The 72,089-nt window shown below is 36.6% G+C and overlaps 5 protein-coding genes and 1 pseudogene across 5 annotated transcripts; 1 reads left to right on the top strand and 5 right to left on the bottom strand.

Annotated features, from left to right (window-relative positions):
* Positions 1–3,056: 3,056 nt before the first annotated feature.
* On the bottom strand, positions 3,057–4,109 carry LOC124246151 (olfactory receptor 50-like; annotated as a pseudogene).
* A 12,354-nt stretch (positions 4,110–16,463) lies between these two features.
* On the bottom strand, positions 16,464–17,477 carry LOC124246164 (olfactory receptor 1J4-like). Its single transcript, XM_046674139.1, has one exon. It carries the CDS (start codon positions 17,475–17,477, stop codon positions 16,464–16,466), a length of 1,014 nt encoding a protein of 337 aa, XP_046530095.1.
* A 9,285-nt stretch (positions 17,478–26,762) lies between these two features.
* Positions 26,763–27,790, bottom strand: LOC124246159 (olfactory receptor 1J4-like). Its single transcript, XM_046674126.1, has one exon. It carries the CDS (start codon positions 27,717–27,719, stop codon positions 26,763–26,765), a length of 957 nt encoding a protein of 318 aa, XP_046530082.1. The 5' UTR covers positions 27,720–27,790.
* Positions 27,791–42,993: 15,203 nt separating this feature from the next.
* On the top strand, positions 42,994–43,953 carry LOC124246181 (olfactory receptor 1J1-like). The gene has a single exon (XM_046674160.1). It carries the CDS (start codon positions 42,994–42,996, stop codon positions 43,951–43,953), a length of 960 nt encoding a protein of 319 aa, XP_046530116.1.
* Positions 43,954–51,938: 7,985 nt separating this feature from the next.
* On the bottom strand, positions 51,939–52,946 carry LOC124246173 (olfactory receptor 50-like). The gene has a single exon (XM_046674150.1). The coding sequence runs from the start codon at positions 52,944–52,946 to the stop codon at positions 51,939–51,941; it is 1,008 nt and encodes a 335-aa protein (XP_046530106.1).
* Positions 52,947–65,130: 12,184 nt separating this feature from the next.
* LOC124247877 (olfactory receptor 50-like) lies at positions 65,131–66,129 on the bottom strand. Its single transcript, XM_046677666.1, has one exon. It carries the CDS (start codon positions 66,127–66,129, stop codon positions 65,131–65,133), a length of 999 nt encoding a protein of 332 aa, XP_046533622.1.
* Positions 66,130–72,089: the final 5,960 nt, after the last annotated feature.

Raw genomic sequence — 72,089 nt, 5'->3', positions numbered from 1 at the left:
ACACATATTCTTCTTTAAAATTCTGGCCAGGAAATGAGACACATGCTCTTCCACTGGGCAGAACATGCCATGTACCTGCACCTAGATTAGTAGAAAATGTGGCAGCTGCCTCCCAGTGACATCTTCACATGTGGGAAGGAGGTCATGAAATTTTGGGAGTCAGCCAGCCATCTCTGCCACAAATGTCCATTAAGCATAGGCTAAGATGCTCTACTTCGTCAGTAATAAGGGAAATAGAAAGTAAAACCACCATGAGATACAATTTTCTATTCGCCATAATTGTAAAAATTAAGAAATCTCTTAATACCAAGTGTCGTTGAAGAAGCAAAGTAACTCTCATACTCGTAGGCACTCTCATACTGAGGTGATGGAGATTTGAATTAGTAAAACTTTAGAAAATTAATAGACTTTAGTGGCTGGCCCAGTGATATAGTGGCTAAGTTTGTAAGCTCCATTTCATGGTCAGGGGTTTGTGAGTTCAGATCCCCAGTGTGGACCTACATACCATTCAACAAGCCATGCTGTGACGATGTCCCACATAAAAAATAGAAGAAGATTGGTACAGACGTCAGCTCAGCAACAAGATTCCTCAAGCAAAAAGAGGAAGATTGGCAACAGATGCTGGCTCAGGGCCAAACTTCCTCACCAAAAATAAAATAATAATAGTAATAATAGACTTTATTTCTCAGAGTAGTTTTGGGTTTACAGAAAAATTGAGCAGAAAGTGTCCATATTCTTCTCCTCCATCCCTACCCTGTTCCCCTATTATTAACATCTTGCATCAGTGTGGTACACTTGTTAGGATTAAACTAACATTGATATATTATTAACTAACGCCCATAGTTGGCATTAGAATTCACTCTTTTATGTTGTACATGTTTTTTTGTTTGTGTAAAATACATAATGACAGGTATCCACTGTTACAGCATCATACAGAATAGTTTCATTGCCCTTTGTTAAAAATCCCCTTTGTTCTACCTATTTATTCTTCTCCCCCTCAAACCTGAACTTCTGGTAGCCACTGATCTTTTTACTGTCTCTACAGTTTGCCTTCTCCAGCATGTCATATTGTTGACATCATACAGTGTGTAGTCTTTTCACTGTGGCTTCTTGATACAACTATTTTAGAGAATAGCTTAGCAGTGATAGTTAAGTTGAACATACACATGTCTAAAATCCAGTAATTCTTCTTCTGGGTACAGAATTTAAAGAAACTCTTGCATATATGCACTAGATGACGTACAAGAATGTTTGCAGCAGCGTTGTTTGTGATAGTAAAATGCTGAAAACAAACAAAATAGCCATGGAAGCTACAACAGACAAGTTTGTAGCAGACTCACAGTGGAACATTATACAATGTGGATGAATTTCACAAGGACAGTATTGGACAGCAAAAGCAAAGCCTAGAAGAATAAATGTAGCATTATTCCATTTATATGCAGCTCTAGAGCATGAAAAATTGAAGGATCAACACAGAAGTGTTAAAATTTTAAAGAAAAGTAAAGGAATATTGAAAATGTTACAGATACTGGGTATTTCAAGAGGAGAGGAAGATACAGTTGAGGAGGAGACACAAGGGGCTGAACAATATTGTTAGTTTTCTACTGGTTGAGCCTGGAGATTGTTAAGTGAGTATTCCTTTTAATATTATTCTTTAAAGTGTGATTAGATGTTACATATATACAAACCCATAAACATATATTTATACCCACACATGCAGCAAACTATATGTGTGTTTAAACTGTATATATGGTATATATCTTCCTTTTTTGCTATTTCAATATTTTTAAACTTTAAATAAAATTTGTAGCAAAATGGGTAAAAATATTACTCAATTTTGAAAAATATTCAAATGATGCCAAGGACTCAGTATTAAACCACACACGTAGAGTAGTTTGAGTCCTACCTCCAGTAAATATTGCTAGTTTAGTGGCACTGGGCAACTTACTAAGTTTCTCTTAATATGAATTCCTTCCTTTATAGCAATTGCTAGGATTAAATTAAATAATGATTTGTCACAGGTATCAGTTTACAGCAATGAAGTTAGCTACATTTGCCTTGAGCAGAGGCAATTTCTCAGGACTGAAGACAAACTTTACCATTTCAGATGGAAACATAGGACACTATATTTATGTCCTTAGGGAAGGGAGGTATTGTTTTTAAAAATTGAGATACGTTTGGATTAAACTATACTAAATCCTTCCTGAGTTCAATTCAGGTTGTCTAGATTTCCAGATATTCTGCCTATACATTATTAGTGCCATGCTCTGAAAGGCTCAACCTCCCTCATCAGATTAGACTGATCACCCATACTCACATCACCACTTGGAGAGCCACTTTAAAATCTCTGCTCTCTCTACCATGCTTCACACCCAGTTGGCCATCCAAGGACACAGAGGGCTGCAGTCAAGGTTGAGTTCACCACCAGTCCTGTCTCCACAGTTTTCCTGGCCTAGTACAGAAAACCATCTCATTTCAATTCATGGCCAGGTCCACTCAATATAGAGGGGAAAAGAAGTGACATACCATGTTACCATAACTCTATAAAGAAACCTGAAACATAATTTGGACAATCGATAAGAAGTTAGAAACAAAAATAAAACTCAATATCTAATTAATGTCATTCATAAAAATAAATATCAAGTGTATTACAAAATTAAACACAAAAATAAAATCGTAAAACTGCCAGAGGAATATTTTTGTTATCTTGACAAAGGATAAGCTTGGCTGTACAAAATTTGTAAACTATAACAAAAAATAAAATAAAAAGACTGAAAGCTGTAACTGCATAAAAATTTTAAATGCTTGTAGGACAAGGGATACTATGTGAAAAAGAAAAATTATTTAGGAAAGGATAGTTTCGTAGGTATGTTTTTAATAAACTCTTCTGATGACTCCTTAAAATGAACAAAAACTAAACAGAAAAGAAAATGAAGTACAAAATAAAACAGGGAATGAAGAAAGAATGCTGCACCAAGATTCACCAAATTGCAGCTTTTCAGAGAGGAAAGGATGCTCACGTTGCATGTGCAGGATGGAGCAGGTCTTATATCCAATTAATAGGAAAAATAATGCTCATCATGGTGAAATTTTCCTCTACTGAGTATATTTCCCAGAGCTCCTTTCATATCTCGATTCCTCAGACTGTAGATAAAGGGATTTAGCATGGGAGTCACCAGAGTGTACAATAAAGACACAATGACATCTTTGTCATTGGAGTTATTGGATGAGGGGAAAAAGTACAGTCCAATAATGGCTCCATAGTATAAAGACACCACAGAGAGGTGAGAGCCACATGTGGACAAGGCTTTGCAGATCCCCTTAGTAGAGGGGACTCTAAGAATGGTGCCACCAATGTGGCCATAAGAGACCAGGATACATATGAATGGCAGGGTAAGGACCACAGTTCCTACGATGAGGATAACCAATTTATTGACTGTTGTATCTGAACTGGACAGCTTAAGTAAGGTGGAGAGGTCACAAAAGAAGTGGGGGAGAGTGTTGTCTCCGCAGAAAGAGAGACGGACCAGGAGGAGGGTGTGCAAAAGTGTACCGGTGAAGGATAGGACACAAGACACAGTCACTAGCAGAAAACAAATGTTTTGACTCATGATGGTTGTATAGTGGAGAGGGTGACAGATGGCCACATACCTGTCATAGGCCATTGATGTGAGAAGGAAGCTGTCAAGACCCCCAAAAAACAAGAAGAATCACACCTGGGAAATGCACCCAGCATATGAGATGGACTGACTCTGTGTCTGCATATTTATGAGCATCTTTGGAGTTGTGACCGATGAGAAAGAGATATCAGTGAAGGCCAAGTGGCTGAGGAAGAAGTACATGGGAATGTGGAGGCAAGAGTCCAGCCTGATGAGCAGAATGATAAGCAGGTTCCCCAGCACCGTGATCAGATACATGACCAAAAAAAGAGTATAGTATATGCCTTGGTTCTCTGTCCAGATGGGGAGCCCCAGGAGGATGAATTCAGACACACTGCTCTGATTATCCCTCCTCATGTTCTTCTCTTTTGCCAGAGATAAGAAAAAAAAATGAGAGATGGAAATGTGAAAGACTGGGAAATCATTGTGACTATCACAAAATGGAAACATGGTTCTGAATTAGTCGGTACAGAAATTTTAACCTGAATAGCTCAGTCTTTTTGTCCCACTAATGGGCTAAAATCCCATTAAAAACCTGATCTGACATCAGATTATTACACATCCACCTAGGAACCAAAAGAATCTCTTTTGAAGAAACCATGAAACATCAGAACGATCATGAGATCAGATCAGATTCAAACTTGAGGAGTCCAGAAATTCATGACAGAAATGTGAGATTAGGAAATTGTGGTTCAAGGCTAAGTCAGTAACCAGTTATTAGAAATTCTAGCAGAGACTCTCCAATTGGTCTGTTGGCCTTTCTTAACCTTCCTCACGCCCCTCACAAATTTTTAGCTAATGTTTTATTTCCATAGGTTGGATCAAGGAAGATAACCCAGTGAGCTGCTCTGGATCTTCCAGAAGTCAGAAATTGGAGACTTGGAGGAAACATATGTAACTGATCAAAGCAAAAGGATTAAGGACAAGAATCTATGTCAACAACATAAAAGATCTAGTGACATACCTTGTAATGTAGCCTTCAGTCCTTCATTTAAGAAAATTCTTTCCCACTCCTTAATGTTTTCAGTCTACCATCACTGTTTCTAAAAGAATTTTCATGGAACGTGGAGAAAAAAGTCTGCTTGTCTTCCAAATTCTCATCTTATTCCTTGAGTTCTGTGTGCCCATATATATATGGGCACACATTTGTTTACAACTCCTGAGCAATGAGCATGGGTTCTAACTTTACAAATCATGGAGAGGATTTTGGGGGGGACAACACCACACCTCCACCTCCAAATTAGAGACAAACTGGAAATAATTGCCTCATTACCTTTGGTTTCCTTGAGGAAAGAGCTGTTGGTTGATAGCAAGCAACAGGAGAGTTCATGCTTGAAGGAATGATAATAATAACCACAAAGCAGCTACTAGGAACTTGGTGATTGACAAAGCTTTTTGTTTTCTCTGTTGACCTTGGGGAAAATTTGAGTCAGAGTCACAAGAAACCAAACTGGAGCCTGAATGTGTTAACAGAAGCCTCTTGTTTCTGAACCCCATGCTATTTCAAGAACACCAGGAACACTCTAATACTTTCACTTTCTGAATAAAAGATTGAGGGACTCTATATCTCATCACCACAAATGGACCTGGGAAATGGACTACAGTTTCTATAGATCTTGGTCTTTTGCCCGAAGACTATGGAATTGCCATTGTCTTGGTGCAAGTTTTTCACAATACCATAGATTAACTTTTCAAGAAATGCTTTCCATTAAACCCCTTACAAAAACTGATTCCAAATTTTTTGCATACATCTCCAGCTCCATTTCTTTGAAGCCAAATAGAAGATGAATATCATGTGTGTTATTGGAGATGAAGATGTGTGAATATTCATGTGCTATTAATTTGTTCTGTTTAGTGTCAAATCAATTAATACTTGGAACTGCTGTTTGAATGACCAGTATTGTGAGATATTTAGATTTCAGAAATGGATTCCAGATCCTATGGATCATGGTTGATAATCTGTTGCCCTAATTATAATGCTACAATTGACCTGCCTGTGTTCCTAAAAGTTGAGTCAACAAGATTTCCTTCTCAAACCAGAAGAACATCATTGGCACCTCCCTCTTTTCCTACAAGTGTGGAGATAAAAATAAAATCCATGACTCTTCAAGATTTCTTATTTGATTAAACAATATGAGAAAAAGTGCTCTTTGAATTTAAGAAACTACATTACTACTTCCCCGGGTACCAGATACCATTTCCCAGAAGAACTTCATGTTTATCTTCTGCTATTCTAGCCCCAATCATCTTTCCAAAGACTATTCAAAACCTGCCCCCTGCAATAGCTTACAATTTAGTAACAAAAATACACTTACATATGCATACACACCAAAACTGAAAAGTAGGCAAAATGAGATTAATAGTTATGTCAGAGAAAAGAAACTCAAATGGGCTAATAATCATATAAAAAGATGGTCAAACTCAATAGTAATTAAGGAAAGACACGTAAAACTCCAGTGAGGTTCCATTTTATATTAATAGGTTAGAAAACTTATGTTAGAGGTTGCTCTTTTTTTACAATAATGTGTGTTAGTCCGAAGTCTTATTCGTTTATAATAGAGAAACGATATGGCATTATATTTTGCACTTGAAAATGTTCGTTGACTTGGACTGTGTAATGCCAGTCTCAGGTATATATCCTAAAGAAGTTTTGCACATGTAAAACTGGAGACACAAATAGGAAAATCCATAGCAACATTGTTCATAATAGCAGAAAAAAAATTTAAAAGTCCAACAACTAAGTTATGGTATCTTTACATAAGGAATATTGTAGAGCAATTATATGCCATAGCAGTGGATTATAGAAATGAAATATTCAGAGAAAAAATGCAAGACTCCAACAACATGACAAAATGCTTAAAGACTTTATATCTATGTGTATCATTATGGACTGATGATTGCAACTCTCCAGAAGTCATATACTGAAACTCTAACTCCCAGTGTAGCTGTATTTGGAGATGGGAACTCTAAGAACACAATTAAGGTTAAATGAGATCATACTGATGGGCCCTGATTCAATAGAATTAGTGTGCTTATAAGAAGAAACACCAGAGAGCTAGCTCTCTCTTTCTGTGCACACACACCGAGAAAAGGCAGTGTGAGGACATAGTGAGAAGATGGCCATCTGCAAGCCAGGAAGAGAGCTCTCACCAAAAACCAAATCTGCCAGAACCTTGATCTTGGACTTCTAGCCTCCATAACTGTGAGAAAATAAATTTCTGCGGTCTAAGCCACCCAGTTTATGGTGTTTTGTTATGGCAGCAGAAGCCAACTTAAGACACCAGCAGAGCTGGTGGTACTGAATCTGACTCTAGGTCTGGAGCTAGCTCTGGTGCTAATGCTGGAACTGGCACTGTAACTGGCTCTAGCTCTGTAGCTGGTAATAGATCGAGACCTGGAGCTGGCCCTAGAAATGGAAGAGGAGAAATGCTCACCAACATGAATGGCTTTCCATTGCATTTCCAACGATATTTTGAGACCATGTAACCATAACTTCTTTACTTTTAAGATTTCACCCACTATATTTAACATCCATTGGTGATTCTTATATGAAAAAATTATTGCAAACGTCATAGCCAAATGATGACTTTCTAATTCTGTCATATTTTCTACATTTATCTGTTGTATTGTCCTGTAAGAAGGAACTCTCCCTCAGCCCCTACTTGTTTGTTTTTTCATTGATTTATTTATATCATTAAGGACTCTTAGATTCTTATTTATTTGAGTCATGATCCTTTCCTGGTGTTATTCATTTTGAAGATCAAGTTATTCCAGGCTTGGCCAGTGGGAGCCCTTTCAAGCTGGCTGCATGTCCCCATGATTCATGGAACACTTTTCACTTTCAGGCTCAGCAAAATTTTCTTGGATGATCTTCTCATATCCTGGCCTCAGCCTGGAATAAGTCATTTTTCTAAGTAACATTGGTCCCTTTATGAGGAGAATGGTAATGAACAAATTGGGTGTTATGTGTGTTCATTGCTTTCAAAGGTTCTAAATGATCTCAGAGAATGCAGCTAGGAAATTATATAAAAGAAAAATGGAAAGTAGAAACTAGAAACTAATAAACTAAAGAAATTGTTACCCATAAGAAGTTGGTCAGGAGTGGAACAGAAAGAATGGGGGATGGGAACAGTATAGATATATAATATATAAATTTCAATATATTTATAGATGTATTAAAAACCATGGATTAATTTAATAGCTCCAATTCTAATTTGACACCATAGATTTTTTTTGCAGTCTCTGCTTTTCCATGTACATAGTGCCTTTCCCCTGATAATAAATTTTTAATATATTAAAGTACATGGGGAATCCATTCTGGTTTGACCTTGATTTAACCTGAATTTTAATTGAACCAAAGAAGCCTGACTTACAGCCTGTCAAACATACACTGTACATCTGCTTTATTCATTACCCTTAATTAAAAAATGTACTCTAAGGATAAGAATTAATGCCTCTCTTCTTACAAATCCAGTGCTCTTTAAAGACAAGAATTAGTGTCTTCTTTACTATGACACCAGGATCATGTTGACCCACTGTGTACATGATAATATGTAAGGAATGTACCCCTGTTATGCTTGACGTATTTATGTCTGTCTTGAAATGGTATATAATTGTGCTGAAAATTGTTCTTCTCCAGAGTGCTTTCCTCTATTGCAAAAGCTGCAACTCCCAGGCTATACCCCTCGATTTGGCTCTCATAAAACTCACTTCTTTTCTTTACTATATAATGATTATTATTTGCAATGATATTTCTTGGCAAGCCAGACAGGAGTTCAGAGAAACCCACCTGGAGCCTACTTTGAACTGGTACTTTGTAGAAGCAAAGGCCCATTGTACTCCTCCGGTTTTACTGCACTCTTCAGCTGTTTTGGTGAGTTCTTCCAAAATCTGGACCTCCTTATTTAAGTTGACAGTCCTGACTTTTATTTGAGGTATTTTCCATCTTAGTACTAAATATCTTAAGTGTACTTTTCACAGGTAAGGGGAACCTAGGGGAAATATGGAGTGAACTGGGTTGACTGAACTTTTAATTTGGCTTAAAGAATTTGAAAAGATTTATGCCTATAAAGTCTGAACAAATTGACAGCAAAATGAGAGACTTAACTTGTTCAACTCCGATCGTTCCTGCCACAAGGAATTCTCAGGTGACTGAGAATCTGATGGAAGTGTCTGAGGTCAATCCTCATGATATGCAGTGGTCCCATAGACAACTTCATCATGATCATTCACATTAAATAACTGACAGCTCATCCATGGGCATACACATAAGGATTAGTCATCCAGTGCTCCGATCCCCCACAGTAGTTTTAGACTGATGGCAGGAGAAACTGAGACATCTAAGAGAGTGTTCACAGTCTTTCAGGAAGTGAAACAAGCAATACACTTTTGACCCACTAAACTGCCCGTATGAGTTGTCAGGCTTTATATTAAAGTGAAACTAAAAGACAATGGAAAACCATGCTTCTAAAGCCAAAAAGCTCTTGGATGGGACTCTGGGTGGCTTTCAGTAAAGTGCATATGGAGTCATTACTTGCAAAATGCTTAACAAAATGGGAAAAACTAATAAAATATAACTAAAGTCTTAGATGGCCAAAATGGGGAACCCCTACTCTGAATCCTCTTTAGTAAACACGCTTCCTTCAGGTACTCCAGATGGATATATGTATAAGAAATATGGAGAGGATAGTTGTATATGGCTGGATCTTTGGATCAAGATAACCTAGGATAATTTAAAATCACAGTGGCCACTTCAAGACTCCTTTCAGGTTCAAAAATTCATCTTTTTGAACACTAGTTTTGAGAACTTTGGACCAAACAGATTAAAGGTAATCTTTAATCTCTAAAGAGTCAAGAGTACAACTTTCTGGCACACCTACTCAAAAGCTAATTATCCCAGAAGCTGCAAATATTTTAAAAGAACACAAAATTCTTTCAAAGCTTGTTCCTTGTCCTGAGAACTTGCTTGATAACTGTCAGGTTGAGGGCCCCAAAACATGGTTGGACAAAAATGTGGATGGTACCCCACTTGTGGTCTGATACAGTTAGACAGAAATGTTAGTTGAACTCCATTTGTGGCTAGGCTTCTACCAAACTACCACCAACCTCAAGGGAATTACATTAGAAGGAATGTTCCAGTTATATAACATCATTTAAGAACTGCACTTAAAAGTAAAGTCTTCAAAAATCCAAAATAGCCTTATTGAAAGTTTTGTAGCAAAAACTAATAAAAAATTAAGATATCAGAGGTACCTAAAAGAAAAGACTACACAAAACTCTGTTAAGTTAATGGCTTTATATACATCCTTATATCTACTTGTGAAGGAGGGCCCCACATGAGTTCCTCCCACAGTTAACAAGACTCTGAGAGAATTTCTGGGAAATTGCTACATTATTCCCTTAAACAATCAAGGGGAAACTAAATTAACATTAATAGACTTGTTTAATACTGCCAGAAATATTTACTGTTTGTCTTGCTTGAAACTTGACAAGATATTTGAAAGGCCTTTGCCACTTATGATCAGGTATTTGGCCAAATTGGTGGTTGATATTCAGAGCCTGATAGGAAAATTTTTATGTCTTCTTCCCTAAGTTATAACAAACTATCTACCCAGGAAGAATGAAGAAAATTAAGAATGATGTAGTTGGACAACTAGATCAACCTATGATGTCATTTAAGTTACAATCCAATTTCTGAGGCATTGAGATCAACTGTCGTTATCTTACAAATATTTGAAAAACTGGAAATGCAGTGTTAGAAGTGGTTCAGACGCCACTCATTCCCTTTCAGCAATCCCAAAAACCTCCCCTATTTATCTCAACAAGCTTTTAACTTCTCCAGGAACTGTTATCATCAATTCCTCAGCAGATAACCTCAGTTTATTCCATCTGCCAGAATCACAGTTTGGATCCAACTATTCTTTTTATAGATTAGTGAGTTTTGTATTGAATCTGATTCATAGCAAAATTTTAACAAAAACTATTTAAGATCTCTGCTTATGTCTATGTATCTATATATGTCTATATATGTGTGTTGTATATATGTGAATTTTTCTACCTCCAGATGGTATAATTTCTCAAAGAATTTGATTATGGTATATGTACTTAAAAATGACTTTAAAAACTTTTGATTACTTGAAACCTTACAGTTTTGCTAAATTAAATGATGGAAATTTATTAAATGTCTAGGGCATTTCCATATAATATAAAATATTAGACATTAATTACTAAACATAGATTTATCTACCTTTGGGTTCTTTTACAAAGAAACTAGAAAAATACTTGGTTTATTAATAAATATGTTTTGTGACATGCTTAAAAATTTTCTATGAAAAAGCATGTTTCTAGACAATATGTATAAGTCTGCCAATCACCAGGATCTTAGTGTAAAAAGTAACAGAAACATCTCTGTCTGCAAAGAAAGTAAGATGTATGTTTTTGGTAAAGAAGGTATAAGGAATGGAGATATTCTCAATAAAACAATAGGATGAAGGAAAGGCATGGAAGAAATTCTGAATTTACATTCTTTACAGAAGAACCTCATAGAAGTTTTGTGGAAGAGAAACCTTTATGAAAGTGTTTACTGCATGGTCAAGTTGGCTACAATGAAAATGAATTTCAATAAAGAAATCAGTTGCAATATCAAAAATAAGCTGGTACAAAAATTAGACTTTGGTTTCTTTAACTTAAAAGGATAATTTTATTGGTGGTTACCATAGGGGAAGGGGGGAGAGGGAAAGACAAAAGGGGTGATTAGGCTCACATGTGTGGTGATAGACTATAATTAGTTTTCGGATGGTGAACATAACATAATTTACACAGTATTCGAAATATATTACAATGTACATCTGAAAGCTATAAATGTCATAATCCAGTATTACAGCAATAAAAAAATAAAATAAGTTGTAAAACAAAACACAATAAAAAATAAAAACTCTTAAAAAATAAATAAGAGGATAATTTTCTTGGACTTTTAGTCTGCACTTGATAAATAGATCATGAAAGATTTTCTTCTTTACCTTTGAGTATTCTATCCAAAATTATTTTATGCTTTATCAAAATAAATTTCCTGCATTGTTTTTATCAAGTCTTTACTCATAAGAACTAAGGTATTTCTTCTTACTATTTAAATTTCTGTATTTGCCAAAAATCTTTACTTTTCACCATGGACAAATGGATAAATGAGTATTATTTTACTGTGACCTATGGTCCCGTTTGACCAAGTGTTCTAAAATCTTTTGATATTTTTGACAAACTCCCCAAAATTCAAATTCAAAATAAAGTCTTTCTTGTGACCTAAAAGTGATTTTGAGAATTTCCAGGGGCCCATGAGACTTCTCACAGAATGTATTCTTTCTTCCTATAAAGAGGGAGATACTAAACTAATTAGGCTTCTTTAGCATGTTAAAAAGTGTGAGAAACATTGTCAAACAGATGATGTTAAACCTTCTCAGGTTATATTGTGTGAGCAAATGTGATTAATGTAAGTACTTTAATAGTTATATAACATTCCTAAAATTCTGATCTGTCCTCTTTATCAGTCATAATTCTGGTTATTATCTTAAAATTTTATGTCACAGAGATAACCAAATTTCCTTCTCAATTCCATTATATTGTTATGTCTCTTGCCATCTACAGACAGTTATTGTTTTAATCTGATAGCTTTGCAAACGTTTCATCTTCAGAAAGACTCATGTCAAGGCCTCTGACACTCTAGAAATCATGTTTCTGGTAGATTTTTGGATCATAAAACTGAACTAGGTAAGACATTACAGAACTCTAATGGAGAAACTGATGGTTATATAAAACTGCTAATGAAAGATCAAGATCAAATACTAATTACAGAGGCCTACATAAACCAAGCAGAATGCTCTAATGTTTTATTTTTCTAGATTTAAAGAAATTTTTCTCTTAAACTATCAACAATTTGGTAAGATATACCTTTGTGAACAAATAAGAAACATTTACTTTTTCTCCCTACCAGGTCCATCAAGAATTCAGAAATTCTCACTGAATATTCTTATTTTCAAGTATATAAATTATCAGGCCAAGTTTGTAATATAAACAAATTATTTTTATTGTGACTATCTTTGGTAAAAATGAGAGAAATTGAGAGAAAGTTATGTTGAATCTTTGTAGATTTTGGATTCTAGTCCTGTTAATTGTCTTTGGCGTTTTGTTATATACCTTTAGACTAGACTCCCTGGAACTAAGGAAATGCCTTTGGTCTTCCTGACTGCTTGCAGTGCCCTTCTTGGAAAACATGAATTGATCCCACTTGGGATGGTCACAGGGAGATCAGTGTCTGTTGGTGCATATCATTCTGCTGATCCTTTGTTGTCTTATGCTAGTATAACCAACTACTGTGAGTCTCTATTGTCTTATACTCAAGTATATTACCAACAAGATAAAGAAGCTTTCCTAGATCCCAATTTAAGGATCTTGTAATTCACATAAGTGTTCAATCATGACTTTAGTACTTACTTAAACTTACAAGAAGTTACACCTATGATGTTGTTCAAGTAGTAGGACAAAGGATCACTTTAAATTCTACCAGAATTCTCCCTTTTGGGGGAAGATAGGTCTTATTATCAAATACGTCTTACTGGAACCTCATATCAACTTAAATATGCAAATTCCAACAAGGTTATGGCCATGCACCAAACAGTGGTGGAGACCCAAATTTTCTTCTAATTGGTCTATAGCAACCACACCCATGCAAACAAAAATATGGTATATGGGTAATGGGAAATTTTGTTGAGAAAGTTTACAAAATACCTCTGTCATAATCTCTGATCAATATTGTAATCAAAGTATTTTCTTGCCATAACTTTACTACAATATGGTGTAATACCAGATTTGCTAGTCAAATAGAACTTCCCAAAGATATGAAGACTTATTCAAATATTGATATTGATGATCAAATATTTGGGAAATTAGAACTACATCTACCACACAATGTAATTTCAATGGAACCTAGCCTGGAAACTCATTACAAGCGACAACTGAAGATCTTGTTACTATATTAAACCAATCTACCCAAACTTATCATACAGCGCACATAGCAGAGGACAAAGGAGGGAAATTAATACTTAAATCAGTATAAAGTTACCAAAATACTTGTAACAGGTTCTTTGGCTTCTCGTCTCTAAATCTGTGCCTAATTCACACTAGCTACTTCAAGTATTATCATTGGTTTCTTACTATATCTGTTTTATTAATGTTATGAACATTCTAACCACAAAAGGTCATACAAAAGCACACATACAATGTTTGCATGACAATTCAACCTAATTGAAAATATGTATACCATATAAAATTACTTCCCCTGTCAGTGTGTACCTCTATGATTGTCAATCATATTCATCTATTGCCCCCCTGTATGGATTACTGAGCAGGCCAATCGAAGTAAAGCCCAGCTCCAAGGGACATGATTTGCCCAGGGCAGGAAGTAAGCACCCTAGTATCTAGGGACAATATTTTGATCATCAATGCTTTCTATTGTAAGATGAATTATCAAAAGGGGGAAGAAGTATGGAAATTTTTATATATTAATGTATATGGGGAAACCATTCCGGTTTGAGCTTGATTTGGCCTGAATTTTATTTGAACCAAAGAAGGCTGACTTATGGCCTGTCAAACATACACTGTCATCTGTTTTAATCATTACCCTGAGGTAATGAATGTACTCTTTGAAGATAAGAATTAATGCCTGCCTTCGTAAGATGCCAGTACTTTTTAAAGATAAGAATTAATGGCTCCCTTCTTATCGTGCCAGGGTTATATTGACCCACTGGGTACATGCTAATCTGTAATGAATATTTCCTTGAACCCTTGAAGGGATGTACCCCTGTCATGCTTGATGTATGTATCTTTGTTTGGAATGGGTATATACCTGTGCTGAGAATTGCTCTTCTCCAGAGAACTTTTTTCCCTTGTGAAGGCTGCAACTCCCAGGCCATAGTCCTCAGTTTGGCTCAAATGAAAATCTCCTTTCCTTTACTCTAGGATGGTTATTGATTATTTTTGTTGACACCCTGATAGTGAGCAGTTATTTCTTTTTCCGCAATATCTTTACTTATTTGCCAAATCTTTGAACATGTTAAGTAATTTCAGAATCTTGAACTCATCACTGTTAAGGAAAAACTAATTACAGCTCAAACATATTGTTTACAGTTTTTCATCTTTATTGTGGGATTATATAAACAAAATTCTTTGTTCAAGAATTACTTGGGTTAGTTATTTTATTTTCCCCTTTACTCTAATTATGGGATTAATTTGAAACATATTTATGTGTATTTTCTTTCTTTTATTCTATTTTGCTTTATTATTCACCCTCTTTATTTATTTTAGTGGGTAAAAGATAACATAGTTAAAAGTATATGAATAAATATATTCATCTTCCCATCTTTTCTATCTGATTCACATCCACCTTTTGTAGGGAAATAATCTCTTTAGTTTCTGATTTATACTGCTTGTGTTCCTTTTTGCTCAAATGGGAAGATACTTGTATATTTTATTTCCCTTTCAGTTTCACACAGAAAGTAGCACGCTATACATGCTTTTTTACACTTTTTTTTCTATTTAACAATGTAACCTGGAAATACTTCCATATTGATTCATAGATATATTTGTCATTATTTTTTCACAACTGCAAAGTACTCAGTTACTCTGATGTTCCACAGAATTTCCTTGTAGAGTCTTTGAAAGAGATGATGGCAATGGATATATTAAATGCCACTGAATTATATATCTGAAAAGATTAAAACAGTAAATTTCATGTTTTGTATATTATACTACAATAAAAATTTTAAGAGAAAGTAAGAAGCAATCTCAACATAATGCTCAGAAAATAATTATAAAATAATAATATTGATTACTAAGTTAATAGTGGGGGAATGCAATAGCAAAATATATATTCAACTAATTGAAAAGGATAAAGAGAAGAGAGAATAAATATGAAACAGACGTCTCAAGTAAAAAAGATATAGTAGTATGGAAAATACAAATTCAAATATATCATGATGGCATTAAATGTCAATAGATCAAATTCTCCAAAAGAATGATGATTGTCATTCTGCTTAAACAAGAGAAAAACCCAACTTTCCACTGTAAACAACAGACACCTCACAGCTATAAGGACATAGAAAAGTGTAAAAGAAATAGCATGTAAATACCAACCAAAAGAAATCTGGTATATCTATACTAATATGAGAAGAAGTAGATGAGACGTTAAGAGCCATTGCTAGAGATAAAGAAGAAGATCTCCTAATTGTAAATGCAGTGGTTTATTGTTAAATGTATAAAAAGTGACTCTCTCTCTTTCTCGGCCACTTTTTTATGAAGCCCTGCTTTGGAGCATTTGCCAATTTACGTGGCATAATTATTCCCATTATGGCTGATTTCAATCTGTCAAAATTATGTCATTGAATGTGGAGCTGGGACGAAATTGTACAATCAGCTTGAACACAATGCAAGCCAGATTCAGCACACCACTACATAAAACAATCAGTCTACCAGGAACAGATTGTAATGCTAAATCTGTGTCCTCAGTAGCATAGTATAAAAAATACATAAGCAAAAGCTGGCATATCTAAAAGGAGAAAAAGACAAATCCACAAACTAATTAGTATTAAAGAATATTTAACAATCCAAGTAGCAAACTTGGCCTAGTTAACAGGTTAACAGCACTATACACGACAGCAGAATATATATTCCTTTAAAGTCATATGAAGTTGTCAACCAGACAAAAATATTAGGAGATACATCTCACTGTGCTCATGATGCAATAAAGTTTAGTGAATATCACTTAAAGAAATTAGCCCTATTGACAAACATTTCCAGAGCCTCTTTTATATCTCTGTTCCTCAGGCTGTAGATAAAGGGGTTCAGCATGGGAGTAACTACTGTGTACATGACCGAAGCAATTATGTCTTCGTCATTGGAGCCCCATGATGAAGAGAAAAAATAAACACCTGAAATGGTCCCATAGTATAAAGATACCACGAAGAGATGGGAGCCACAGGTAGAAAAGGCTTTAAAGAGTCTCTTGTTGGAGGGGACACTCAGGACAGTGGTCCCTATACAAATATATGAACCCAAGATACTAATCAAAGGCAAGATGACAACCATTGCTGCCTCAGTGAAGATGACCAGCTCATTGAGGGAGATGTCTGAACAGCTCAACTTCAGGAGTACGGTGAGATCACAGAAGAAGTGGGGGATGGTATTGTCAGCACAGAAGGACAACTGGACCAAGAGGAGGGTGTTCAACAGGGCATGTGCACAACTGAAGAACCAGGACCCAGCTACTAAGGATATACACAGCTCTTGCCTCATCATGGTGGTGTAGTGGAGTGGGTGACAGATGGCCACATACCTGTCATATGCCATCACTGCAAGAAGGAAATTGTCAAGACAACCAAAAACTATGAAAAAATACAACTGAGAAATGCACCCTACATAGGAGATGGATTGTCGCTGAGTCTGCATGTTCATGAGTATCTTTGGAACTGTGACAGATGAAAGGGAAATGTCAGAGAAGGCCAAGTGGCTGAGGAAGAAGTACATGGGAGTGTGGAGGTGAGAGTCCAGCCTGATGAGGAGGATGATGAGCAGGTTTCCCAGCACTGTGGTCAGGTACATGCCCAGGAACAGGGCAAAGAACAAGCTCTGCTGCTCCGGTGGGAAGAGGAGCCCCAGGAGGAGGAACTCAGACACACTGCTCTGGTTCTCAGGCCTCATGTATTCTTCTATATCCTGAGGAAGAAGAAGGTTTGGGAATCTCAGGACCCTCCAAAGGATGATCAGGACCACCATATTACATACTATAATTCTCTGGGAAAACAATGAATTTTTAAATATATTTCTATTAATTTCTCACACCTGTGGATACATGCTTCCTTGTCTATCCTAATCTGGCTCCAGGAAATCATCAAGCCCAAAAGCAGACAGGAAAACCTTATTGCACAGAAGCAAAGAGTGACCTCAGCTTCAGTGAACTACTATTTATTGAACATTGAGTCTGAACAAGGACTGAGAATTCAGGAGTGAACAGAAAAGGCAAGGTCTCTGCTCTCTATGAGTATAGACCTTGATGAGCATAGAGGGATAATTCACTACGCTGAGACAGAAAAATCATAGTAATTCACTGTGGCAGAAATAATAGATGAGCCTCTGCAAACTGGTATCAGTTATTTCTGCCTTAACGTAACGTGAGACTCAATGCTGTGTTAGCCTTGTTGGAGCATTGTCACACTCCTCCTGTGAACCTGACCCTGTCCTTTTGACCCACAGTTGTTACCTCATGGTCACTCTAGAATTGAATGGTTGTCTAAAGCCGCTTGATTCCAGAATAGCTTTCATACTGGAATAGTCCACAAATTCTTTCAAAGAATGGTGAACATTTTTGGTGAACATTTGAATACTAAGCTAAGGACTTTACCTACACTTCCTAATTAAATCCACATACCAGCCTTATATTCCCAGATTTTTAAAAATCTTTCCAGCTGCAGTAAGAAGGAATGTTCTTTCGCCTATTTTAGGTCTTTGGAAATAGAAATATAAACCATATAAATACCATATACATAAAAAGTAAATGTATTGTCATTTTCTGTAGCTTAAAAGTTATAGCATGTTGACTACTTTATGTACTTCTATCTAATATGAGTGGGTGATCATATCCTGTGCTCTTAACCACTACACATGGAAACTTCCCCCATCATCAGTTAGGAGTGCCAGACACCCTGTGTTGCTTCATGGCTGCAAAGAAGCCAAAGTAGTTCAAAATTTTCTTAGTTCCCTGTCTGGATAGTTCCCTTCATTTACATTGATTTATTTTCCAATTGACAAAACACTCTCACATTTGTTATCATTTATTCAAACAGTAAATATTGCAAAAGGCCTGTATGTTTCATGAGAGAAGTGTAATTCTTTCCATTTTATAGATTGAAGAGTGAGGCCAAGAAGTTAAGTGATTTTCCCAAGGTCTCCCTGCCATTTGGTGGGGGTTCTGCACTCTAACTTCACACATCATAACGCTAATGTATCTTTGCCTGGGACATTAAGTGAAGAGTTAAAACACTTTGAGTGACTCAGTCACACTCAGGTATATGAAAATCCTAGCAGACCCATTTCAGAGACAGGGAGTTGCTTGGAGCTTTGGATATCACAGTCAACAGTGATGCAGAGGAAGGTACTTAAGGAAATATTTGAGTCAGGGGGGAAAATAAGAAGAACCAAACACACATATAAATCACACACACACTGCTAATTTAAGGATTCCAGTCACATGTGACCAGTTCCCATTTTAGAGGAAGGAGAACCAGTATGTGGTTCAGTTCATAAATATTGTATACAAACATAAAAGTCATAAATAACATGTAAAGTGAGACATACACAACACACAATACACAACAAAACACTTGACACATAACACACCTGGTAAACACTCATCACATATGCATAACTCATCACTATACACAGCCACCAAAAAAAAACACAAGGACCCTCACAATGCAAAAATCTCACAATAAACACAAACAAACAACACACATGCACACCCAACTACACACTTACTACAACTACAAGAAGCACACACACTCATTACTTAGAGGTGAGCTTTGGCCCTTCTAACCCATATGCTTCCTGGGGGAGGGCAGCCAGCATAGGGCAGTGAAGCCTATTTACACAGGCGTATCAGTCAACCACCAAGAACCCATGCACGTGGAAACATATGCATGGTAATATACGCACAGATAAAGGCAAACAATACATATTTCTTCTCTCACAAATGAGTGTGCCATCCACAAACACAGCTCACACAGACACCAGCACACACTGATGAGCAGAGGTTTGGGCCCTCTTTGACATGGATGTCTTGTTAAGGTCAGGCATCTTCTTCTCCAGCAGCAGAGTGAACAATCTCATAGACAATGCTGAGCTCTCATCTGCTCAGCAATGACACCCGCCTAGTGAGGGAAATATCCTCATCATAAGATTAGGAGGCATGTATTAAAGATCACAGGCATGAATTAGGAGTCCATTAATCATGTGTTTGGAGGATGATAACTCAGTCTACATTCACTAAAACAGAGCCCAGATTGAGTCTAACTCAGGAAAATATTGAGGTTATGTGTCAGATACAAAATACACAGATACATGCAACTGTCAACAACACCAACACAGCCATACACTCACACAAACACACACGAGCACAGAGATAATCATACACAAACCCAGCAGCATAGAAGCAGGTCCATCACTAAGTGTAGGTTTCCAGTCCCTCTGACCTGTCTTCGTCGTTAGTGACCTCAGACTCCTTCTGCTTAGACTGTTGCCAAAACCTTCAGTTCTCTTCAGGAGACTTGGTACCTAGATGAAAAGAAAAAAATATCTGTGGCCTCAGCACTTCTACAGATTTTCATGTTCCTTAGCCAACTTCAGAGCAATGAACAAAAAGATGGCAGTTTAAGTATCAATAAGAGGACAGAAACAAAAATCCCTGGCCTTTTGGGTCAGGGAGGAGCCATTGTAGGATAACTGGCCAATTTCTTACTGCCCTTTGGGGAGTTGCACATCCACAAGCCAGAGGGGACTGGAGTCCCAGGGAATGATGCCTCAGCTGCCAGCAATGCTTTTCTTCTTGGGCATGGTTCCAGCTGTGACAAAGAATTTTTTTTAAATAGTTGTAATAATGGCTTGCTTACAAACGTATTGGCAAGTTTAAAGGAAACTATTAAGGGATGGTGAGGCACCTAGGCCCAGCAGCAGTGGGAAACAGGTGCAAGGAGAGAGAGAGTGGTTATGAGAACCTGGCGAGACATGTAGGGGTAGGAGAGGACCCCTGGACAGGAATGTGCACAGCCACTCTCAACACAAGGTCCAGCAGGGAGGAAAACAGAATAAATGCTCCAACCTCTCTCTCCTTCTGCATCTCTTGCTTGTGTTTCCATTGGTCAAATCCAAAGGGCCTGGGAGTCCAGTTGGTAAAGTCCATAAAGTTCAGGTTCCTGAGACAAAGTAGGCCGGATAAAGCTGGAGAATGAACAGGAAGAGGCAAATGGAGACTTTCTAGCACAGAATAGATAACATTTTCTAATTACTCATTTGTGTACCAATTTGTGAATGGCAAATATGCCAATATGTTTTATTCTACAGACATACTTCTTTTCTCAGTGCAAAATTTCCTCTACGGTTTCATTCTAGAGACTGTAAACTCTTACAGAGCAGGGACGACATTTTATAGAATTCCTTTCCTGTGTCATGCCGATGGGTCAGCCGTTCATAGTCTATCTCTGACAGTGGCTATAAGAGAATATTGTGGAAGATCATAGTTGTCTGCCTGGATGCCAACTTTAAATTTAGTAATAGACTTATAGGATACTCTATTCTCTCTTATTGAGTAATTATGGAGGAAGGTTTTTTTTTTACATTTTAGTTTGAAACCCTTTGAGGCTTACAAAAAGGAAAAATTATATTAAAAGTTATCATGTACATTTCACCCAGATTCCCCAAAAGTTAATATGTAACCATGTTTGCTTTATTACTATGTAGGTATGCACATATCTCAGATTCAGGCTGCAGATCTTCGGCTTGTACACCACAGTGCATATTATCAGAACACAGTCAACACTGATTTTCCTAATCACCAGCAATTTTAACCCTGGTGAATTGATTTAGGTGGTGTCTGCCAGGTTTCTTTACTATCAAGTTATTATTTTTACCTTTGAAATTAAAAAATATAACTTGGGTAGATATTTTGAGGTTATGTATATAACCACCACTATATATAACATCATACTTCATAAGAATCATGTGATTTTCGTCTGAAACAATTATTGTAATTGTGGTGGTCAAATGGTGATTTTTCTCCTTCCATCAATCATTCTACATGTATGAGTTCTCCGTAAGAGAGAAGTTTCCTTTCTCTAACACGTTTTTTAATTAATTGATTTATATCATTATGGATTCAGAGTTTCTCATTTAATCTCTGAGTCATAATCCATTACAGTCACTATTAATTTTTAAATGATTTTATTGAGATCACACTAGTTTATGACATTGTGCAAATGTCAACTGTACATCATTATATTTCAGCATCTTTATATATTGCATGGTGTTCACCACCCATAGTTTAATTTCCATCCATCACAATACATATATGCCCCTTTACCCATTTGTCTCTCACTCCAACCACGTCTGCTCTGGTAACCCCCGATCTTTTCTCTTTATCCATGTGTATGTTTGCTTTTGGTATTCTTTTTAAGCCCAAATTATTCCAGACTTGGCCATGGGGAGCCACTTTGAGCTCCATGAGTCATCAAGCACTTCCTTGCTTTCAGGTTCAGCAAAATTTTCCTAGATAATCTTTGTATTTCCTCAGCGCAGTCCTGTAAACGGCCATCTTTTCTATGTAACTTGAGTTCCTTTCAGAGAAGAATGGTATTTAAAGTGAAAATTTGTTAGGTGTGTTCACTGCTTACAAAACATCTTGCATATATATATATATACACACACATATATATGAGACACAGGAAGTATAAACAAGAAACTAATAAATTAGGAGAAATGATTAGTCATAAGAGGTTGGTTGGGAATAGGGTAAAAAGAATGGGTGATGAGAACAGTATGAAATATTGATATTTAATTCATGAATCTCAACCTATTTACATATGTATTAAAAACCATGAGTTCAAACTGACACCTCCAATTCCAGTTTGACACTGCAGAGTTGTTTCCAGCCTGTACTTTTCTTTGTATGTAACACCTTCCCTTGATAGTGAGGAATCATTCCTTTCTTCAACAATAGTTTTACTTTTTCACAGAATCCTAGAATACACGTTAAGTAATTTCAGAATCTTGAACCCATATCACTGTGAGTGACAAAACTACTAAGTGAAGCTCGATATTTTTTATAGTTTATTTTCTTTATTGTGAGGACATACAGACAAAATATTGTGTTCAAAAATTCCCTGGATTAGTTATTTTCATTTCACCTTCAGTCTAATTATGCTATTCATTTGAAATATAGTTGTTAGTTTGTTTCTTTCATTCTATTTTTCCTATTCTTTTATTTATTTATTTTTGAGAAAGTAAAAGATAACCTGGTCAAAACATACAAAGAAGTATACCCATTTTGTCATCCTTCCCACAAGTTCCCATCCACCCCTTGTAGGAGACCAAACTCATTTTTTCCCGACTTCTTGTGTTCCTGTTGGCTCAAGGGAGCATATACCCATATATCTTCTTATTTCTCTTTCATTTTTACACAAAGGGTAGCATGCTACCGATACTCTTGGGTGCATTCCTTTTTTACAATAACAATATACCCTGGAAATCATTATATATCAATCCATAGATATTCTTGTCATCTGGAGAATAGTAATGTAAGAGATAAAATGATAAATTATAAAAGTAGAATCTATTAATTGCTTAAGATTATGGACTAGTGTGAAATAATTGACTTTGGTTATTAACACCTTAAAGAAGAATATTCTTTAAAAGCTTAGATGCCTTACCTGGATATTTTAAGGTAGTTTACTCAAATATGACAAGATTAGGAGGGAAAGGAAGGGCCAGAGGCCTGGGCATAGTTATTGACAGGTCGGACAGGCTGCCTCTTCATAGCAGAGACTCTTCTGCAACAGGAATGGTCTACAAAGATGTTGCAATCTCTCATATGAATTCAGAAAAACAGTTTGTCTTATTGGTCCAAATACCATGCCCAGTGTGGCACAATGACTAGGCTACAGAAGGTGGAAATAAAAGAAGACTCTCTTAAACATGTCACACCTGGACACTTATCCCAAAAGAGCTGGACATGAGCTTGAATTCAAAGAGAGAATGCCAATATTTTTGCAGGGAAAATTGAATAATAAGGTTGAGCTGTGTCTAGGTAAGAAGTTTACCCAATAAAGCACTACAAATAGAAACTTAGAATAAGGGCCTAAACTAAGAAATACAGTAAAACTTCCTTTTAAAACCATAGTTGTCCTGTGGGACTGTGGCAGCTTATGAGAGACATGCTACAAATTTGATTACATCACAGAAACACAACGTCAGGGTATTGACTCGAAATCAATTTAACTGTGAAGATGACACACAAATGTTCATTTCGGGAAGAGGATTGGAGCTGGCTGAGTCTGTTTAGGTATGACTCGTTTCATATTCAGATTGAATTCTAAAAATGGAGGGACTGGCGAATGGGGAGTTTGGTCTGCCAAGGTGTGAGTTTGGTGGAAAAGAAAGATCAAGACTTCTTGAAAAGAAGTGAAAAGAAACGTGAAAAGAAAGATCTACAACTTCTACTTTCACATGTCTTTTCTTTTTCTTGTTTTTAAAGTACTTATAAAGTCTTCAGAAGATTTTACTTCTTTTCCAATTATTATGACTTTAATTAATCTCATTAATCTACTTGCATTGGCTAATATTTTCACCACAGTGTTGATTATTGAGCATTCTAGTCTTGATCGTGATCCTAAAGGAAATTCCTCTAATGGTTCCCCATTAAATAAGATGTTGGCTACATATCTATAGATTTTATTGTGTATAATAATATGCATAGTGTAATATGTAGTATATTTTACATGAAATACATATGATATATGTAAATATATATTATTATTTATAATATCATATGTAACATTAAACATGAGAAAATATATTTATATATATCATATATGCTTCGTGTAAAATATATATTTTATTAACAGAGGATCTACCAATTCCTTTTTCTTGAGTGTTATCAAATTCTGTTGTGGTCTTTTTCAGCACTATAGAGAGACATATGTGATTTTTAACCTCAGATTTATTAATAATTTGTATTATATTAAGGATTTTCTAATTTCGAACCAACTTCAAATTCCTGAAACAATCCCACATGGTTATATGAATTATTTTATTAATGTCGTGTTGGATTCTATTTGCTGATATTATATTGACTATGTTTGCATGAATAGTCATAAGTACTGTCAACTTGAAATTTCATTTTTGTGCTTCTTTATCATGCTTACACAACAATTTTGTATTTATTTCATCCATAAAACAAATTAAGATGTTTTCCTTTATTTTCAATGGTGTGGAACAATTCAAGCATCATTCAGACTGCTAGGTCTTTGACCATTAATAGTATTCCCCTTGAAACAAAATGGGCCTGGTTCTATTTTATGGAGTAGTTGCTTAATAGCTTTCTCTATTTATTTTACAGGAATTGATGTGTTTAGACTTTCTATATCATAAGGAGTCAATTTTGTTAATATGTATTTCCCTGGAAAATTATCTAATTCAGCTAAGTTTCCAAATTTATTTTCACAGAAGTGTGACCTTAGGATTATTCAGATAAGCCCCATAGGATATTGTTATTATTGGTGTTTTTTAGTTCAGTGAATATTCATTTTTGTATCTACCAGTCTTACAAATACCTCTGAATTTTCAAGTTTCTCCTATAATCACTTTCTTTTTGTCTAAAGAATTCCCCGTGTTTCTATTAGTATAGGTCTGCTTACATTTTTTCTTTTTTAGTTTTTGTTTTTCTGAAAATATCTTACTTTCACCTTCAATTTTGAACGACATATTTGCTGATGTAGTATCTTAGGTTGCCAGATTTTTTTTTATTTTTTCACTCTACTAAAGGTGCCACTCCTTTACTTTCTGATTCCTTTCAATCCTTTCTTGCTGCTCTTGTTAAAAAGTCAGCTCTCATTATTATTAGGGCTTATTTGAGTGTGATGCTTGTGTATATACAGTCACTTCTCAAGCTGTATCCTCAGCTCTCCTTCAAAAACTTGATTGCATTTACTCTTCCAGCTCCTTCTGAGCATCCTAGTTAGGCCTTGATAACCCAGCACCACATTCTACTCATCACCCACACCTGTGCCCACCTGAGAGCCCCAAGATGATGGATTCAGAGAAGACCTGCTAGTATATGTTTGAGAACAATGCAGGAAGAAAGAAGACTTCTTTATTCTTTGCAAGGAAAGATTTTCCCTGGGCTAATATCTGTTGACAATCTCCTCGATTTTTTTTGCCTCCCCAAAACTCCATTACATGGTTATATATCCTACTTGTAAGTCCTTTGAGCTCTTCTATGTGAGCTGCCACCACAGAATGACAATTAAAAGGTAAGTGGTGGTGTTCCACAATGTGAAATGAACCCAGGCCGCCAAAGAAGTGGGAGCAATGAACTTTAACCACTAGGCAATCAGGGCTGGCTCAAGAAGACATGTTTAAGGAAGTTATGATGTAAGCAAAACCAGAAAACATTAAAGAGGAAAGAAAAGAACAAGAAGGAAAAATGGGAGCATTTCCTCACCAAGACATTGACGTTCATTATATATATTTTTTCACTTATACTGGGAATAGTTCGTTGTATTTCCTCTCTCCTCCCTTTTTGTATTAGTGACTAACATTCATACACTAAGTGCATAAATCAGAAATGTTTGGCCCGATGAATTTTTCCATATGTATACATGCATTGTAACTACCACCTGCATCAAGATATAGAAAATTTCTAGCACCCCAGAAGATTTCCTCACATCCCTTTATTAGAAGTAACTAAAATATTGAATAAACCAGCACATTTTCAAAAGGACTCCATTTCTACATATTCATGAAAGGTAGACAAACACATATGAACCCATACTTTTAAGTAAGTTACATTAGAAGCAATTGAAAGTTTATTGTGAGAATGCTAGCTTTTTAAAAATTGGAAATTCAATTTATGTAAAAAAAATGTTCTGTGATACTATTTTCAGCTGCCTCTTTAACCTGATCCTGGGAAGCCAAGAGAAGAAAGGCAGGATTCTCTTGGAGGTGGTGAGATTGAAGGAGCTTCTTTCCTCACTACTGCCGGTTGCCATCCTCACAGCTGCCCTAACCTCACCAAGTCCTTTGCGTGTTGGAATAAGGGAACACATATTCTAAAAATCGTTAATAAAATGAAGAATCATTGAAGTTAATCTTGGTAATGAAAGCTTGTATATGCCAGCAGAGAGGGGCATGGGATAGGTCAACCTCCTGTGCTGTATGTGCAGCCAAGTTTCAACTGTACACTCAGAATGCCTGTCCAGGTTTAATAGTTTTCTGATTCATTTGAATGTGTAATTTTTACATATTTAGTGACTGTAAGTTAAAAAGCTTAACCCTATTAACAAATATTTCTAGGGCATGTTTCATATCTCTGTTCCTCAGGCTATAGATGAAGGGGTTCAGCAGGGGAGTGACTATCATATATATTACAGAAGCAATTATGTCTTTATCATTGGAGATGGATGAGGAGGAAAAAAAGTAAACACCTGCAATGGTCCCATAGTATAAAGACACCACAAAGAGATGGGAGCCACAAGTAGAAAAGGCTTTGCAGAATCTCTTGGTGGAGGGGACCCTAAGGACAGTGGTCCCTATCTGGATGTAAGAGCCCAATACACTAGTCAAAGGCAGGATGAAAAGCATTCCTCCCTCGGTGAAGATGATCAGCTCATTGAGGGAGATATCTGAGCAGCTTATCTTCAGGAGAGCAGGGAGGTCACAGAAGAAGTGGGGGATGGTATTGTCAGCACAGAAGGACAGTTGGACCAAGAGGAGGGTGTGCAACAAGGCATGTGCACCACAGAAGAACCAAGACCCAACTACTAATGAGACACACAGCTCCTCCCTCATGATGGTGCTGTAGTGCATTGGGTGACAAACTGCCACATACCTGTCATATGCCATCACTCCAAGAAGGAAGTTGTCAAGACAACCAAACAATATGAAAAAATACATCTGGGACATGCACCCTGTGAAGGGGATGGACTTGTGATTAATATGCATGTCCATCAACATTTTGGGGACAGTGACAGATGAGAAAGAGACATCTGTGAAGGCCAAGTGGCTGAGGAAATAGTACATGGGGGTGTGAAGGCGAGAGTCCAGCCTGATGAGCAGGATGATGAGCAGGTTCCCCAACACCGTGGTCAGATACACGCCCAGGAAGAGGACAAAGAATATGCCCTGCTGCTCCGATGGGATGGGGAGCCCCAAGAGTAGGAACTCTGACACACTGCTCTGATTCTCAGGCCTCATACTGTGCTTTTTATGTTGGAGATGAAGAATATTGCAAATCTCAGCAATCTAGAAAAGATGATCAGGACCATTTTATTTCATACTGTAATTCTCTGGGAAAAGAATGAATTTTTATCTATACTCCTATTTATTTCTCAAATTTATGGATGCACGCATCTTCCCTCTATCCCAGTCTGGCTCCAGGAAAACATCACACCCAAAAGCAGCAAGCAAGACTTATGGTACAAAAGAAATAAGGTGTTCACTGTTGCACTCAACTATTGTTTATTGAACATTGAGTCTGAACATGGACCCATACTAAGGACTGAGATTGTTCCTGTGAAAAAGAAAAGCAAGGTCCCTCCCTCCTTTGAGCATATTTTTAATGAACATACCAAGAAAACCTACTACACAAAGACAGAGCCAAACCATAATAATTCACTGTGGCAGAAATAGCAGATGAGCCACAGCAAGCTGTTATGGGTTGTTTCTGCCTTGAAGTACAGTATCCCTCCCCCTTATCCGAAGTTTCAATTTCTGTGGTTTCAGTTACCCCTGGTAAACTTCAAACATCGTCTACTCCTGACATCCAAGCATCGACATTGTCATGACTTGATGATCCTCCTTTTGATGTATAGTCAGAAGGTCAATAGTATTCTAAAGCCATCTCACAATGTCTACATTATTCACCTCACTTCATCTCATCACTGAGGCATTGTGTCATCTCACATCATCACAAGTAAAAGAAGCAGGAATACACTGCAGGAAGATAATTTGAGAGAGAGAGACACTTCATTCACATAACTCTTATTTTAGTGTATTTTTGTATTTTATTATTAGCTGTTGCTAATCTCTTACCATGAATGATTTAAGATAAATTTTATCATATGTATGTATGTACAGCAAAAAATATAGTATATATAGTTCTCAGTACCATCTGCAGTTTCAGGCATTCACTGGGGGAATTGGGATATATTCCCATGGATAAGAAGCGATTACTGTATATCAAGTTACATATATTACATGTTATGTGTACTATATATCATGCGCATTATATATATGCAAACGTGTGTGCACCATCTCTATTGCCTACTCTATTGTTGTAGGCCTATAGAATTTGTATAATTTATGTTTTTATTTATTAAAAGCTAAAATAGGTGAAAGAACACAAATTCTAATAGGTGCTATGAAGGTTTTTTTAAACCTGGGAATGTAAGGGTGATGTGTCCTTTTAATTAGGAAATGTAGTCAAAGTCTTAGCCTAGTACCCAAATGTTCATCATTCTTATGAAAGGTATTTTGTGGATTGCTCTTGTTTGGGAGCTATTCTGGCATCAAGTGGCTTTAAATGAACACTCACTTCTAGAGTGCGAATGAATTTACAGCTCTAGGTCAATGGGACCTGGCCAGGTTCACAGGAAGAGTGTGACAATGCTCCAAGCGTACCGCCTCAGCACTGGGGTCTCACATTATTGTATATATATTACCATTTTCTGTAAATTAAAAGTTATCAAGTATTAGCTACTTCTTGGGGTTAATCTAATGTGACTGTGTAATCAGAGCCCGTGCTCTTAACCACTACACATGGAAACTTCCCCTTTCATTGGTTAGGGGAGCAAAGCAAATATTAGAGCTGCAAGAAAGCCAAAGTTGTCCAAACTTTCCTTAATCCCCTGCCTAGATAATTTCATTCATTCAAATTTATATAATTCCCAACTGACAAAAAATTCTCACATATTTTAACTTCTATTTAAACAGTAAATATTTACTAAAGCCTGTAATGTTCACAAGCCAACAATGATTCTTTCCATTTTATAGATGTAGAAAGTGAGGCCAAGGAGTTAGTAATTTTCCCAGGTCTTACTGCTATTTGGTGGTGAGGCTGAACTCTAACTTCACACAGCATGATGCCTGGAGTTTTGTTGCCTGGACGTTTAGTGAAAGTAAAGGGTTACAAAATTCTGAGTGACTCAGTCGTACTCAGTCATATGAAAATGATAGCAGATTTTTTTCAGAAAACAGGGAGTCACTTGGAGTTTGCATATCTCAAACAATGGTGTCCCAGAAGGAGGAAACTGAAGGAAATATTTGAGGACATGGATGCAAATCAGATGCCCACAAACACACATGCACATCCAACCACACATTCACTACCACAAGCAGTACACACACTCCCATTACTGAGAGACATACTTAGGCCCATTCTGACCCACATCTTTCCCACAGGAAGCGAGTCAGCTTGGGGCAGTGAAGCCTAAACAGTCACAGGCACAGTTGTTAAAACACCAACAACCCATGCACTTGGTAACATACACATGGTAGCAAACACACAGACAAAAGCAAAAAATACACTTTCCTACTCTCACACATAAGTGTGACACCCACAATCATCACTTGCACATACACTAGCACACACTGTTGAGCAGAGGTTTGAGCCCTCTGACGTTGGTTCCTTGGTGAGGTCGGGCATCTTGTTCTCCAGCAGCAGAAATGACAATCTTACTCCCAATGTTGAGCTCTCATCTGCTCAGCTATGATGCGAGTATTTAAGACCACAGGCATGAATCAGGGGTCCCCAGTGAGACATTAGGAGGCTGATAAGTTGGTCTACTCTTGCTGAAACAGAGACCAGATTGGGTCTAACTCAGGAAACGAATCAGGCTGTGAGCCAGATCATTTTACACGCACACATGCATGCAACTATCAAACAATGTGTACATAAGCATACACACACACAGGCACACACACACACAGTCATGAATATAAAGGTACACAGACCCCCAAGAACACAGGCAGATCCATCGCCAAGTGCAGATCCAGCATCCTCTGACCTGCGCTCGTCGTTGTTGACATCAGACACCTTCTCCTCCAGGCTGTTTCCGAAATCCTAAGGTTCCCTTCAGAAGACTCAGTATCCAGACAAACGGAAGAATATTTGTGGCCTCAGCACTTTCATATTCCTTACCCAGCTCCAGAGCAATGAGCCAAAAGATAGCATTTTAATTACCAGTGAGAGGAAAGAGGCCTGAAATAAATTCCCCAAGCTTCTGCCTAGTATCTTACTACCCTTTGGGGACCTGAGTGTCCAGGAGTCAGAGGGACTGGAGTCCCAGGGGACGGTAAACTCTATGCCGGGGGTGCCCTGGACTCCTTTCTTCTTGGCCATGGTTCCAGCTAGGACAAAGGATTTTTTTTATCTTTTATTTTGAAATGACTTCAGACTTATAGAAAAGTTGTAAAAATGATATGAAGAATCCCTGCACATGTTTCACCTAGATGCCCCAACGGCTAACATTTTACTATGTTTACTTATGTATGTAGGTGTATTTTAGACTTTGACTTTCAGCTTGTCTACCACAGTACGTATTATCAGAAAGCACATGATATCATTTTTTCCGATTACTAGTGATGTTATCCTTGATAAATTGGTTAAGGTGGCGTCTGTCAGGTTCTCAACTGTAAATTTACTCTTTTATCCTTTGTAATTAGTATCATTTCAGTAGATATTTTGGGACTATATAACCATAAGCTATTTTTCTTATTAAAATTTCACCCACTATATTTAACATCCATGGGTAATTCTAATGTGAAAAAAATATTTCAAACATGGTACCAAATGGTGATTTTCTAACTCTATCATTTCCTCCACATTTATCAGTTGTATTATCCTATAAGGAGGAACTTTGCAGCAGCCCTTACTCATTGGTTTTTTTCACTGATTTCATTATATCATTATGTACTCATGGATTCTTATTTATTTGAGTCATAATCCATTCCTGGTGTTATTCATTTTTGAAGCTCAAATTATTCCAGATTTGGCCAGTGGGAGACCCTTCAAGCTGGCTTCTGTGACCTCAGGATTCACTGAGCACTTTCTAGTTTCAGACTCAGAAAAATTTTCTTGGATAATCTTGTCAAATTCTGCCCCAGACCTAGAATGAGCCATTTTTCTAAGTATGCTTGTCCCTTAAAGAGGAGAATGGTAAAGAGAAAACTTGGTATCAGGTGTGTTCATTGCTTTCAGGGTTTCTGAATGATCTCAGAGGATGCAGTTTGGAAATATATACAAAAGAAACACAGGAAGCAGAAAGTAGAAATTAATAAACTAAAGGAATGGCTACCCATTGGAGGTGGATTAGAAGTGGGACAGAAAGAACGTGGGATGGAAACAATATAGATGTTTATATATAACATATAAATTTCAATTTATTTATACATTTTAAACATCCCATAGTTCAAGTTGAGATCTCTAGTCCTAATTTTACACCATAGAATTCCTTTCCAGCCTCTCCTTTTCCATGCATATGGCACCTTTCATCAACAGTGAGGAGTTATCCCCTTTTCCACAATATATTTACTTATTTGTTTAATCTTTGAGCATATGTTAAATAATTTCCGAATCTTGAACTCATACCACTGTTAATGACAAAGTAACTGTAGCTCAAAAACTTTGTTTACAATTTTTTTCTTTATAGTGAGTGTATATAGACAAAATTCTGTGCTCAAGGATTACTTATGTTAATTTTATTTTTCCGTTAAGTCTAATTATGGTTATTAGTTTGCAATATAGTTAAGTTCATTTGTTTAATTTTATTCTATTTTGCTTTATTATACACCCTCTTCTATTTATTTTTTTAGAGGATAAAAGATAAAATAGTCAGAACTATACCAATAAATACACTCATTTCCTCATCTTTTCTACCCCAGTCTCATCCACCTTCTATAGGAAAGCAATCCATTAGTTTGTGATTTATTCTTCTGATGTTTCTTTTTGCTCAAATGGTCAGAAACATGTATATTTTCTTTCCCCTTCATTTTTACAAAAAAGAAATTAGCAAACTATAGATGTTCTTTTACACATTGGGTTTTTTTTCCCGTTTAACAATATAACTTGGAAATCCCTACATATGGATTCATTGATATCTGAGTCATTATTTTTTCACAGCTGCAAAGTACCCCATTGTATTGATCTTCCAGAGCTTCCTTTTGGAGTCCTAGAATCAGACGTGGTGGTGAATGTACTAAACGCCAGTGAATTGTATACCTCAAATGGTTAAAATGGTAAATTTCATGCTATATATATTGTACTACAATAAAAAAATTAAAAGGACAGCAAGAAGTAATCTCTACATAAGGCACAGAAAAGAGTTTAATATAATAATAATTTATGATTAATAAGTTAATGGAGGGGAATGGAATAAGAAAATATATAATTAATCAAAAGGGAGAAAGAGAATAAATATGAATGACACGTCTTAAATAGAATATGTACAGTAATATGGGAAATACAAATTCAAATATATCTTCATTACATTAGATGTTAATAGGTCAAAGATTGTAGATCTACATAAAAAGCCACAACCCAACGTTATACTGTTAACCACGGAAACCTTCTAGGTACTAGGACATAGAAAAGTTTAAAGTAAAGTGATGGAAAAGAAATACCATGTAAACGTAACCAAAAGAAAGGTAATAGATCTATACTAATATCAGAGTAAGTGATGAGATGTTAAGGTAGGAACCATTGCTGAGATAAAGAGAAATATCTCCTAATTAAAAATTCAGTGGTGTGCCATTAGATAAATAAAAAACACCTCTCTCCCCTTTTAAAAAAAAAAAAAACCCTTGCTTTGTAAAATTTGCTAATTTCCATAGTGTCATTATTCCCCTTATGGTGAATTCACTCCACCAACATGTCATTGAATGTAGAGTTGGGAAGAAACGTACACAATCAGCTTGAAGCCAATGCAAGCCAGCTTTACCACACCACTACATAAAATAATCCATCCACCAGGAGCAGATCATGATGCTAAATTTGTGTCCTAAATAACATCACATAAGAAATACATTAGCAAAACCTGACACACTTATAAGAAGAAAAGTAAAAACCCATCATTATAATTGTGAGACATGTTTTACATAAGATTTTGCATATACCTTATAAGAGATGATAACAAGCAGAAAAAAATTAATTAGGGATAAAAAACATTTAACAATCCAACTAGCAAACGTCACCTAGTCGACATATTAATAACACCACATGACAGCAGAATGCACAGTCTTTTTAAATTATATGGAGTTGTCAACCATACAGTAATCTTAGGAGATACATCTCACTGTGCTCACGACTGAAATAAGAGGATTTAGTGATTGTCACTTAAAGAAGATAGCCCTACAGACAAATATTTCTAGGGCCTCTTTTATGTCTCTGTTCTTCAGGCTATATGTAAAGGGGTTCAGCATGGGGGTAACTACTGTATAGATAACCAAAGCAATTACGACTTTTTCATTAGAGCCCCAGGGTGAGGAGAAAAGGTAAATGCCTGCAGGCTTTCCATAGTGTAAAGACACCACAAAGAGATGGGAGCCACAAGTAGAAAAGCCTTTAGAGAATCTCTTGGTGAGGGGGAATCTGAGGATGGTGGTCCCTAAATGGATATATGATCCCAAAATACTACTCAAAGGCAAGATGAAAAGCACTCCTCCCTCGGTGAAGATGACTAGCTCATTGAGAGAGATGTCTGAGCAACTCATCTTCAGGAGTACAATGAGGTCACAGAAGAAGTGGGGGATGGTATTGTCAGCACAGGACAGCTGGGTGTGCAAAGAGCTATGGATACAACAGAAGAACCAAACCCAGCTACTAATGAAATACACAGCTGCCTCATGATGGAGTAAGGCAGATCTAGTGGCGATTAACTCCCTCAGCTTTTGTTTGTTTGGGGAAGATTTTATTTCTCCATCATACCTGAAGGATAATTTCACTTGATAGAGTATTCTCGGCTGATAGTTTCTGTCTTTCAGTATTTTGAATATATCATTCCACTCTCTCCTAGACTGTAAGGTTTCTCCTGAGAAATCCACTGAAAGCCTGTTGGGGGTTAATTGTAGTTTGTTTTCTTCTCTCTTGTTGCCCATAATATTTTTTCTTTGTCATTGACTTTTGAAAGTTCTAATATCATATGCCTTGGAGAAGGTCTCTTCACATTGATGCAATTAAGAGTTGTATTGGCTTTATGTACCTACGTCTTGTTCTTTCCCCATGTTTTGGAATTTCTCAACTATTATTTCTTTGTATAAGTTCTCTGCTCCTTTCTCCCTCCCTTCTCCCTCTGGGATACCTATAACCCTTATGTTACTTTTCCTAATTGAGTCAGACATTTCTCAAAGAATTTCTCCATTTTTTAATAATCTTAGTTCTCTCTCCCCTGCCACCTGAAGCTTTTCTAGGTTTCTATCTTTAAGCTAACTAATTCTCTCCTCCATAAGATTTAGTCTACTTTTATGCTTTCTACATTATTTTTATCTCATTAATTGTGTTATTCATATCCAGAATTCTGTTCGTTTGTTTGATCTTCAATCTCTTTGATGAAGTATTCCTTCTGTTTATGAATTTTATTCCTGAGCTCATTGAATAGTTTTTCTGAGTTTTCTTGTAACTCATTTGGTTTCTTCATGACAGCTATTTTGAATTCTTTGTCAGATTTTAATCTTCTGTGACTTCAGGTTTGGTTTCTGGAGAGTCGTCACTTTTCCTCTGTTCTGCCGTGCGTGGTACTGTAATTCTTCATGGTGTTTGACGAATTGATCTTCTACCAGTGCATTTGTGGTAGTAATCACCTTTTCTTATTTGGATACAGTTTTGTTTACTTTGGTTCTGGTCACTTGAGTTTCATGTTCCTCTACTGGCTCTTTGTGGGCTCAGATACCGGTGTCCTATATACCACTTGTGCTTCTGTTCCTGGGTTGTCATGGGATGTTGGTCACACCACTGCCAGCTGTGCTGGGTTGACAGCTGTTGCTGTCACTGGTGAGGGCTCAGAAGCCTGAGGACTTGTATGCAGCCCCCACTACTCATAGAGCTGGTGTTGGGGTGCTGCCTCTCAGGGCTGGTTCACTGGTTCTTCTGTGGTTCCTGATGTTTCTTGTTGCAGATTACACTAGCCACCACTGGGGGGCCAGGGTTTTTTTCTGTTCCCACCTCGTCTACTCATATTTGTGCCTGTCAGACCACTCTGCATTCTTGCAGTCAGGGCTTCTGCCACTCAAGGAGTGCATTAGCATTCCACTCCATGGGTCATATGCAAGGAGGTGGGACGAGGGTCATTCGTGCAGGTGGGGCCACTGCCATTCTGTGGGTACTCTTGTGGGCCAGCCCCCAACCATCTTATGGCATTCAAGCATGGGCTGGGCTGCCCCTGCATCCACTCAGAGTCATGCTGGCCTCTGTGTGAGGATCTGTGTCCTGGATTTTGCAACTGGGGATGGGGAGGGGACCACTCCCCTAGTTTCACTGCTTCTCAGGAATCCAATTCACCTACCTTCAGATGTATAGCTGCGTGGATCTCTCAGACATCCTCTAGCGCTGTATGGAATGCTCTGTTGGTGAATGGATGTCCGTTTGGGTGTAACTTAGAAGAGAGAGACAAAGGAACAACTCACTCTTCCATGATGCTGACGTCCCTCCCAGTCATATCTTCAAATAAATGGTCTGGGGTAAGAATATACATGGATTCTTGGGCATTGGTGAATGGTTTAATTTTTTGTCAGGGGCCTGGAGGGAGTAAGAAAGTAAGTTTGAATGGAATGGAAGTTCAGGGCAAAGAGTATTTGAGTCAAAACCAAGTGGATGAACTTATGACAGTAGACACAAAGTATATAGGGTTTTTTTCCTGGACCACTCTCTTTCCCATGAGATTCAGCAGTGGTTCACAAAACTGTCTGATATTTTCACTATTTATAAAAGAAATTCAAGATTATATAAATGCCATGGCAGATGAATATTTTTAAAGCACACAAATGTCAATAAAATACGGCTTCTGTTGACATTTTGGAACACATTCTTCCAAGCATTAAAAATGATACTCTGCATTTTTGCAATTAATTGTAGACATGCCTATATACAATTTTCTTTTATGTTATTTCAAAAATTACATCGTAAGCTTTTCATAAACATCATTTTAATAGTTATTAATATTACTTCTAATGGATATGTACCATGATTGCCTTACCCTTTCCTTATTGATGGAAACTAGGCCATGACTAATTCTCCTATTTTAAAATTGTGTTATGCAATTAGACATCTTTCTGCATGAAGCTTTCTCCATACTAGACCAGGAGTAGAAACTGTTAGATGTCAGAGCATACACCAACAATGACCAAACTCCAATGTCTCCTATTTTGTTACAGTTCTAAAACCTGGATTAATTTACTTCTCCCCTACAAATTAACCATCAGCTTGAGTGCCTTCAGTATTTGCATGAGTGAACCATTCAATAACATGGAATATTTATTCTTTGATCTCACCTTCAACGAGCGTGACCTCCATTACACGTTAGCCATCTCTTCCCATGGCCATATGACAAGAACTGGAATTGCTTTTCCTATGAAATATTAAATTTAAACATTCAATTCTTGCTTTCTATTTCAACTTTACCCATTACACAGGATCTTGGGCCTCATAAATCTATCCAATCTCTAGGTCTGTCTATTTTCCCAAAAATTTGTTTTGTCTTCACTCTGTTACTGCTCTTGGATGGATTTTATGGTTTATCACTCTCACCAATTTACCCAAGTCTTTACCACTATGGCCTTCCATTCCACCCTTCTAGTAAAGTTTCACGTTGGATCAATCCAACTAGCCACTTTATGCACTTCCTTACTCTCCATTTTTTCCTCAATCCACTGTAATCTAGATTCTGTCCTCACCACTCACTGACATTCCTCCTGGTTGCATCATCAAAATCCTCCTTATTACTAAATTCAGAGGGTAGTTTTCAACACTAATCTTCTCTTACCTTAGCTCACACATATTTATATTTTCCTTTTATGTCTATGGTTGTTCTTTGATGTCTTTTTAGGGACACTCTCTGCCATTTCCTTAATTGTCAATGTTCTCTATGGTCTGTCCTCAGCCTTATTCTCTTCCCTTTCCTTGATTTTCTTTCCCTCCTCTCTCTGTGCTTTCTCTTCTCTATATTCTTATTCTCTTTTCTCAACTTTTCTTATTTATGTTATTGCTTTTAGGAAATCTCATCCTTTTCTATGTTGACAGTCCATGAGTTTTTATCTCTATCCAAGATATATCCACCTGTTCCCTGAATTCCTTCCCATGGGTGACCCTTACATACTTCATGCTCAATCCATTAAAAACTCAAATCTGTTTCTACTTCTGTGTCCCCTATCTCTGAGAGACAGAACAGAGAATACCACAACCATACACCCAACTGTCCAAGCCATACATTTAGAGAGGTTTTTAACTGATTTGTCTTCCTCACTTTCTACAGTCTTATGAAAATCAGTTCATGTTAAAATGAGCACATCCCTAAGATTTTGACTCTAAAGGAGACTTAAATACATATAGTTCTCTCCAATTCCATTATCTCTCTTAGACATACCTCAATAATCTCTTACCCAAATGACTGTGACCACTTCCTAACTAGTCTCCTTGCTGCTGGTCTTGCATCCAAACACTCAGTTCCTGCCCTGCCAACATTTCCTCCACCCACTGCAAAGAGAGGCTCATTATCCATTCTTTGCCTACAGTGATAGTTTTTAATATGACACTGTCAATATTCTGATGAAATTCTTCTGTGCTCTCCCTTTCTTTTTTGGATAAAGTACAAATTGTTCAGCATGGCTTCCAAAGCACTGCATGATTCATTCCTGCAAATTTCTCTGGCCTTATCCTGAACCTCTTTCTCTGTTGAAGTGTACATTCCAGCTCTTCTAATTTTCCTGATAACAGTTTTCCAAACTTCTCATTCTTTCTATTCTCCAAGTATTTTCCTATTCCTCTTTCTCTTCCTTCCAAATATCTGCCTCTACACTGTCCACATCACCTTTCACTTGCTTTGATTGTCTCAGATCTCTGCTTACATATAGCTTCCTACAAGCCTACCTTACTTGACCTCTTAAATTTGGGTTTGATACCCCTCCTCTCTGCTCCAATGACACTTAGCACTCTCCTTCATTATAGCATTGGGCACACACTGTCTTGTCTACCTTTCTTACTACACTTGGAGCTATTTTGAGAGAAAAAAAAAAAACTGTGTTTCAAATGTTTACCCAGGGTACTCACAAAATCCTTGCCACAAAGTAGGTACACAATATTTTTATGAATAAATACACAAATGAATGTATTATTGGAAAAATAATGGATAAAGTGCCTCCACTTCAATCTTTGTCTCTTCTTGATATTTGCCAATCTGAATGGAACAAGTTTCCAAAGACTTCTCACACTGTCATTCTTATGATTAAAGAATATATTTTGAGCCCTGAGTATGTGCTAACTGTTATGTGTCATAGTTGACAAAAAAAATCTCTACATGCATTCAGGTGTTTGTGTAGGAATAAAAACCCTCTATTTCCGAGAAACAGAAGCTCAACTATTCCTTGACAAGTGTTTTTATTCCTTAGGGTCTAGTGGCAATGCTCCTCCCAGTTCTGCGTTGAATATGGGAAGTAAGAAGTCCACACAATACAGAGCCCACTACTCCAATGGAGGCATCATAGTGCAATGGAATTAGGTTTTCAGTTTGAAGTTAGTGTGTTTGGGTTTGAATCTTCATTTGGCCATTTTCCTTTGAGCCATGCTCAAACACAATAAAATGATAAGAACACTATCTACCTCAAGAATTATTGTGAGAACTAAATGAACTCATAGATGTGAAAATTCTTGATAAATAAAAGAAACTGCAAATAATAAAAGTCCTTATTTATATTCTGCAAAGTTAACTATCTTTAGTATGCAAGAAAGGCACATCTCCCCTGGGAATGGGTAAGGAAAATGCAATAATTACTCCCATATAGTCCCTCACCAGAAATTTGTGGCATGGGTCCCCTGGGTTCCCAGCCTGCCTCATAAAAATGGAGACCATTGTCATTATTAGAATGTGGTGAAAAAGAGTGAGTGTACCTCATCCTCACCTCAGGGTTGAGTTTGTGACTTTTCTCCTTTCCCAGCTCTAAGTCTTTTGGAGAGAAAAATGAAAAATTAGTTTACACCCCAGAGATGACAGTATTTGAATTATTCACTCTCAAAGTAGGTAATGACAGTACTTGTATACTTCACTCAGCAATATGTGTGTTTGCGTGTGTGAATGATCAACTACAAAATTTTGCACACTCGTGCGAGGAAATTTACGTAATTTTGCGTGAGATATTGAATATCTTATGTGGATACCATAATTATAATTCCATGTGGTTTGTACATTCCTCTCTAGGAAAATGTTATCTCTTTCATAGTTTTGATGAATATCTGCCCTGAATCCAAGCTATAAGCACAATCTTCTAGGGTTAAAAATAATAATAATCTGCATTTTTTGCAAATAATTATGAAACAGAAATATATGTAATTTTCTGTTATGTTCGTTCAAATATTATGTCGTGAAGTTTTCATGAACTCATTTTATTTGCTATGTGATATTACTTCAATAGATGTGCACCATAGTTGCCTTAATCTTTGCCTTGTTTGAAGAAACTAGATAGTCCATAAAAAATATCAGCCAGGGTCTCATCTGCTTTTGTCCTGGACCCTTGAGGAATTCACTTTATGGGTAGCCTTTGTAAACCCAGTAGCTGGTATCCTACTCTCTCTATTCACTACTGATTATCTAATTAAGGATGGAGGCAATGCATCCATCCAAAGGCTTTCGTGGAAATTACAGGTCCCATATTTTTCTCTTTAATGAGGAGAACATATGTCTCTTTTTCATCAAATCATGTTCTGCTGGAGGCAATATAGCATAGTGATTAGAACATGGTTTTGAAATCAGGTAAATCTGAGATTGAATGATCTGTCCATCATTTTCATGCTGAATGATTTTAGGCAAATTACTTACATTCTCTAAGTCTTAGTTTCCAACTGGTTAAATGAGAATAATGCAATTCTGTGGTCCTCTTAAGCTGATATGATATAAAGTACATGTTACAGCAGCTGGCCTATATTATTCACACAGTGAATATGTGACTAATGAATGATTGTTAGAATTTTATTATTATTATTATTATTATTATTGGTATTACCATCAAGGCACATAGCTTGAAGCCAAAGATTTTCATCCACCCTCAAACTGTCTTGAGTCACTTCCTGAAATTCTTGAGTGCTCTCAGGCAGCAAGTACAGTCTTGCTTGAGGATATAGTTAAAGAAGGCATGTAACATTGTGGGAAGAATATAGTCTTTGAATCTAGATAGGCCTGGGATCAAATCCCAGGTTCACTGCATACTAGTGCTATAATATCAGTCAAGTTCCATCACTGAGTCCTAACGTTCTCCTCTCTAAAATGAGGACCAGAATGCCTCTGTTGAAATGCTGTGAGAAGAAGTGAACAGTATTTGAAAAGCACCGCGTACAAATTAAGTACTAAATCAGATTCTATTAACAATGTAATTATTTCTAGCCCTGTAGCAGTTATCTCAGCCAAATTGGAAAGACGGTAAATTTGTTCTCAGCGTCCACAGTCTCTGCTTCATTCCACCTATACTCCTCAACCCTCTTCCTTCCTCAGTTTGTCTGAGGAGGTCAGTGCCCTTGTTCTGCCATCTAAACCTTGTCCCCAAATATGAACAACTTCCAGACATTCCATCTCAGTGAGAGTGCTGGCCAGAGGCTCTCTATCCCAAGAACATTTATTTTTAAATTGAATCTATAGTTGAGAACTTAGAGCCCTTTTTCTCTTGCTAAAAGAATTTCAGATACTAGCATCCTATTGAAGGTGGTGTTCTGGGTAGGGATATGGAAGGTTCAGTGTTGTTCTGGAAATCACACTACGTAGCCATAGTTATGCATGTCCCCTTAAGAAAAACTGACCTAGATAATCTGAAGAATCTTAAGAAAATTAGAGAGAGTCTTCCATCACTCATTCTCCAGAATCCATGAATATTGTGGGCTCAGGGTTGGGTCTGCTGAGATTCTGCTGGAATCTGTGCAGAAAGCCTTCTGCCTCTGGGACTAAATAGCAAACTATCCTTCATTTGTTTCTGGGAGACCAACTGGTAAAGCATTCATAAATATTATGATATGATCTGCTTCCAGACATAGGGAGCCAGATGGCTACTTTACTGTAGTCACTGAAAGTTATCATTTAACACGAATTTTTAACACTGGATTAAGTTGGTTCATAATTACACTCTTCCTTTCATTCAGTTAGGGGTGAGTGAACTGGGACTGGTACATGGTCACCTTCTTAATCTAGCTGACAAAAAGACAGTGAGACCAAGTCTTCATTATAAACATGTCTGTTTCTAGGCTCTCTGTTTTCTTCCACTGCTTTATTGGTTTATCTTTGTAAAAATGCATTATTTGTTGTAATAAGTATAGCTTTATGATCACTTTGATACATTACAGGGAATCCCAAACTTCTCTTTTAAAAATGTATAGATATTTTGATAAACATTGATTTGGGTTAGGAAATAAATTTCTAATAGGCTATTTTAGAGATGCCAAAAAGATTATAATTCCTTTTTAAAGTTACATTTGGCTTTTAGATTGTACTTCTTTGAATGTGATGTCATGTGGAAACTAAATAGCCAGGGGTCCTGGGATTATTAGGGTTAAATCTGGGTCTTCAACAAGGACTGATGTAAGTTTCTTAAAGAGGCTGACATAATGAATTTAATTGTATGTGCCATCTGTGATTTGTTAAACAAACTTGTATTGGGTATACATTAATTGTCTGTGATACACTCCGGGTCTACAATCAAAGAACAAATTAGAAATAATCATGGTATGTGTAGAGAAGCAAAAGATACAAAATTAAACAGCTCATTACTCACAAAATTATGACGGGCAATGAGATTTCTGATGTCAAATCATTTGTTTTGCTTCCAGAGACCAAACTCCGAAGTCAAAATGCTTGGACACCAAAGCCCATTTTCTCTTCTTCTTACCTCAGTGACTGTGTGACTGTCTGCCTCAGTTATGCCATCCAAAAGTGGGAATAATAACAGTACCTACCTAGCTCACCTACTTAAGACTGTTGACTCAGTTACTACATGTAAGCTATTAAAACAGTGCATCAGGACAGTTTTTAATAAACATTAACTATTAGTATTATCATTTACAGAGACTGGCATCTGGTTGAGAAAGAAAGTAGCTATGTAAAGTAAACCTACACTTTTCTACGTTTAACCAGCAAAACATGCATCAAATGTAAGAAAATATAGATGAAGATATTCTCTAAATCAAAAGAACATCTCTATTATGTTATGCCACAGTGATCATTTTTTTATCATGAAACATTCTTTTTCCCTTAAGCTTTCCCCATCAGTTCCCTCCAGCTGATATTCCAGTATGAGGAGGGAGAACCAGAGCAGCATGTCCGAATTCATCATCTTGGGGCTTCCCTTCTGGCCAGAGCAGCAAAGCATGTTCCTCACCCTGTTCCTGGGCATGTACCTGACCACGGTGCTGGGGAACCTACTCATCATACTGCTCATCAGGCTGGACTCTCACCTCCACACCCCAATGTACTTCTTCCCTAGCCACTTGGCCTTCACTGATGTCTCCTTCTCATCTGTCACTGTCCCTAAGATGTTGATGAACATGCACACTAAGTACAAATCCATCCCCTGTGCAGGATGCATTTCACAGACATATTTTTTCATCTTCTTTGCTGCTTTGGACAGTTTCCTGATCACTTCAATGGCCTGTGACAGGTATGTGGCCATCTGTCATCCTCTCCATTATACCACCATCATGAGTCAGAGAGTTTGTGTCATGCTGGTGGCTGGGTCCTGGCTCATTACTTGTGCTTGTGCTCTTTTGCACACCCTCCTCCTGGCCCAGCCGTCCTTCTGTGCTGATCACACTGTCCCTCACTTCTTCTGTGACCTTGATGCCCTACTCAAGTTGTCCTGCTCAGACACTTCCCTCAACCAATTGCTAATCTTTATTGTGGGAATAGCAACCATTGTGCTTCCATTCTTAGGCATCCTGGCTTCTTATGGCCATATTGGGGCCACCATTGTCCGGGCTCCCTCTACCCAGGGCATCGGCAAAGCCTTGTCCACTTGTGGATCTCATCTCTCAGTAGTGACACTTTACTATGGGGCAATTATTGGTCTATATTTCCTTCCTTTATCCAACAACACCAATGACAATAACATAATTGCTTCATTAATGTACACAGTGGTCACTCCCATGTTAAACCCCTTCATTTATAGCCTGAGAAATAAAGACATGAAAGGGGCCTTGAAAAAACTCTTGAGTAAGAAAACATATTCTTCCAAACGATACTTACCTTTCTTTTAAAGCACTCATATGCTCTTATTTCCATAGTAACATGTAAATACAAATTATTGAAAATATAGCTCACTTGTCTTGTTTCCATAGCTGTTACTCCTAAATCTTTGCTGACATTATTCTTCCACCTGATAGAGAGAGTATTAGAATGTTATATGCTTTATGGGAATTAATTTGCTCTTTTCTCAGATAATGTGGATTGTAAATACTTTGAGGTTGCTATGTCACTTTAGTTGGTATCAATGAATAGAAGCCATCAGGATAGCCCTTTCCCAATATTAAATTTGTTATCAAATGTGTTTGACCTTTGACATTTCCATTTCTAAAGGATTTTCCATTTTGGTGACAATATGGCTTCTCCTTCACCCAGGCACCCAGGCATCCAGGGACCCTGAGCCCTTCTAGAACCTTCAGGGAGAGCATATTAAATTTTACTTTCCTTATATAATAATTAACACTCTGATTTATTGACCTTCAGGAATATAGCCCATGCTTCCTTTCTCTCTGAACACAAACAGGTAATCAGCAGCAAAATTAACATCACTTCCATTGTCTCAGGTACTGGTTGAACAGCTTAATATGCATTAAAATCATCTAATTTAATCTTGACAACAACCCTAAGAGATATTTTGGGAAAACTCAGGCTCAAAGAGCTGAAGAAGACTTCCTTAAAATTGCAGTTAGTGAAAGGAAGTTTTCAATCTTGGCTGTTGGGCTCTAGAGCTATTCAGCCAAGGACCATAATTGTTTATATGGATCACTGTGTCCTGATGAGGAATAATTAGCTCAGCCTAGTGGCAGAGGACATGAAAACCTTGCCAAAGGATGTGTTGCTCTACCTGAGACTTCACAAATCAGAATCATCCAGACACATGAAGTTCTATCTTTTCCTGATGAGCACAGGAAGAGGGAGCAGCTGGTGTCAGGATGTTAAACTGGAAGTTTTATCTGAGGCACCAAGATTTGATAGATACCAGATACCAAAGTGAGTATCTGCAAGATATTTTGTATCTGTAAGATACAAAATGAAGATGTTTATATAAAATACCCAATAATCCATTTCATAACTTTTGAGCCTCTCAACGTAGATGTGGATCTAAAAATTTCCTAAGAGCTGGAGATGAGAGGTTCTTGTAGAGTGGTATTTTTTTGTTTGTTTCTTTTTTTTTTGAGAAAGCTGCACAGAGAGCCCCAAATCTTCCAACCGAGAAGGGGATGATTTCCTCCTCACTTGAAGTTTAGTAGGAGAAGTTTCAAAAGAATGATTTAAAGAGTTTGATGTATATCCCTTGCTTTATGAGAGTGAGGGCAATAGGAAAGATGAATGAGAGGAGAGAGAAAGAGAGAGAGAGAGAACTGGAATTATGGAATAAAATTCTATTTGGGAAATACTTTCACTTCTCCTGATGGTGGGGCAATAGAAGTAAAAATGTTTCCTATGGACCATAGGTGGATTATGTGAGAGAGAGAAATGGTATGAAACCATTTTCAATTCTTCTCAAGAAAACCTATTAGAAAGCCTAGGAAGCTCCAGGAAAGAATAAGAGATCTGTAGGTAATACATCACTACAAAACCAGGATATGAGGAGAAAAATTCACAGGAAGAAGTATACTTACAGGATGTGTGGGAAGGCAATGCAGCAGTCTCTGAATATCCCCTGGACTAGAAGTGACAAGAGAATGAGTCTTAACCATCATCCAGGTCAAGAGAAGCCAAAACATTTTAATACAGTAGCAATCAAAGAAAAATATTATTGTTATCACCTTCTCATTCTTCCTTCCATACTCCATCACCAGAAAGTGGGTTCAGAAACTGCAACTGGACTTGAGAAAAAGGAGGAGAAAGAGACAATGTAGCATTACGACTCCTTTCTGAACCTCACTTACTTGCCTGCAGCTAGATCCAATGAGGGAAAAGGAAATTTAACTACAGAATTGAGGCAGTGTTTGTGATAGAACGTAATCTTTACCCTTTCTAATACCTAAGGATTAGAAGAGAATTTATGGGGTCCAGAAGAGTTTTTATTCAGTTGAAGAGGAAAACAATCCTCAACTAAGTAAATTTTTAAAGAATAGCAAGAAAAAATTGCATCTCTTGAGAAGTACTTGTCCAACATTTCAGATATTAAGTTTGGTAATTTGGATTATTGTTTTAAAAAAAATTTACCTCTTCCTTCTCACTTCCAGGGCAATAATATACTTTCCCACTCTAATGAGGTTAGGTGTGCCCTTGTGACATAAGAGCTTTTCATACTCTTGTGTATCAGTTAGCACTTGCCACAAAAATGCTGGATAACAAATGACCACAAAGTCTCAGCAGCCTTCAACAATAAGAATTTATGTTAGTTACGAATCTGAGGATTAGTTGACGTTTGACTGATCTACCTTAGGCTGATCTAGCTGGGGTGGCTGATTTTCCAGACTTGGTTGTTCTCACTCATGCTTCTGTGGTCAGCTAACCAGTAGGTTAGCTGATCTAAAGTAGGCTTATCTTGGGTGGCTCTGTCCCTTGAGTCCCTCAACCTATTCCTGGGACTTGAACATGGACACTCTCTCAGCCTCCTACACAGTCCCCCTCTCTTGTCCTTGTGTCCTATTCTAGATTGTCTGCTGTTAACTTAGCATCATCATCACCCACTTCTAAGGCTTCCCTTGCATTGTGGTGGTCAGGCTGGAAACCACATTTTCCAGATTCTTCTTTTCTGTATTGTTCATATTTAATATTTTCCAATAAGAGAAACTCATGAGAGATTTAGAAGGCAGAGGGGAAGACATTACTCTCTGGAGGCAATTATATCCAGAAGTATTGGCAGATGTGAGATTCACAGTAGTTTGCAATTGAGCTCCTAAGAGCTATCTGCATTACTGCTGCAGATTAAGAAATTTGGGGGAGATTCTCAGTGATTTTTGAGTTTTGCAGCTGCTACTCATCAATCTTTTGTAACTAACTGTTTTAGACTTTAGGCTGAAATCTTTTGTTTTAGCTTTCTTAATCTTCAGAGGTAAGTTCCTTGACCTCTTTCCTCCAGCCCTTGCAACAGTTTTACCAGCAAGCACTTTTGTTCTACTCTCCTGAACAAATCCTTACCGATATACTTCCACTTAAAGATTACTCATCATTTATCTGTATTTATTTTTTGGAGTACACATGAAATTATCTAATTATTACTTTTATCAATTGCAGAGTAGTAGAGAAAAATAAACCCTTTAAAATTAATTAATTTTAAAAACTTCATTATTCATATGAAGAAACTAAGTGAATCTCTACCTCATACATTAAAAACACTCAACTCACATGTTTCAAGGACTGAAGGAAGTTTTAAAATTTTACAGAAAAAAATAAAGCACACTATCTTTATGTACATGAGACAGAGAAGCCCCTTCTTTTCTTCTTAAAAATTCAGATATGTTTGGCTTAAACCACACTGTAAAGAACATGATTTACTAGCTCACGTCAGTAGAAAACCCTATCGGGGAATGGAATCTTCAAAGTGCTATAATAATTGGATCTTGTTGAGTTGTCACCAAAGCATATGGTATTGATCTTCTATTATTCTATTCTGATGACATGTATCTCAGTTTCTATTCACACAGTGTTAATTAGGTCAGGGGCATGGGTTTCACTCCAGAGACTCAATTGGCTTCTATTTTCCAAGGTCACAAACTTCACTCAGACTCTGGACAATGACTTGCACTTATGAGCTGTTAGTCATAAGGTGTTTGTGTGTGTGTGTGTTGAGTTGATATTAATATCTCTGAGTTTAAAGGACATTTATTCTGATAGTGACACTACAGTGCTGTATCAGTCCTGTAGGTTACTTTGCTGAATGACTCTATCTTTTGAGCAAGGGTACAGGGTGGACACACCTAATGCTGTGTTATCTGTAGCAAACTGTGCTAGAGGGCATTCCACCAAGTATTCCTACTATTTACATAAATTCAAGATGTTCCCTCTGATAAGAAATCTGAGGCCCCCCTTCCTTGGCCTCTGCACTTTTCCTGCTGTCACATCCCTTCTTTGTTTTCTAAAAGACAATGATTGTTGTTTTCAAGGTGGCTTTCTCAAGGAAGTACATTGAAGTCAAGAACTCAAATAAAATAATGCATTAATAACTTTAATCACGTTAAAATTGACAATAACAGATAGTAAAAAAAAGTCATAAGCTTCCAATAATGGAAGGCATTTGCAATATATACAACTGACAATGTATTTATTTCTAGGTTATATGAAGTCTGTCCTACAATACAATAAATTTTTTAAAAGCTAATAAAAAAGTAGGGAAAAGAAATAATCTTATATCCCACAAAAGAAAATTTTGTATCAATAAGGATAGCGATGGCTGCTCCAGTGGGGCAGTGAGGGTCTTCTAGAGGGTTGATGGCATTCACTGTGTGATAATTCAGGGACCGGGTTCAATTCTCTCTCAGGGCAGCAGGTAATTTGATTCCAGACAATAGAGGAAAAGACACATATTTTTCTTTAAAATTCCATCCAGGAAATAAGACACATTCTCTTTGACTGGAGAGAAGATGCCATGCACCTACACCTAAATTAGTAGAAAATGTGGCAGCTGCCTCCCAGTGACAACTTCTCGCGTGGGAATGAGGTCATGAAATTTTGGTGGACAGCCAGCCATCTCTGCCACAAATATCCAATAAACATAGGCTGAGATGCTCTCCTTTATAAATAATCAGAGAAATAGAAAGTAAAACCACAGTGAGATATCAGTTTCTATTCACCAGAATTGCAAAAATTAAGAAATCTGTCAATGTCAATTATTGTTGAAGAAGTAAAGTAATAGGAATTCTCATACTCAGGTGACGGAGATTTAAATTACTATAACTTTTTAAAAATTAATAGACTTTGTTTCTTAGGGCAGTTTCGGGTTTGCATAAAAATTAGCAGAAAGTTTCCATATACTTCTCTCCTACCCCTACCCAGTTCCTCTATTATTAACATCCTGCATCTATGTGGTACATTTGTTACAATTGAACTAACATTGATATATTATTAACTAAAGTCCACAGTTAACATTAGAATTCATTCTTTATGTTGTACATTTTTTTGTTTTTTAACAAATTCATAAGGACATGTATCCACTGTTACAGCATCATACAGAACACTGTCACTGCCCTAAAAATCCCCTTTGGTGTACCTATTTATCCTTCTTCCCATCAAGACCTGTACCCCTGGTAACCACTGAACTTTTTGCTGTCTCTATAGTTTTCCTTCTCCGGAATATCATATCCTTGAAATCAGGCAGTATGTAGACTTTTCACTTTGGCTTCTTGCTGCAACTATTTTACAGAAGAGCTTAGCAGCGATATTAAGTTGAACATACACATGCCTACAATCCAGTAATTCTTCTTCTGGGTATAGAATTTACAAAATGAGTTGCATACATGAGTAGATGATGGAAAAGAGTGCTTGGAACAGTGTTGTTTGTAATTGCAAAACGCTGACAACAAACAAAATAGCCATAGAAAATAGACCAGACACAGAATGGCTATAATTAACAAGACAGGAAACAACAAATGTTGGATAGGATGTGGAGAGAAGGAAACCCTTGTTCACTGCTGTTGAGAGTGCAAACTGGTGCAGCCACTACGGAAAGCAGTATGGAGTATCCTAAGAAAATTCAGAATAGATCTACCATATGATCCAGCTATCCCCAGAGAACTTGAAAACACAAAGGCATAAAGATACTTGCACCCCTATGTTCATTGCAGCATTATATACAATAGCCAAGACTTGGAAGCAACTTAGGTGCCCATCAAGGGACCAATGGATAAAGAAGATGTGGTATTTATACATGATGGAATACTACTAAGCCATAAGAAATGATGAAATCTGGCCATTTGTGACAATATGGATGGAGCTTGAAGGTATTACGCTGAGTGAAATAAGTCAGTGGGAGAAAGTCAAATACCGTATGGTCTCACTCATAAATAGAAGATAAAAACAACGACAAACAAACGCATAGCATTGGAGATTGGATTGGTTGTTACCATAGGGGAAGGGGGAGGGCAAAAGGGGTGATTAGGCTCACATGTGAGGAGATGGTCTATAATTAGTTTTTGGGTGGTGAACATGATGTAATCTACACAGAATTCGAAATATATTATGACGTACATCTGAAAAATAAATAAATTAATTAACTAATTATTTTTTAATTTAAAAAAGAAAATAGACCAGACAAATGTGTTACAGCTTCACAGTGGAATATTATACAATATGGATGAAGTTCACAAGGATAATATTAGACAGTAAAAGCAAAGCCTATAAAAATCAAGCATTATTCCATTTATATGCAGTTCTAGAGCAGGCAAAATTGAAGAATCAACATAGAATGGTTAAAACTTTAAAGAAAAATAAGAGAATATTGAAACTATTAAAGATACTGGGTATTTTCAAGAGGAGCAGAAGATACAATCGAGGAGGAGACACAGAAGATTAACGATATTGCTAGTTTTCTACTAGTAAAAGCCTAAAGATGGCTAAGTGAGTATTTCTTTTAATATTATTCTTTAATGTGTGATTAGATGTCATAAATATAAACACATATGAACCTATATATACACAAACAACATACTATAAATATGTATATAAATACACACATATATTTATACTGTATGAATGTTGTTACACTCTTTTATTTATATAATATTTATAATATTTTTTAAAAGTTTAAATAAAATTTCCAAGTAAACTGGGTAAAAATATTGCTCAAGTTTGAAACATATTCAAGTTATTTAAAGGACTCAAGATTTTATTTAACACGTAGAGTAGTCTGAGTCCCACCTCCACTAAATATTGCTAGTTTAGTGGCACTGGGCAACTTACTGGCCTCTCTTAATATGAATTCCCTCCTTTATACCAATTACTAAGGTTAAATGAAATAATGGTTACAGAAAATTTGTCACAGGTATCAGCTTATAGCAATGAAGTTAGCTATGTTTGCTATCAGCAGAGCTAGTTTCTCAAGGAGTGAAGACAAAACTTTACCATTTCATTCGGAAATGTAGGACACTATATTCATGAATGTGGGGCAGGGAAGCACTTGTTTTTGGAATTCAGATACATTTGGATTAAACTACACTAAGTCCTGCCTGAGTTCAATTCAGGTTTCCTAGGTTTCCCAATATTCTCACTAGACATTCTTAGTCCCATATCCTGAAACACTGAATCTCTCTTATCAGATTGGACTGATCACCCATACTCACATCATCACTTGGAAAGCTACTTTAAACTCTCCACTCTCACTACAATGCTTCACACCCAATTGGCCAACCTAGGATACAGAGGGCTACAGTCAAGTTTGAGTTCACCACATGGAGCCAGTACCAGTCCTGTCTGTACAATTTTCCAGGCCTTTTACAGAAAGCCATCTCATTTCAATATGTGGCCAGGTCCACTCAATTTAAGGGGGAAAAAATGACATACAGCATTACCATAATGCTATGAACATAACTGCAGCCAAAATTTGGGCAATTGATAAGAAATTAGAAAGAAAAATAAAACTCAATTTCTAATTAATATCATTCATAAGAATAAATTCAAATGTATTACAAAATAAACACAAAAATAAAATCAAGAATCTTCCAGGAGGAATAGTCTTCTTATCTTGAGAAGAGAAAAACTTTTTGCTATGTAAAAGTTGTAAACTGAAAAAGAAAATAAAAGACTGAAAGCTGAGATTGCATAAAAATTTTAAATACTTGTAGGGCAAGGAATACCATATGAAAAGGAAAAAAAATTTAAGAAAGGGTAGTTGTGTACTTATATTTTTAATAAACCTTTCCCATGACTCTCTAAAATGAACAAAAACTAAACAGAGGAGAAAACTAAGTCCGAGCCAAAACAGAGACTGAAGGAAAAATGCCACATCAAGATTCACTAAAAAGCAGCTATTCAGAGAGGAACGGATGCTCATGTTACACATGCAGGATGGAGCAGATCTCATATGCACTTAATAGGAAAAAAAAAATGCTCATCATGGTGAAAATTTTTCTCTACTGAGTATATTTCCCAGAGCTCCTTTCATATCCCGATTCCTCAGACTGTAGATAAAGGGATTTAGCATGGGAGTGACCAGAGTGTACAAGAGAGACACAATGACATCCTTCTCATTGGAGTTACTGGATGAGGGAAAAAAGTACAGTCCAATAATTGCTCCATAGTACAGCGACACCACAGAGAGGTGAGAGCCACATGTGGAGAAGGCTTTGTACATTCCCTTGGTGGAGGGGACTTTAAGGACTGTGGCCCCAATCCTAACATAAGAGACCAAGATGCATATGAATGGCAAGGTAATGACAACCGCTCCTACAGTGACTATAACTAGCTCATTGACTGTGGTATCTGAGCTGGACAGCTTAAGTAAAGTGGAGAGGTCACAAAAGATGTGGGGGAGACTGTTGTCTCCATAGAAAGAAAGACGGACCAGGAGGAGGGTGTGCAAAAGGGCATTAGTGCAGGATAGGATCCAGGACACAGTTACTAGCAGGAAACACAGGTTCTGACTCATGATTGTGGTGTAGTGGAGGGGTTGACAGATGGCCACATATCTGTCATAGGCCATTGATGTGAGAAGGAAGCTGTCAAGACCTCCAAACAGCAAGAAGAAATACACCTGGGAAATGCACCCAGAATATGAGATGGATTGCCTGTTTGTCTGCATATTCATGAGCATCTTTGGAGCTGTGACTGATGAGAAAGAGACATCAGTGAGGGCCAAGTGGCTGAGGAAGAAGTACATGGGGATGTGGAGGCGAGAGTCCAACCTGATGAGCAGGATGATGAGCAGATTCCACAGCACTGTGGTCAGGTACATGACCAGGAAAAGGGTATAGTATATGCCTTGCTTCTCTGTCCAGATGGGGAGTCCCAGGAGGAGGAACTGAGACACACTGCTCTGATTATCCCTCCTCATGTTCTTCTCTTTTGCTGGAGATAAAAAAAGAGATGGAAATGTGCAAGAATGAGAAGTCATTATGACCATCACATAATGGAAACATAGTTTTGTACTAGTCAGTACAGGAATTTTAACCTGAATAGCTTATGCTTTTACTCCACTAATGGGCTAGTTATGATCTGTCATCAGGTTATTATGCATCAATCTAGGAACCAAAATAATCTCTTTTGGCGAAACCATGAAACATCAGAATGATGATGAGATCAGAACAGGTTGCAATGAGGAGGCCAGGAGTTCATGACAGAAATCTGAGGTTAGGAAATTATGGTGCAAGGTTAAGTCAGTAATCACTTGTTAGAAACTCTAGTAGAAGTTCTCCAATTGGTCTGTTGGCCTTTCTTAACTTTTCCCATGCCTCTGACAAATGTTTTGGTTAATGCTTTATTTCCGTGGATTGGATCAAGATAGGATAATCCAGTAGGCTTCTCTGATTTCCCAGAAATCAGAATTTTGAGACTTGGTGGGAACATCATATGTAGCTGGTCAAGGCAAGAGCATTAGGGACAAGAATCTATGTAAGTAACATAAAAGATCTAGTGACATACCTTGTAGTTTGGCTATCGGTCCTTCCTTTAAGAAAATTCCTTCCCAATCCTAAATGTTTTCAGTCTACCAGCACTCTCTGTAAAGGAATTTTCATGGAATGTAGAGAAAAAATATGTTTCTCTTCCAAATTCCCATCTTTTTCTCTAAATTCTAACTAGATCACTCTTATTCAAGTTCTTAGAACACCAGGAAATACTTTGGCTTTTCCACTCATATCCTGGATCTGCAAAAGAATAAGCTGTTTGTGTCTGTTCAGATGTCACCAAATAATGTCTCCTTTTTCACAGTTCCTAACCTACGTTTTATGCCAGTGATTCGTAACTGATATTTTTCTTGTCATATTCCAACGCTTCTAATTCTTTGCTCTTCCTATCATTTCTCTCTCTTTCTTCTTCAGGTCAGTTAGTCTTAGACTTGGCCATGAGAACACTCACAAAATGACAGGGAAAGAGAACATGATGGTCTATCTACTACAAAATAGAATCCACATACTATATAAAGATGTTCAATCTAAAGGTTTTTCTCTTTGAGAGCTTAGAACATGTCTCATTACAGAACTCACCATTCATCTTGGAGGTTAACTAAAGTTTACATTATGTAGCAAGTCTCCAAATTTAACTGAAATTATCTCTACAACTCCTACCTTATTTAGTCCACTACATTAAAAATCTTGTTAATTTAATATTCTTACCTGAATTACACAATCAGTGTTGCTAGTCAATTCCATGTTAGTAAGAATCAGTTTCTCACAATGAAAGTGCCGACTAGCTCTCTGATGGATATCTAGGTTGTTTCTAATATTTTTCTACTTCTAGCAGTATTTCATTAATAACATTTTAATATGCCATTTTTCAACCTAACACATATATATGTAGGACAAATTCCTAGAAATGGAATTGGAAGATATATAGATTCACAATTTTGATAGATATTGTTAAATTACAAGAGGCTAAGGTGGTGAGGAAGCCTGTCATAATAGGGTCTTTAAAATGAATCCTAAACAGTAAAAGCCTTTTGTGTGAAGATCATAAAAATAGGGTTTCTAGTTGTTTGCAGAGGACAAGGGCTATCGTGTTTGAGGAACCAAGAAAATTCAGGATCATAGTCAGCATGGGAAAGTTACCAGGTTGGAGAATTATCTAGAAGTCAGTTTACAAAAGGCCTTTTCTACTATAATGCAATGTCTTTATTCTATTCTTACAGCTTATTTCCTGGTGTGAGATGTGGAAGAGCCATGTTAGGAATAAGTACCACAGACTGGACACACACACACACACACATCAACACGCAAACATATGCAATCATGCCACTGAATATAAATTCTACTCCTGCTCTACATTGCCTCTTAAGTGATGAGCACATATACCTTCAGCTACAAGGCCTGGGAAGACTCTCCCATTTCTCTCTAGAAGACACAGGACACAATGATGCAGGTGGAGTCTCTAAGGGTGTCAAAGAAGCATTGCAATCAGGGAGAAGCATTATCAGCTCAAAACCAAATAAGATAGATATATGGACACACACTTATTTATAACTCCTGGGCAACGAGCATGAATTCTAACTTTATGAAACATGGAGAGGACCTGGCGGGGGGCAACTCTCCACCTCTAGCTCCAAATTAGAGACAAACAGGAAATAATTGCTTCGTTACCTTTAGTTCCCTTGAGGGAAGAACTGTTTGTTGATAGTAGGTCACAGGAAAGTTCACCCTTGGAGGAATACTGATAATAACCGCAAAGCAGCTGCCAGGAATTTGCTGATTCACAAAGCTTTTTGCCGTCTTGAGGCACTGGGGAAATTGTGATTCAGAATCCATAATAAACCAAGGCAAAGATTGAGTGTGTCAGCACAAGTCTCTTGTTTGTGAACCCAATGTTATTTCAAGAACATCAGAAACACTCTAACACTTTCACTTTCTGAACAAAAGATTAAAGGACTTTAAATCCTATCACCACACCTGGGCCCTGAGGAACGAATCACAGTTTCTATAAAAACTGGTCTCCTGCTCAAAAGACTATGGAGTCAGCATTCTCTTGGTGTAACTTTCTCACAATACCATAGAATAACCATTCAAGAGATGCTTTCCACTAAATCTCTTAGAAATTGATTCAAATTTATTGTGTATGTCTCCAACTCCACTTTTTTTGAAGCTAGGTAGGAAATGAATATCATGTGCTCGTTATTTGAGGAAAAGATGTTTGAATATTCAAAAGTGCTATTTATTTCTTCTATTTTGTGTTAAAATCAATCTGGAACTGCTGCTTGAATGAAGAGTCTTGTAAGCTACTTAGATTTCAGAAGTGGTTTCCAGATCCTGTGGCTCATGGATGATAATCTGTTGCTCTGATTATAATGCTACAATTGACAGACCTGTGTTCCTAAAAGTCAATAGTTGACAAGACTTCCTTCTCCAACCAGAAGAACATCACTTGCACCTCCCTCTTTTCTTACATGCATGACTGTGACTCTGCAGGATTTCTTATTTTATTAAACAGTATAACAAAAAGTGTCTCTTTGAATTAGGAAATGACATTACTATTTCCCCAGGTACTAGATACCATTTCCTAGAGTCCTTCATCTTTATCCTCTGTTATCCCAGTCCCTATCATTTTTCTGAACGCTCTTCAAAATATGCCCCCTGATATATCTTATAATTTAAAAACAAAAATAAATGTACATTCATATACACAAAAATGAAAAATAGGCAAAATGAGATTAACGGGTGTTTCAGAGAAAAGAAACTCAAATGGGCTAATAATCACATAAAAAGATGGTCAACCTCAATAATAATCAGAGAAGACAAATAAAACCTCAATAAATTTCTATTTTATATTAATAGATTGGAAAATTTAAGTTAGAACTGCTGTTCATTGTCCATAGTGTATATTAATTGGAAGACTTATTCTCTTCTAATAGGAAACAATATGGCATTATGTTTTACAGTTGAAAATGTGCCTTGGACCATGCAATTCCTTTCTCAGATTTATATCCTAAAGAAGTTTTGCACATGTACAACTAGAGACAAAAATAAGAAGATTCATAGCAACATTGTTCATAATAGCAGAAAAAATGAAAAAAATCCAAAAACAAATAAATTATGGTATTTTTACATAAGGAATATGGTAGAGCAAGTATATGCCATATCAATGAATGCCATATCAATGAAGTGTGACATTAGTTCTGGCTTTTCACGTATAACTTTCATTATGTTGAAGTTCCTTCTATACCTAGTTTTTGAGAGTTTTTATCATGAAAACGTGTTGAATTTTGTCAGATTTTTTTCTGCAACTGTTGAGATGATCATGTGGTTTTTACACTTAATTCAGTTAATATGGTGTATCACATTAATTGATTGCATATATTAAACCATCTTTGCATCCCAGAAATAAATTACCCTTGACCATGGAGTATGAACCTTTTAATGTGCTGTTGAATTTAGTTTGCTAGTATTTGTGTGTGAGTGTGTGTGTGTGTGTGTAAGGAAGATTGGCCCTCATCTAACATCTGTTGCCAATCTTCCTAGTTTTGCCTGAGGAAAATTATCCCTGAGCTAACATCTGTGCCAATATTCCTCTATTTCATATGTGAGATGTCGCCACAGCATGGCTTGATGAGAAGTGTGTAGGTCTGTGCCCGGGATGCAAACCCATGGCCCCAGGCCGCCAAAGTGGAGTGCATGAACTTAACCACTACACCACCAGGCCACCTCTGGTTTGCTAGTACTTTGTTGAGGATTTTTGCATGTATGTTCATCAGAATATCAGCCTTTAATTTTCTTTTCATGTAGTGTCTTTGACTGGCTTTGGTATCAGGGTATTGCTCATCTCATAAAATGAGTTTGGAAATGTTCTCTCTTATTCAACTTTTGGAAGAATTTTAAAAGAATTACTATCAATTCTCCTTTAAATATTTCATAGAATTCACCAGTGAAACCATCTGGTTGTGAGATTTTTTTGTTGGGAAGTTTACAATCACTGATTCAGTCTCCATTATTTGTTATTTGTCTCTTCAAGATTTCTCTTTCTTCATGGTTCAGTCTTGGTAGGTTGTATATTTCTGGGAATTTAACAATTTCTTCTAGATTACAAATCAGCATATTTACTAAAAATCATTGAGGTAAACTTTATTATATAAAGTCGCAAAAATAAAAGATTTTTATCAGAAATCTTAATCAGTAAATTAAGCAAATAAAAAATAAATAATCCAAGCATTGAGAAGTTAGAACTCAATTGACTACTCACTAATAATATTATGATTTACCTAAAATATCCAAAACAACATATAGACAAATTATAAGAATAAACAAGTGAATTTAGCAAAGTTATATATTGACTTTGACATAGAAAGTCAACTATGTTTCTATATGGTAGAAAAAAGTGAATACGAAATTTAAATGATTACACCATTTTTAAATTGCACAAATACATGAAATACTTAGGAAAAGTTTAATAAAAGATGTGTAAGTCCTCCTTAAACTACAAAATATACTGAAAGAAAATAAGAAGATATAAATAACCGAAGATATGTAACATGTTCCCAGATTGAAGATTAAATATTTTTAAAATGGCAGTTCTCTCTAAGCTGTTTTATATGTTGAGCACTATGCCAAATAAAAAATCAAAAGTTTTGTTTTTAATCGTCAGTCAAAATCTGAAATTCAGATAGAAATGCAAGAGTAAAAAATAGCCAAGTTAACTTATATTCAGTCATTTGATTTATGACAAAGACAGCAGTGCAGTGGAATGGAGAAAGGATAGAATTTTTAGTGAATTGTTGTATATCTATCAGATAAGCTTAAGGAAGAAAATTAATTTGTGTCCTTATCTTGAAACATACCAAAAGTGAACCCAGATGGACTTTATATACACATGTTAAAGGCAAAATAAGAATTTTTAAGATAAAAACTTAGGAGAATATCTTTAAGATCTTTTGGTAGACAAAAATTCCTTAAATAAACACAGTGTTAGCCACATAGGAAAACAAATTTCTACATATGACTACATTAAGATATATAAACTCTGCTCATCAAAAGACTCATTAATATTATGAAGAAGTAAGCCACATAAAGAAAGAATAAATTCTCCATAAATATCCAGGAAAAGGCTTATATCAATGATACATAAAGAATTCCTGGAAATCAATACGAAAAAAAACAGACTACCCAATAAAACATCAATAATCAACTAAGAACAGACCATTTACAAAAGAAGATACCCAAACAACCAATGAGCATAAACAAAGGAGATAAACTACATGAGTTTCAGACAAATGTAAATTAAAACACCAACACAGTACTTCTACAATTTCATAAGAATGTATACAGTGGAAAAAATGGATATTATAGGTGTTGATGAGTAAATGGACCACATCTTTTTATATATTACAGGGAGGAATGTAAACTATTACAAGCACTTTTTCTAACCTTTAAAAAATTATCTATTAAGTAATTGAAATATAAATAAATTTTCACCCAAAAATTCCATTACTAGGTATATACACAAGCCCCAAAGTGAGAATGACCAAATTTCAGTCCAAATTAGAATAGATGAACACATTAAAGAATACAGACACACTTGAAAACTAAAAGCCATGAGAATGAGTTAACCAGAACTAAACAGAACAAAACAAAATGGGAACATAAAAGAGGACAAACTCTAAGCTTTATATATAAAACAGCCAAACTGGCCAATCACATATGCAGTCAGGATAATGGCAGTAAAGCAATATGGTTAAACACATAATTCTTTGAAGTCACACATGTCCGAGGTTAAGTCTTGAGGCAGCTGTTTAATTGATCTCCTTGGGCTTTAGTTTGATTCTCTGTAAATATGGAAAATATTAACAACTTTATAAGAGGATTGTGCTGAAGTGTAATAAATTTAAATGCTTAATGAATGTCACCTGTGATAGCTGCTCAACTCTTTTGTAGATATAGCAGTTTGGTAACTCCTGAATTTCTCAAACACGAAGTAAATGAAGTTGACTGGTAATATGAAAACTCATATTAGTAAGTGTTGATATCGGCAGCAGATAGAGAGGGTTATAAAGAAAAAATGGAGATTAAAAACATTCTTAGAGCCCTGGGAAGTGGCTCCAAAGTCTCATGAGCTTGCAGTGAACATCGCCAGGGGATAGAAGGGCCTGTAGTTTCACTGCAGAGCATTAACACACAGAATTCAGAGAACAGGTGGGAGAAAAAGAACCATCAGTTGAACAGAAAGATGAGAGGAAACATAAAATTAGACCAAGAGAGGAATGGCTAAGAGTTAAAGGGTTGTCAATAAGAGCTAGCCAAGTTACAACTGTTGAAGGGGCACATTTTACAGCCCCTTGTCCTTATGCCCCATACTAGATAGTCTGTTGTTAACTTAGCATCATCATCACCCACTTCTAAGGCTTCCACTGCATTGTAGTGGTGAGGCTGGAACCTACATCTTCCAGATTTTTCTTTTCCATATAGTTCATGTTTAATGTTTTCTAATGAGAGGAACTCATGAGAGATTTAGAAGGCAGAGGAGGAGAAACTATTACTTTCTGCAGGTAATTTAGCCAGAAATATAGGCAGATGTGAGATTCACAGTAGTTTCCCATTGAGCTCCTAAGAGCCACCCGTATTAATGCTGCAGACTGAGACATGGGGGAGTTTTCTGGTGATTCTTGAGATTTGCAGCTACTACCCATTAACCTTTTGAAACTATCTATTTTATGCTTTAGGCTGAAATCTTTGGTGCTAGCATTTTTAATCTTCAAGAGCAGTTTACATGGTATCTACTCCCCAGCTTTTGCAACAGTTCTATAGCAAGCACTTTTGTTCTATTCTCTTGAACAAATCTCTACTGATACGCTTCCACTTAAAGATTATGTATCATTTATCTGCATCTATTTTTTGAAGTACAGATGAAATTACCAAATTGATACTTGGCTTTTCAGTCAAGGACATCTATTGCAGAATCGTGGGGGAAAAAATAAGCATTTTAAAATTAATTAACTTTAAAAACGTCATTATTAATATGAAGAAACAATAAAATGAATTCTACCTCAGACTACATTAAAAACAATCAACTCCATATATTTCAAGGGCTTTCAAGAATTGAAGGCAAAGTTTTAAAACTTTACATCAGAAAGCATACTAGCTTTATGTACATGAGACAGAGAAGTCCTTTATTTTTATTTATTCATTTTTTCTCATTAACGATGACAATATTTTACTTAATTTCCAAGATTTTATACATACACCTTACAATGAAAACCTTGTTTCCTAAAGACATTAATATAATTTTATGGTTAAATATGTATATTTGTATATGTAATAGTTTCAAAATAATACTATTTTTATTACCAACAATAAGATTACTGAATGCAGCATAGGTTTTATTTGTGGTTCTTTTTGTCTCTTTTTCCCACTTGCAATGCACAAATTACTGCATTTCAAAGTCACTTGAAACAATTCTCTGTGAGATGACACCATCAATTTTGTATACAGGACATTTCTTTTTATTTTTAAAAATTCAGATATATTTTGTTTAAACCACACTGAAAAGCACATGATTTACCATCCAACGCCAGTACAAAACCCTATCGAGGATGGAAATCTTCAAAGCGCCTTAAAAACTGGATCTTGTTGAGTTGTTATTAAAGCATATACTATTGATATTCTATTATTCTATTCTGATGGCATCTAGCTAGCTTCTTATCACACAGTGTGAATTAGGTTAAGGACATGGGTTTCACTCTAGAGACTCAATTGGCTTCTATTTTCAGGGTCACAAACTTCCCCCAGACTCTGGATGGACAATTCCTTGCACATGTGAGCTGTTACTCATAAGATGTTTGTGTGTATGTATGTGTCTGTGTCTGTGTTGAATTGATATTAATGTCCATGAGTTTAAAGGACATTTACTCTGACATTGACACTATAGTACTGTATCAGTCTTGTAGGTTACTTTGCTAAACAACTCTGTCCTTTGAGCAAGAGTATAGGTGGACTCACCTAATGCTGAGTTATCTGTAGCAAATTGTGCTAGAAGGGATTCCACTGGGCTATTCCTACTACTTACACAAATTCAAGATTTCTCTGACGAGAAATCTGAGTCCACACTTCCTCAGCCTCTGCACTTTTCCTGATGTCACGTCCCTTCCTTGTTGTCTATACAACAGAATGGTTGACATTTTCAAGGTGACTTTCTCAAAGAAGAATGTTAAAGTCAAGACTACAAATCATAAAATAATGCAGTAATATCTTTAATCACATTAAAATTGACATTAATAGATAGTGAAAAGACAAAAGTAATAAGATTCCAATAATGGAAAGCATTTGCAATATACACAACTGACAAAGGATTTATTTCCAGATTATATGAAATCTGTCTTACAATATAATAAATAAAAAGAAAAAAAAACAATAAAAAGGCAGGGAAAAGAAATAACAATGTATTTCACAAAAGAAAATTTTGAATCAATAAACATAGTAATGGCTGCTCTACTGGTCCAGTGCGGGTCTTCTAGTGGGTTGATGACATTTCACTATGTGGTGATTCAGTGACCAGGTTCACTTGTTTCTCAGGGCAGCAAGTAGTTTGCTTCCAGACGATAGAGGAGAAGTCACACATTCTTCTTTAAAATTCTGGCCAGGAAATAAGACACATCCTCTTCTATTTTGGAGAAAGTGCCATGTACCTAAACCTAGAGTAGTAGAAAATGTGGCAGCTGCCTCCTGGTGACAACTTCACACATGCAAAGGAGGTCGTGAAATTTTGGTTGGTAGCCGACAATCGCTGGAACAAATATCCAATAATCTTAAGCTAAGATGCTCTACCTCATCAATAATCAGGGAAACAGAAAGTAAAACCACAATGAGATATAATTTTCTATCACCAGAATTGTAAAAATTAAGAAATCTCTCAATGCCAAGTGTTGTTGAAGAAGCAACCTGTCATACTCATAGGAACTCTCATACTGAGGTGATGGAGATTTGAATTAGTAAAACTTTTAAAAATTAATAGACTTTAGTGGCTGGCCCTGTGGCATAGTGGTTAAGTTTGCAAGCTCCACTTCATGGACTTTGTGGGTTCAGATCCCCAGCACAGACCTACACACCGCTTAACAAGCCAAGTTGTGGTGGTGTCCCACATACAAAATAGAAGAAGATTGGCACAGATGTTAGCTCAGCGACAATCTTCCTCCAGCAAAAAGAGGAAGATTGGCAACAGATGTTAGCTCAGGGCCAATCTTCCTCACCAAAAACAAAATGATAATAATAATAGACTTTCTCAGAGTAGTTTTAGATTTACAGAAAAATCGAGCAAAAAGTGTTCATATTCTTCTCCCTGTCCCCTACACAGTTCCTCTATTATTAACAGCTTGCATCTGTGTGGTACATTTGTTACGATTAAACTAAAATCAATATATTATTAACTAAAGCCCATAGTTGACTAGAATTCACTCTTTCATGTTGTACAGTTCTTTTGGTTTTTGACAAATACATAATGACAGGTATCCACTGTTACAGCATCATACAGAATAGTTTCATTGGCCTTTGCTAAAAATTCCCTTTGTTCTACCTATTTATCCTTCTCCCCCTCAAACCTGAACCCCTGGTAGCCACTGATCTTTCTGTTCTCTCTATAGTTTGCCTTCTCCAGAATGTCATATTGTTTAAATCATACAGTATGTAGACATTTCACTCTGGCTTCTTGGTACAACTATTTTAGTGAGGAGCTTAGCAGCAATAGTTAAGTTGAACACATATGTGCCTACAATCTAGTAATTCTTCTTCTGAGTCTGGAATTTACAGAATATCTTGCATATATGCACTACATGATGTATAAGAATGTTTGCAGCAGCATTGTTTGTAATAGCAAAATGATGAAAACAAGCAAAATAGCCATAGAAAATAGAACAGATAGTGTATTAAAGCCTCACAGTGGGATAATATACAACATGGGTGAATTTCACAAGGACACTATTAGGCAACAAAAAAAAGCCTAGAAGAATAAATACAGTATTATTCCATTTATATGCAATTCTAGAGCTGGCAAAATTGAAGGCTCAACACAGAAGTGTTAAAACTTTAAAGAAAAATAAAGAAATATTGATAATATTAAAGATCCTGTGTATTTTCAAGAGGAGAGGAAGGTACAATTGAGAAGACACAAGGGGCCTAACAATATTGTTAGTCTTCTGCTGGTTGAGCCTAGAATTTGTTAAGTGCATATTCCTTTTAATATTATTCTTTAAAGTGTGATTAGATGTTATATATATATAAACATATACGCATGCAACATACTATATATATATATATATACATGTACATTTAAACTGTATATATGTTATACACCCTCCTTTGTTTGTTATTTCAATGTTTTTTAAAGTTTAAATAAAATTTATAGCAAAATGAGTAGCAATATTACTCAATTTTGAAAAATATTCAAATGACTCCAAGGACTCAGGGTTCGACCACACACATATAGTAATTTGAGTCCCACCTCCACTAAATATTGCTAGTTTAGTGGCACTGGGCAACTTACTAAGCCTCTCTTAATATGAATTCCCTCCTTTATAGCAATTACTAGGATTAAATTAAATAATGATTTGTCACAGGTATCAGTTTACAGCAATGAAGTTAGCTAGACTTGCCCTGAGCAGAGGCAATTTCTCATGGACTGAAGACAAACATTACCATTTCAGATGGAAACATTGGACACTATATTTATGTCCTTAGGGAAGGGAGGTATTATTTTTAAAAATTGAGATACATTTGGGTTAAACTATACTAAATCCTGCCTGAGTTCAATTCAGGTTGTCTAGATTTCCAGATATTCTGCCTATACATTATTAGTCCCATGCTCTGAAAGGCTCAACCTCCCTTATCAGATTGGACTGATCACCCATACACACATCATCACTTGGAAAGCCACTTTAAAATCTCTGCTCTCACTACCATGCTTCACACCCAGTTGGCCATCCTAGGACACAGAGGGCTGCAGTCAAGTTTGAGTACACCACCTGAGGCCAGTACCAGTCCTGTATGGTTAATTTTCCTGGCCTTGTACAGAAAGCAATCTCATTTCAATTTGTGGCCAGGTCCACTCAATATAAGGGAGGAAAAAGTGACATACTATGTTACTATAACTCTATAAACAAACCTAAAACACAATTTGGACAATTGTTAAGAAGTTAGAAACAAAAATAAAATTCAATATCTAATTAATGTCATTCATAAAAATAAATTTTAAGTGTATTACAAAATTAAACACAAAAATAAAATCATGAAACTGCAAGATAGAATATTGTTGTTATCTTGAGAAATGACAAGCTTAGCTATATAAAATTTGTAAACTATAACAAAAAAATAAAAAGACTGAAAGCTGTAACTGCATAAAAATTTTAAATTCTTGTAGGACAAGGGATACCATAAGAATAAGAAAAAAAAATTAGGAAAGGATAGTTGTGTAGGTATGTTTTTAATAAACTTTTCCCATGACTCCTTAAAATGAACAAAACAAAACAGAGAACAAAATTAAGTGAAAGATAAAACAGAGTGTGAAGAAAGAATGCCGTATGAAGATTCACTAAATAGCAGCTTTTCAGAGAGGAAAGGATGCTCACGTTGCATGTGCAGGATGGAGCAGGTCTTATATCCAATTAATAGGAAAAATAATGCTCATCATGGTGAAAATTTTCCTCTACTTAGTATATTCCCCAAAGCTCCTTTCATATCCTGATTCCTCAGACTGTAGATAAAGGGATTTAGCATGGGAGTGACCAGAGTGTACAATAAAGACACAATGCCATCTTTGTCATTGGAGGTACTGGATGAGGGGAAAAAGTACAGTCCAATAATTGCTCCATAGTACAGAGACACCACAGAAATGTGAGAGCCACATGTGGACAAGGCTTTGCAGATTCCCTTAGTAGAGGGGACTCTAATGATGGTGGCCCCAATGTGACCATAAGAGACCAGGATACATATGAATGGCAGGGTAATGACCACTGCTCCTACAATAAGGATAACCAATTCATTGACTGTTGTATCTGAGCTGGACAGCTTAAGTAAGGTGGAGAGGTCACAAAAGAAGTGGGGGAGAGTGTTGTCTCCACAGAAAGACAGACGGACCAGGAGGAGGGTGTGCAAAAGGGCACTGGTGCATGATAGGACCCAGGACACCATTACTAACAGGAAACACAGGTCCTGATTCATGATGGTGGTATAACGGAGGGGGTGACAGATGGCCACATACCTGTCATAGGCCATTGATGTGAGAAGGAAGCTGTCAAGACCCCCAAAAAATAAGAAGAAGCACACCTGGGAAAGGCACCCAGCATATGAGATAGATTGACTCTGTGTCTGCATATTCATGAGCATCTTTGGAGCTGTGACTGATGAGAAAGAGACATCAGTGAAGGCCAAGTGGCTGAGGAAGAAGTACATGGCAGTGTGGAGGTGAGAGTCTAGCCTAATGAGCAGGATGATGAGCAGGTTCCCCAGCACCGTGATCAGATACATGATCAGAAAAAGAGTATAGTATATGCCTTGCTTCTCTGTCCAGATGGGGAGCCCCAGGAGGAGGAATTCAGACACACTGCTCTGATTATCCCTCCTCATGTTATTCTCTTTTGCTGGAGATAAAAAAAGAAATGAAAATGTGAAAGAATGAGAAATCATTACGACTATCACATAATGGAAACAGGGTTTTGAAATAGTCAGTACATGAATTTTAACCTGAATAGCTCATTCTTTTTGCCCCACCAATGGGATAAAACCACGTTAAAAACCTAACCTGACATCAGGTTATCATGCATCCACCTAGGAACCAAAACAATCTCTTTTGGAGAGACCATGAAATCTTGGAATGATCATGAGATCATATAAGGTTCAAACTTGAGGAGTTCAGAAATTCGTGACAGAAATCTGAGATTAGGAAATTGTGGTGCAAGGCTAAGTCAGCAACCAGTTATTACAAACGCTAATAGAGGCTCTTCAACCAGTCTGTTGGCCTTTCTTAACCCTTCTCATGCCTCTTACAAATTTTTAGCTAATGTTTTATTTCCATGGATTGAATCAAGCTAAGACAACCCAGTGGGCTACTCTGGATGTTCCAGAAATCAGGAATTGGAGATTTGGTGGAAACATATGTAACTGATCCAGGCAAGAGGGTTAAGGACAAGAATCTATGTCAATAACATAAAAGATCTAGTGACATACCTTGTAACATAGGCTTCAGTCCTTCCTTTAAGACAATTCTTTCCCACTCTTCAACGTTTTCAATCTACCGTCACTCTTTCTAAAGGAATTTTTATGGAATGTGGAGAAAAAAGTCTGCTTGTCTTCCAAATTCCCACCTTATTCCTTCAGTTGTGACCAGATCACTGTTATTCAAGTTCTCACACCACCGGGAAATACTTTGGCTTTTCCCGCCATATCCTGGATCTGCCAAAGAACAAGCTCTTCCTAAGTATCTGTCCAGATGTTACCAAATAATGTCTCCTTTTTCACACTTCCTTACCTAAGTTTTATGTTAGTGCTTAATAACTGATATTTTTCTTGTCATATTATAACACTTCTTATACTTTGCCAATACTATCATTTCCCTTTCTTCTTCATGTCAGTTAATCTCAGAGTTGCCCATGGAAACACTCACAAAATGATAGAGAAAGAGAACATGATGATTTATCTACTAAAAACTAGAATCCACACAATATATAAGACATTCAATCTAAAAGTCTTTCTCTTTGAGAGCTGAGAACACGTCTCACTATAGGGCTCATCATTTGTCTTGGGGGTTAACTGAAGTTTACGTTATGTACCACTTCTCCCAATTTGACTGAAATTGTCTCTACAGTTCCCACCTTAGTCAGTCCAGTACATTAAAAATCCTGTTAATTTGGTATTGTTACCTGAGATGAATTACACATTCAGTGCTGCTAGTCATTACCACGTTAATAATAATCAGTTCATCACAATGAAAGTGCTAAGTATTTTATGGACATTTAGGTTGTTTCTGATATCTTTCTGTTTTCAGCAATATTTCATTAATAACATTATTCATATGCTATTTTTCACAATGGCATATGTGTGTATATATATATACATCGATGGGATGAATTCCTAGCAAGTGAATTGGAGGACATATACATTCACAATTTTGATAAACATTGTCAAATTTTAAGAGGTTAAGGTGGTGAGGAAGCCTATTCTTATGGGTTCTTTACAATGAGTCCTTAATAAGAGCCTGTTATGTGAAGATTATGAAAATGGGCATTCTGGTTGTCTGCAGAGAACAGGACTATGATGTACAGGAGAAAATTCAGGAGCATGGTCAGTATGGAAAACTTATGGGATTGGAGAATTATCTAGGAGCAAGATTATGTAAGATTCTTTCTGCTATAATGGAAAGATTTTATTCTCTTCTCAGACCAATAGAATACCCATGAAAAGGTTTTAGGAAAGGAGTGAATGAAAAATTTTAAATAGTGTGCCAGCTACTGGGTAGAGAACAGATTATAACAAGGCAAGAATGTCAGTACAAATTTAACCGGAGGCCATTGCAGTAATTTAGGTACAAAATAGTACCTGCTTACACATAGATCATGGCAGCAGAGATGAAGATAGTTACAGTTTGGGATAAAATTTGGAGGAAAAATCAACAAGAATCAATGGGGACAAGAGATAAGCAAGAGGAGATATGTTTTCCCCTATCCTCTCAAAAATAAGATAGAGGATCATTTTGAAATACATTATTCTACATGGAGTAGTCTGTTATACCCTGGTGTGAGGAGTGGTAGAACCATGTTATGGATCAGTAGCACAGACTGGACACACACACACACACATAAACACATGCAATTACACTACTGAATATAAATTCTACTCTTGCTCTGACATTGCCTCTTGGGCGATGAAGACATATACCTTCAGCTACAGGACCTAGAAGGCTTCTTCCATTTATCTCTAGAAGACATAGGTACAATGAAGAAGGTGGATTCTTTAAAGGTCTCAAACATGCATTGCACCAGGGAGAAGAATTATCAGTTTAAAACCAAATAAGATAGCTCTATGGACACACACTTATTTATAACTCCTGAGCAATGAGCATGGGCTCTAACTTTATGAATCTTGGAGAGGATTGGGGTGGGGGGGGCAACTCTCCACCCCCAGCTCCAAATTAGAGACAAACAGGAAATAATTGCTTCATTACCTTTGGTTCCCTTGAGGAAAGAGCTGTTTGTTGATAGCAGGCAACAAGAGAGTTCATGCTTGAAGGAATAATAATAATAACCACAAAGCAGCTACTAGGAACTTGGTGATTCACAAAGCTTTTTGCCTTCTCTGGTTGACCTTGGGGAAATTTGATTCAGAGTCCATAATGAACCAAACAAGCTTGAGTGTGTTAACCAAAATCTCTTGTTACTGAACCCCATGATATTTCAAGAACACCATAAACACTCTAATACTTTCACTCTCTGAATAAAAGATTAAATGACTTTATATCTCTGAACCCTGGGAAATGGACTACCATTTTTATAAATTTTGGTCTCCTGCCCAAAGACTATGGAATCAGCATTCTCTTGGTGCAAGTTTGATGCTTTCCACTAACCCCCTTACAAAATTGATTCCAAATTTATTGCAGACATCTCCAGCTCCATTTCTTTGAAGCCAAGTAGAAGATGAATATGTGTTGTTATTGGAGATGAAGATGTGTGAATATTCATGTGCTATTAATTTGTTCTGTTGAGTGTTAAATCAATAAATACTTGGAATTGCTGTTTGAGTGACTAGTCTTGTAAGGTATTTAGATTTCAGAAATGGATTCCAGATCCTGTGTATCATGGTTGATAATCTCTTGCATTAACTACAATGCTACAATTGACCTGCCTGTGTTCCTAAAAGTCGAATCAATAAGACTTCCTTCTCAAACCAGAAGAACATCATTGGCACCTCCCTCTTTTCCTACAGGGATGGAGATAAAAATAAAATCTGTGACTCTTCATGATTTCTTATTTGATTAGACAGCATGAGAAAAAGTGTCTCTTTGAATTATGAAACTACATTACTACTTCCCCAGGTACAAGATACCATTTCCTAGACGATCTTCATGTTTATTTTCTGCTATTCTAGTCTCAATAATCTTTACAAAGGCTAGCCCCTGCAATAGCTTATAATTTAATAACAAAAATACACTTACATATGCATACACAACAAAACTGAAAAGTTGGCAAAATGAGATTAATAGATATTTCAGAGAAAAGAAACTCAAATGGGCTAATAATCATCTAAAGATATGGTCAAACAATAATAATCAGGGAAAGACAAATAAAACCTCAGTGAGTTTCCATTTTATATTAATAGATTGGAAAATTTAAGTTAGAGGCTGCTTTTTTTGACAATAATGTGTATTATTTGGAAGTCTTATTCATTTCTAATAGAGAAACAATATGGCATTTAAATTTTGAAGTTGAAAATGTGCATTGCCTTGGACTGTGCAATTCCACTCTCAAGTTGATACCTAAAGAAGTTTTGCACATGTACAACTGGAGACATAAATAAGAATATCCATAGCAGCATTGTTCATCATAGCAGAAAAAAATGAAAAAAGTCCAACAACTAAATTATGCTATCTTTACATAAGGAATATTGTACAGCAATTATATGCCATATCAGTGGATTATAGAAATGAAATATTGAGAGAAAAATGTGACTCCAACAATATGATAAATGCATAAATAAACAAAGATTTAATATGTATATGTATTATTATGGACTGATGTTTTCATCCCTCCAGAATTCGTATATTGAACCCGTAGCCCCAGTGTAGCTGTATTTGGAGATGGGACCTCTAAAAACATAATTAAGGCTAAATGAGATGATACCAATGGGCCCTGATTCAATAGGATTAGTGTCCTTATAAGAAGAAACAGCAGAGAGATAGCTCTATTTTTGTGCACACACACTGAAAAAAGGAAGTGTGAGGATTTAATGAGAAGGTGGCCATCTTCAAGCCAGGAAGAGAGCTCTCACCAAAAGCCAAATCTGCCAGAACCTTGATCTTGAACTTCTAGCCACCAGAACTGTGAGAAAATAACTTTCTGTCATCTAAACCACCCACTCTATGGTATTTTGTTATGACAGCAAAAGCAGACTTAAGACGTGTGTATGTATGTATTCGTGTGTATGTATGTATGTGTGTACATGTACACAGACAGACATAAATATGTATAACACACCCATATAAAGACAGAGACAGAGAAAGAGAAATACACATAGAAGTAAAGCTATAGAAATTTAATGGAATCATAAACATAAAATTTAGGCTATTCATTTTCTCTTGAGAGGAGACAGAGAGGTAGGATTTAGAGGAACACATGGGTAGATTTGATACTTTTTGAAAAATACATCATGATCAAGTGGGTTTCATTCCAGGGATGCAGGGATGGTTCAACATCCGCAAATCTATCAACGTGATACACCACATTAACAAAATGAAGAATAAAAATCACATGATCATCTCAATAGTTGCAGAGAAAGCATTTGACAAAATACAGCATCCATTTATGATAAAAACTCTAAATAAAATGGGTATAGAAGGAAAATACCTCAACATAATAAAGGCCATATATGACAAACCCACAGCAAATATCATTCTCAATGGAGAAAAACAGAAACCTATCCCTCTAAGAAAAGGAACCAGACAAGGATGCCCACTGTCACCACTCTTATTTAACATAGTATTGGAAGGCCAAGCCAGAGCAATCAGGCAAGGAAAAGAAATAAAAGGGATCCAAATTGGAAAAGAAGAAGTGAAACTGTCACTCTTTGCAGACGACATGATTTTATATCTAGAAAACCCTAAAGAGTCCACTAAAAAACTTTTAGAAATAATAAAGGAATACAGTCAAGTTGCAGGATACAAAATCAATGTACAAAAATCGGTTGCGTTTTTATACACTAACAACGAAGTAGCAGAAAGAGAAATTAAGAATACAATCCCATTTACAATTGCAACAAAAAGAATAAAATACCTACGAATAAACTTAAAGAAAGAGGTGAAAGATCTGTACACTGAAAACTATAAGACATTGTTGAAAGAAATCGAAGAAGACACAAAAATGGAAAGATATTCCGTGCTCTTGGATTGGAAGAATTAGCATCGTTAAAATGTCCATACTTCCTAAAGCAATCGATAGATTCAATGCAATCCCTATCAAAGTTCCAACAACATTTTTTACAGAAATAGAACAAAGAATCCTAAAATTTATATAGAACAACAAAAGACCCCGAATAGCCAAAGCATTCCTGAGAAAAAAGAAGAAAGCTGGACGTATCACACTCCCCGATTTCAAATTATACTACAAAGCCATAGTAACCAAAGCAGCATGGTACTGGCACAAAAACAGACACACAGATCAATGGAACAAAACTGAGAGCCCAGAAGTAAACCCACATGTTTATGGACAGCTAATACTTGACAAGGGAGCCAAGAGCACATGATGGAGAAAGGAGAGTCTCTTCAATAAATGGTGTTGGGAAAACTGGATAGCCACATGCAAAAGAATGAAAGTAGACCATTCCCTTGCACCATGCACAAAAATCAACTCAAAATGGATTAAAGACTTGAATGTAAGATC

Source organism: Equus quagga, chromosome 1 (genome assembly GCF_021613505.1).
Source record: "Equus quagga isolate Etosha38 chromosome 1, UCLA_HA_Equagga_1.0, whole genome shotgun sequence".
Lineage (NCBI taxonomy): Eukaryota > Metazoa > Chordata > Mammalia > Perissodactyla > Equidae > Equus > Equus quagga.
The sequence above is the reverse complement of the archived record's forward strand: the minus strand, read 5'-3'. Positions and strand labels throughout refer to the sequence as shown.

Coding starts and splice junctions, on each gene's coding strand:
- LOC124246173 (XM_046674150.1), bottom strand. CDS start 52,946: ATGGTCATAATGACTTCTCATTCTTGCACATTTCCATCTCTTTTTTTA.
- LOC124246159 (XM_046674126.1), bottom strand. CDS start 27,719: ATGAGGCCTGAGAATCAGAGCAGTGTGTCAGAGTTCCTACTCTTGGGG.
- LOC124246181 (XM_046674160.1), top strand. CDS start 42,994: ATGAGGAGGGAGAACCAGAGCAGCATGTCCGAATTCATCATCTTGGGG.
- LOC124246164 (XM_046674139.1), bottom strand. CDS start 17,477: ATGGTGGTCCTGATCATCCTTTGGAGGGTCCTGAGATTCCCAAACCTT.
- LOC124247877 (XM_046677666.1), bottom strand. CDS start 66,129: ATGATTTCTCATTCTTTCACATTTTCATTTCTTTTTTTATCTCCAGCA.